General features: G+C 43.1%; 3 protein-coding genes and 1 pseudogene across 4 annotated transcripts; all 4 read right to left on the bottom strand.

The window, feature by feature from the left end:
* Positions 1-17,057: 17,057 nt before the first annotated feature.
* LOC140591832 (HMG domain-containing protein 3-like) lies at positions 17,058-19,189 on the bottom strand. Its single transcript, XM_072713267.1, has 5 exons — positions 18,782-19,189; positions 18,551-18,692; positions 17,805-18,452; positions 17,454-17,534; positions 17,058-17,200 (listed from the first exon to the last, which is right to left on the bottom strand). Exons 2-5 carry the CDS (start codon positions 18,690-18,692, stop codon positions 17,058-17,060), a joined length of 1,014 nt encoding a protein of 337 aa, XP_072569368.1. The 5' UTR covers positions 18,782-19,189.
* Positions 19,190-28,173: 8,984 nt separating this feature from the next.
* LOC140591782 (uncharacterized) lies at positions 28,174-30,662 on the bottom strand. 2 transcript variants are annotated; one of them, XM_072713239.1, is made up of 8 exons: positions 30,507-30,662; positions 30,094-30,403; positions 29,873-29,992; positions 29,627-29,779; positions 29,428-29,530; positions 29,189-29,342; positions 28,961-29,097; positions 28,174-28,865 (listed from the first exon to the last, which is right to left on the bottom strand). In XM_072713239.1, the coding sequence occupies exons 3-8, from the start codon at positions 29,978-29,980 to the stop codon at positions 28,807-28,809; spliced, it is 714 nt and encodes a 237-aa protein (XP_072569340.1). In that variant the 5' UTR covers positions 29,981-29,992; positions 30,094-30,403; positions 30,507-30,662; the 3' UTR covers positions 28,174-28,806. The 2 variants fall into 2 exon arrangements, with proteins under 2 accessions (XP_072569340.1, XP_072569341.1); XM_072713240.1 differs by having other exon boundaries at positions 30,094-30,662.
* A 10,707-nt stretch (positions 30,663-41,369) lies between these two features.
* LOC140591715 (uncharacterized) lies at positions 41,370-47,986 on the bottom strand. Its single transcript, XM_072713190.1, has 10 exons — positions 47,909-47,986; positions 46,759-46,882; positions 46,541-46,678; positions 46,262-46,407; positions 45,513-45,649; positions 45,319-45,412; positions 44,854-45,183; positions 44,555-44,741; positions 44,323-44,464; positions 41,370-44,192 (listed from the first exon to the last, which is right to left on the bottom strand). Exons 2-9 carry the CDS (start codon positions 46,838-46,840, stop codon positions 44,334-44,336), a joined length of 1,245 nt encoding a protein of 414 aa, XP_072569291.1. The 5' UTR covers positions 46,841-46,882; positions 47,909-47,986; the 3' UTR covers positions 41,370-44,192; positions 44,323-44,333.
* Positions 47,987-50,651: 2,665 nt separating this feature from the next.
* LOC140591831 (zinc finger protein basonuclin-2 pseudogene) lies at positions 50,652-52,298 on the bottom strand (annotated as a pseudogene).
* Positions 52,299-72,089: the final 19,791 nt, after the last annotated feature.

Below are 72,089 nucleotides of genomic sequence, written 5' to 3'. Positions count from 1 at the left end.
GGTCAGTTTATTTAAAGTTCCTACTTTCAAGAGCCAGCCAGCCAATCTAATTAATTTTTAAGTATTTCTCCTGTAATATGTAATACACGTTTAAGTTCATTTCCAGGTAAGCATTTCAGGCAAGGCAGTGCTCATTGACACAGATTATAAAGTTTGTTTCACTCTGCAGCTCCTGGACCTGCCCACTCTCCTGAAGACCAATAGCTCTGATGTATATTTGCATAGCATGACAGGGTACTGCCTTTGTTTTAACCTTTCACCATGATTTAAGCCAGCAATATTCCAATTGCTGACACAGATCCCTAGCCTAAAAGCTATTACTCTGGGCCAACAAATGGTTAACAATATAGTACATGGAAGAGACTTATATCTGTGGCATTCCATTTTCAGTTGCGGTGGGTTTCTAAATTTGGGCTTCCAAAAATCAAGCCTAAAAAAAATATAAAATATTAAATGAGCAAATTGATTTGATTTGTCCTTCTATCCCACCTTGTGCTCTAAAAGCAATGAGGCTGCCATACATAATATCTGCTCTATGGAAATACACTCCCATAGCCACTAGGGGAGCTCTCACCTTCTTTCACAATTGTGTTGTGCAGTCTAACAAATGGCCCTTAAGCCATGAACAGTAGTGAATGTAGTGAATTACTATGTTCTCACATTACTTTTTGTAGTTTTGTGAACAACACAATTTATTAAACAAATAAATATGCATTGGCAGAATGAAGAATTACAAATGAAAATAAACTATTATTTAAGAAATATTCCTTGGAACAACAAATTTTCATGGATTTTCATGCTGCCAGATTACTAACAAAGTCGGCTGCAGTCACAGAGCACTTGTAAAGATTCTACAAAAGAAGAAAGTGAGTTTGGTGGCAGACACGCCTCGGTCTGGTCATCCACAAGCATGACAATCATGCTAGGATCATGCACTTTGACGCATTCCATTGAGCAATTGCAAGTTGACCTCACCTCAGCTACTGCGTGAGTGGTCAGACAGCTGCCATGTCAGTGTCACCTCATCAACAGTTTTGTCGCCGGTGCCCGCAGTTTGGCCTGTGGGGTTGCAAGGCACGCAACAAGCCACTGATGACTGATGTCCAAAGGTGCAACCGGGTTGACTGGACACGGAAGAAGTCACGCTGGACATGTGAAAGGTCCATGTGAAAAGGTGCTTTCCGGCGATGAAAGCACTTTCTGCCTGTTTGGTAGCCAGGCAGACACCTATGTGAGGAGGGTTCCTGGAGAGGAGTTCAAGCCTGAGTGCCTCAACCTCACTGTGAAGCATCCTTTGAAGGTCATGGTCTGGGGCTGCATGGCTGCCAGTGGCGTCGGACGTCTGCACATCGTTGACGGCATGGTCAGTGGGACCAAGTACATCACAGTACTGCAAAATTGTATGGTGCCATCAGTGCAGCAGCTGTTTACAAGCTGGTTCCTGTTCCAAGATGACAATGCACCGTGCCATTGCTCCAAACAGGCAATCAACTGGAAGCGTCAGAACAACATCGATCAATTGAGTGGCTTGCCCAATCTCCCGATCTGAATCCGATTGAGAACTTGTGGCACAAGGTGGCTTTGGAGATATCCAAGAGACATCCAAAATCAAAACATGAGTTGATTGAATCACTCAATGCAGCCTGGAATCATGTTATCAGCCATGATCACCTCATCAAACTGGTTCACTCAATGCCGACACGGTGCCGGCAGGTGATGAAGAACAAAGTGTGGCCCACCAGATACTGAGCCATCACTGAGACACAAAAAGTCCTTTTTCAAGGCCACCTACACGAACATGAAGAAAGCTTGACGCATGTCTGTTCTACTATATATGAAGTATACACATTTATTTTGCACCTTTGGCCAGAGAAGTACATTACGCATATTACTCAATAAGACAATTGACATGGGAGCTTTAACAAACAAACTCAGAAAAGTAAATCCAAGCTAGAATAAAAACTTGATTTTTATTACTGTGTCCCCTGTAACACTGTTTTCAAATAAATATATTGGCTCAACGAAGGAGTTAAAAGTAAAAGGTCAAAAGTTGGAAAAAATGCTAAATTAACAAGTGGTTGCAGACTTTTGCATACCACTGTAGTGTGGCTGCATTTTTATAAAGAAGACTCCTCTTCACAAGCTGTGCAATACCATTTAACATTTGTTATGTGTTTGAATTGGCTCTTGGTCATGCCAGTACAGACACGGTGTTGCCACCTCTGGCATCCATCACAGAGTATCTACAGTGGGATTAACAACATACAGTATAAGACAAGTAGCCATATTTTCCCATCTATCAAATGACTACATTAATTTCCTCACCCAGTCACCATCTTTATTTTGAAACTGTCCACACCATTGGCAGGCCTCCTCAAGAGATACTGTAAGGAAATAAGCATGAACTTACTGGTGAGCAGGCATTCATCAGTATACTTATCACCCAGTTTGCCAAGCATGTTCACACACCCTTCTGACTGACTTTGCCTGAGTCACTTGCCCTTTATTGTGCTGTTGTGTTTTTTTTCCACTGTAACACAATTCAGTCTTCAAATGACTTCACACGCACTGTTTTTTGCATTATCTCAAATTAGTTGTACTCTTGGCATAGCAATCTGACTTTTCCGGCTCAGATTCTATGAAAACATAGCTATAAGGCCATTCTGTCAAAAGGGGCTGACAGACATTCGCTATAGTCATGTTAATATAATATAATATAATATAATATAATATAATATAATACAATACAAAATTCTTTAAAACCTGTTAAGTCTAAAACTGTAAGAGTAGGTGTACTTGTTTACAAAACAAAAAACAAAAGTTCTCTTACATAACTTTTGTAGTATTTGAAGGATTTTATACCCCCATTTTAAGCACAACTGTACAATTGATTAACCCTGCCCATAACAGCCTTTTACCCCTAACTGTGCAGTATCTGTATAAACTGGACACATCTGGTTTGACCACCCCAAGGGGCTTTGGTAAGTTAAAGTTTACCTTGCCTTATGTTTCTGTTACAGTTTTTCTGAATTGCTAAAAGACTAAACCTCATTCTTGGAACAAAACTTCCAATTGCCAAAACTCATTTATTGAATCAATCACTCTTTTGGTGAAACTTTAAACACAATTTGCAGATTTGAGCAAAACTCTAAACACATTCCCATTCATCAAAACACATTTTGCACTGTGGTGAACTTTGATGCACAATAGAAAACACAGGCTGCAGAAGTTCAGCACAGCCACCATACAGTAGTCATCATTTACAGTTTTTCTTAGTTGTTTACACACAATTACTTGTACTTGAGATACAATGACTACAACATGTAACTGATGCACCAACCCCCTGAACCAATTCTGCTAAACTACAAGCACAATTCCTGCTTTACACTCAAATTGCAGTTTTAAAACACACTTTTTTCAAAACACTAAACACAATTCTCTGAATTTGGCACAATTTTCATGAATACAATCTCTTGTTTTCACAAGGAACACACTGTCATTCAAAATTGTACAGTCAGTTGCCCTACTTTGCATAGTAACTCATCACATGGGTAAACACCTGTTACACATAATTGCAATTTAGAAATCAGAGCTTTATAAAAGGGCAACAGGTGAGCTCTTCAGTTTTGGAGCAATGGATGCCAACGTTGGAAACAGAGGCAGAGCCAGAGGAGTGAGAGTAAGAGGAGGAGGACGAGGAGGACGAGGAAGAGGAAGACCAAGGAATGTAATCTCTGATGAGATCAAAGCCACTTTGGTTGACCATGTGGTCAACCATGGTCTAACAATGAGGGAGGCTGGGCAAAGAGTACAGCCAAATTTGAGCAGGTACACTGTAGCATCCATCATCCGGACTTTCCGAAATGAGAATAGGTAAGAAATCTCACTGTACTCAATGAGTACATTACTGTAGTACAGTATTGCCTGTGGACTGTTCTGTAGACTGTGAAAATACTGTAAAGTATGTTTCAAGTATTTGGGAAATGTTTTCCTACTTTGTATTCCTACAGAGTAGGCCTATTTACAGTATTTTACACTATACTATTTGTATTGCAGAACTGAAAGATTACCAACACGAGGTGGTCGGGGGCGTCTTCTGTCTCCTGAACAGGAGACTGAAATCATAAACATGGTTCTAGAAAATAACGCCATAACATTACGGCAAATACAAAGAAAAATAATAGAAAACAACAACATATTTCAAAATATTGATAGGGTAAGCTTATCAACACTGGACCGTGTCTTGCACAGAAATAATCTGAGGATGAAGCAGGTCTACAGGGTGCCATTTGAACGCAATTCAGAAAGAGTCAAAGAATTGCGATATAACTATGTGCAAGTAAGTCCCATACAATCCCACAATTGATGCATACTCTCAACACTGTATAAATTACAGTATACGTTTTTCAGTACTGTACAGTAATCATACTCTGATTGTGCTTCACAATAGTGACCACTCCAAGTCTGTATTACGTATCATGTGTGTTTCAGAGAGTCCTTGAGCTAGAGGTGGCTGCAGTGGAGCACCAGTTCATCTTCATTGATGAGGTTGGATTCAACCTCACAAAAAAACGAAGGCGGGGAAGGAATGTCATTGGCCAGCGTGCCATTGTTGAAGTTCCTGGCCAGCGTGGTGGAAACATCACAATGTGTGCAGCAATTACCAACCATGGTGTCATCCATCACCATGCTACCCTTGGCCCCTACAACACTGCCCATCTGATCACATTCCTGGAAATCCTACACAACACACTCATTCCACCAGATCAGATGGATGGCCCAGAGCAGCTCAGGTATGTTGTCATTTGGGACAATGTAAGTTTCCACCGGGCTGCTCTGGTTCGTAACTGGTTCACTGCCCACCCACGTTTTTTAGTTGTTTATCTCCCTCCATATTCTCCATTCCTCAATCCTATTGAGGAATTTTTTTCTGCCTGGAGATGGAAAGTGCATGACCGAAATCCACACACACGTATACCCCTTCTCCAAGCTATGGACGATGCATGTGGAGATATAGCAGTTGATGCTTTTCATGGCTGGATTCGCCATGCTAGGCGATATTTCCCCCGCTGCTTGGCCAGGGCAAACATTGCTTGTGATGTGGATGAGGTGCTGTGGCCAGACCGAAACAGAAGAGAGGATGCAGCATAGTTTTTTTTTTTTTTACTGTAACTGTATTCAGTAAATTCTTCTGTTCGTATATGTAGACCACGGTATGTGCAACTTTGTGTTGGTTGGCATGAACACTGTGTACATTGTTTTTGTGGGGAAAAATACAGTAAAATACATTTGGTACCGTGTATTTGTGTGTTTTGTATAAAAACAATATTCTGAAATATTTTACAGTGCACTTATGTAGGCCTATGTACTGTCTGTAGTAAGTGTAACACTGAACAAAAAAAGGCTTACAGTAAGTCATTATGAGGAATGGAGAAGTGGTCATAGTGTTTTACATTAAGCACATCAGTGATCAACTGGTTCTTATAAATGTCTGTTCATATGATGGTTTGTTTGTGTCATTTGAAAACAAAATATCATTTTGAAAAGAAATTACATTGTTTTGAATGCAAAGTTTCATTTTGCAGGAGAATTGAAGGGTTTTGCTCATTGTGTGTGTGTTTTTTGATTTGTGTGTAGAGTTCTGACAATATGAGGCATGCTTTCAGAAAATGTGTGTAAACAATTGGGAAAAACTGTAAACACAATGACTCAAAACTGTTCACACATGTTTCTAAACATGAGAAGAAGCCAAAGAGTGACTAGAACATACAATATGTGCTAGATGAGAGTGCAAGTGCCACTGGTGAGTTGAAGTTTGACGTCAACGTACAGATGGGTCACACAGAGGATTCTTCCCGCATCACCCAGCAAGGTGTCCCTATTGCTCACTACCGACAGTTACCGTACTTATGACCAGAGACCCACACAACAATTACGTTTCAAACATTTTCAGACAACTTCACATTATATGTGATCGTAGAGCTAAATTATTCCCTATTAGTTATGAAAGATTATACAATTTTTTACTTACACGGTGACTATACCCTTCTAAGAATGCATTTTCCACCATCGCTGACGTATTTACCCGGGACTAAGCTTCTAACTACAGCTCGTGAGTTGTTTGAAATACGCAACTTAAGGACAGTGTTTGCGAACGTTCCTTCTAACTATGGTTTTGGGAAACGCACCACAGAACGGAAAGGTTAAGGAAGAGCTTTTTCCCCCAGGTCATAATGCTCCTAAATCAGGACAATACTCAATGCCTCTAGGTACTGCTTCACCCTGTCCACATCATTGGCACATGCCTCAGGCCTCTTCCACATTGCACTTATATGCCTCTTACCTATCACTTATGTATAGATTATGTACAGCTGAACATTTCATATATTTTTTATTTTATTATTTTTCTTATTTTTTCTATATTTTGTTACTTTGTTACTTATCATGCACAGCTGCTCAGAGTGACCAGGGTTACATTCCACTACATGTTGTATGTGTACAACTGTGTACGTGACGAATAAACCTTTTGAATCTTGAATCTTCAATCTTGAATTTTCGTAAAGTACAAATTCCGACCTTCCTGGCAATATATCACATGTGCTGGGGCCTCACTTCTACGTGCCACTTCCGTGGACTTTTAGTTGAAGATTATTTATGCCAGCTTCCCCATGGTTACAGTGTACAGGGCGAAATGCACATTTAGAAATCCTTCCCCGGGCACTTTCATGCATTTTCGTATAGTACAAATTGCCAGCTTTCCGGCAATATATCACATGTCCCAGGGCAGGATTTCTACGTGCCACTTCCGTGGACTTTTAGTTGAAGAATATTTATGGCAGCTTCCCCATGGTTACATTGTACAGGGCGAAGTGCACATTTAGAAATCCTGCCCTGGGAACTTCCATGCATTTCCGTATAGTACAAATTGGCAGCTTTCCGGCAATATATCACATGTCCCAGGGCAGGATTTCTACGTGCCACTTCCGTGGACTTTTAGTTTAAGATTATAGATAGCAGCTTCCACATGGTTACAGTGTACAGGGCGAAATGCACATTTAGAAATCCTGCCCCGGGCACTTTCATGCATTTTCGTATAGTAAAAATTGCCAGCTTTCCGGCAGTATATCACATGTCCCAGGGCAGGATTTCTACGTGCCACTTCCGTGGACTTTTAGTTGAAGAATATTTATGCCAGCTTCCCCATGGTTACAGTGTACAGGGCGAAGTGCACATTTAGAAATCCTGCCCTGGGAACTTCCATGCATTTCCGTATAGTACAAATTGCCAGCTTTCCGGCAATATATCACATGTCCCAGGGCAGGATTTCTACGTGCCACTTCCGTGGACTTTTAGTTTAAGATTATAGATAGCAGCTTCCACATGGTTACAGTGTACAGGGCGAAATGCACATTTAGAAATCCTGCCCCGGGCACTTTCATGCATTTTCGTATAGTACAAATTGGCAGCTTTCCGGCAATATATCACATGTCCCAGGGCAGGATTTCTACGTGCCACTTCCGTGGACTTTTAGTTTAAGATTATAGATAGCACCTTCCACATGGTTACAGTGTACAGGGCGAAATGCACATTTAGAAATCCTGCCCCGGGCACTTTCATGCATTTTCGTATAGTACAAATTGCCAGCTTTCCGGCAATATATCACATGTCCCAGGGCAGGATTTCTACGTGCCACTTCCGTGGACTTTTAGTTGAAGAATATTTATGCCAGCTTCCCCATGGTTACAGTGTACAGGGCGAAGTGCACATTTAGAAATCCTGCCCTGGGAACTTCCATGCATTTCCGTATAGTACAAATTGCCAGCTTTCCGGCAATATATCACATGTCCCAGGGCAGGATTTCTACGTGCCACTTCCGTGGACTTTTAGTTTAAGATTATAGATAGCAGCTTCCACATGGTTACAGTGTACAGGGCGAAGTGCACATTTAGAAATCCTGCCCCGGGCACTTCCATGCATTTTCGTATAGTACAAATTGGCAGCTTTCCGGCAGTATATCACATGTCCCAGGGCAGGATTTCTACGTGCCACTTCCGTGGACTTTTAGTTGAAGATTATTTATGCCAGCTTCCCCATGGTTACAGTGTACAGGGCGAAGTGCACATTTAGAAATCCTGCCCTGGGAACTTCCATGCATTTCCGTATAGTACAAATTGCCAGCTTTCCGGCAGTATATCACATGTCCCAGGGCAGGATTTCTACGTGCCACTTCCGTGGACTTTTAGTTGAAGATTATTTATGGCAGCTTCCCCATGGTTACATTGTACAGGGCGAAGTGCACATTTAGAAATCCTGCCCTGGGAACTTCCATGCATTTCCGTATAGTACAAATTGCCAGCTTTCCGGCAGTAGGCTATATCACATGTCCCAGGGCAGGATTTCTACGTGCCACTTCCATGTTTCAATATAACAGATGCTTTAATTGCAATATCCTTTTCCTTTTACTATTTCGTGTATTAATTCTGACAAAATGGCTTGTACAGTGGCAACCACGTTTCTACGTAGATATTTCACAGGAGTGCTTTCAAGCTGTACAGTATAGCTGTACTTATATGAGAAAATTTAATCAGATAACACCAAAACAGTTCAATAGTGCTTGGATGTGAGATCTACAGAAATACAGAATTACAATAAAATACTGACATGTTTGGTGAAAGACATATTTATTTATTGATTTATTATGATTTATTTTATTCGTCAGGAACAGGCATCCATGAACAGTGACGTTGGTAGCCATGGACATCCACGTCTGTCTGACGGGACGAGAGGGGAAAAATGCAGATTATCCTCGACCAGAGAACGCTCAACAGATAATATATAGAACATTTTCACATGTTTAACAAATTAACAATGAAATTAATGTTAACATTAAGAACAATACGATTTCGGACAACCGTATTGTACTGACTGCGCAGTTGCACCGCAATGCTGAGCTCCTCCTTTTGTTTACGTTCGGCGGAATCCGGCGGAATCCGCATTTTACCCTCACCCACCCAAGCGAAACAAGAGAAAGTGTGAAACAAGCACAACTACTTTAGCCCAAGTTTTTAAAAATGAGAAAAAGCCGTAATCAGTTTAACAGTTTTATTTCAATGTCAAAGAGGAAAAAAAACACTTCACCAAAGGCGAAGATCCATCCATAGCGGCTCTGGGTCCCGTCAGTGTAGCACAAAGCTAGCGTGATCTAGGCTGCCATTATCCAAGGAGCAGGGCCAGGCGCGTGCCACCCGTTTGAACAATGCGGGCGAAATAACTGCCTTATGGGATGCGAAGCTTGCGCATGCGCACTGACGCAGACGCGCATTTCAAAATGGCGGCGGCAGCAACACACGCGAAAGATCGATCTCCTGTATTTTCTTAGTTTTATTCTAAACAAGATGCCCCGATTTCATTTAAATACATTTAATAGCTGTAGGAACTAGTGAGCGGTATTTAGCAACATGCTATGTTAGAATAATGCCATCAAACGTGTCTGTTAAGCATATCACAGCGGACATACACGGAGGAAACATGGGATAGAATCAAACAGGCCACAGGCTTTGAGATAGGCTGGCTCCCCAAGCTATTGCCCCCATTTAGCCCGAATGTCATAGACCCCCGCCCCCACATCCTGACAAAGATGTACTTAGTTGTATTTTGTTATCAGGGTGATCGTCCGTTCGCAGGCCACTTTGGCCATGTGGTGTAGTCATAAACCGTCGCGGATGTTTACCCGAAACCGGGGCATCAAACAAAGAATAAGGATTCCTTAGACAACCCATTTCAAAATATGGCAGCAACAAACGGAGCGCCCAGTTATTTCAAATAAACCATGACCTTTTTTTAAAGTATTGAAGCACTTTTCTACCAATGTGAATAATAAACATTTTAGACAAAAAAAATCAACGAATAACGCTGGTAATTCGTTGTCAAAATGAGCGTACGGCATTAGCCCAGAAGAGGGGTGGCAATTTGCATATGTGAAAGCCTATGTGAATGAGACACAGGTCCCAAACTTTTAACTAGAGATACAATATTTAAGTAGAGGCATACCGAAGCGAAACAAGAGAAAGTGTGAAACAAGCACAACTACTTTAGCCCAAGTTTTTAAAAATGAGAAAAAGCCGTAATCAGTTTAACAGTTTTATTTCAATGTCAAAGAGAAAAAAAAACACTTCACCAAAGGCGAAGATCCATCCATAGCGGCTCTGGGTCCCGTCAGTATAGCACAAAGCTAGCGTGATCTAGGCTGCCATTATCCAAGGAGCAGGGCCAGGCGCGTGCCACCCGTTTGAACAATGCGGGTGAAATAACTGCCTTATGGGATGCGAAGCTTGCGCATGCGCACTGACGCAGATGCGCCTTTCAAAATGGCGGCGGCAGCAACACACGCGAAAGATCGATCTACCTGTATTTTCTTAGTTTTATTCTAAACAAGATGTCCCGATTTCATTTAAATACATTTAATAGCTGTAGGAACTAGTGAGCGGTATTTAGCAACATGCTATGTTAGAATAATGCCATCAAACGTGTCTGTTAAGCATATCACAGCGGACATACACGGAGGAAACATGGGATAGAATCAAACAGGCCACAGGCTTTGAGATAGGCTGGCTCCCCAAGCTATTGCCCCCATTTAGCCCGAATGTCATAGACCTGCCCCGCCCCACATCCTGACAAAGATGTATTTAGTTGTATTTTGTTATCAGGGTGATCGTCCGTTCGCAGGCCACTTTGGCCATGTGGTGTAGTCATAAACCGTCGCGGATGTTTACCCGAAACCGGGGCATCAAACAAAGAATAAGGATTCCTTAGACAACCCATTTCAAAATATGGCAGCAACAAACGGAGTGCCCAGTTATTTCAAATAAACCATGACCTTTTTTTAAAGTATTGAAGCACTTTTCTACCAATGTGAATAATAAACATTTTAGACAAAAAAAATCAACGAATAACGCTGGTAATTCGTTGTCAAAATGAGCGTACGGCATTAGCCCAGAAGAGGGGTGGCAATTTGCATATGTGAAAGCCTATGTGAATGAGACACAGGTCCCAAACTTTTAACTAGAGACACAATATTTAAGTAGAGGCATACCCAAGCGAAACAAGAGAAAGTGTGAAACAAGCACAACTATTTTAGCGGTGAGGGTAAAATGCGGACCGTTTACAAACAGCGGATTCCGTGTTTAATAGTGTTGAGGCAATGTTTTCTAGCCATTTAAGAAAGGCAGCAAAGGTTTTTTTTTTATACCTTTAAACATTAACAAAAACCGCTAATGTCTTTTCTTTAAAATTTTCAAGTCTATTTCTGTCTGGTTTTTCGCGATAAGTTGCGTGAACGCCTGAGTTAGTGTGTTTTTGGGGCTTGGATACACATCGAGGTCCTGACAGAAATAATTATGTCTGCTTTCACAGACCTAAAGTTAAACTTTAAAGCCCATCGGCGTGTGTGTGTGTGTGTGTGTGCTTGTGCACATGAGCACAAGCACATGGTTCAATGTAACTGTAGCAGCTTATTCCATTCATTCATTGTGCACATACACACATACACTCACCTAAAGGATTATTAGGAACACCATACTAATATGGTGTTTGACCCCCTTTCGCCTTCAGAACTGCCTTAATTCTACGTGGCATTGATTCAACAAGGTGCTGAAAGCATTCTTTAGAAATGTTGGCCCATATTGATAGGATAGCATCTTGCAGTTGATGGAGATTTGTGGGATGCACATCCAGGGCACGAAGCTCCCGTTCCAACACATCCCGAAGATGCTCTATTGGGTTGAGATCTGGTGACTGTTGGGGCCATTGTAGTACAGTGAACTCATTGTCATGTTCAAGAAATCAATTTGAAATGATTCAAGCTTTGTGACATGGTGCATTATCCTGCTGGAAGTAGCCATCAGAGGATGGGTACATGGTGGTCATAAAGGGATGGACATGGTCAGAAACAATGCTCAGGTAGGCCGTGGCATTTAAACGATGCCCAATTGGCACTAAGGGGCCTAAAGTGTGCCAAGAAAACATCCCCCACACCATTACACCACCACCAGCAGCCTGCACAGTGGTAACAAGGCATGATGGATCCATGTTCTCATTCTGTTTACGCCAAATTCTGACTCTACCATTTGAATGTCTCAACAGAAATCGAGACTCATCAGACCAGGCAACATTTTTCCAGTCTTCAACTGTCCAATTTTGGTGAGCTCGTGCAAATTGTAGCCTCTTTTTCCTATTTGTAGTGGAGATGAGTGGTACCCGGTGGGGTCTTCTGCTGTTGTAGCCCATCCGCCTCAAGGTTGTGCGTGTTGTGGCTTCACAAATGCTTTGCTGCATACCTCGGTTGTAACGAGTGGTTATTTCAGCCAAAGTTGCTCTTCTATCAGCTTGAATCAGTCGGACCATTCTCCTCTGACCTCTAGCATCAACAAGGCATTTTCGCCCAGCGGGACTGCCGCATACTGGATGTTTTTCCCTTTGCACACCATTCTTTGTAAACCCTAGAAATGGTTGTGCGTGAAAATCCCAGTAACTGAGCAGATTGTGAAATACTCAGACCGGCCCGTCTGGCACCAACAACTATGCCACGCTCAAAATTGCTTAAATCACCTTTCTTTCCCATTCTGACATTCAGTTTGGAGTTCAGGAGATTGTCTTGACCAGGACCACACCCCTAAATGCATTGAAGCAACTGCCATGTGATTGGTTGATTAGATAATTGCATTAATGAGAAATTGAACAGGTGTTCCTAATAATCCTTTAGGTGAGCATATATGCTATGTCTAGATCTCCTGGGGAAATCAAGAGTGTTGCCCACAAACATTGTTCAGCTTTTGGCCTAACATGGTCCTTGCGTGTTTTAAAGTTGCGTGAAGTGGAGTGAGGAGCATTCTGAACATCAAACTATTTTAAGATAAATTGTCTGTAACAGGAAATTTAGTTTCTCAATTTATTTCTTATATATTATTTTGTTAATTATTGAGTTCAAAGTTTTGTAGTAAATGGTGATATTGTCATCAATTTGGTGATAATGCGAGCCAAACATTTCTCGAAAATGACATTTGCATACAGTAAGTAAAACATTCTGAAATCATATTTCTATTTTATTCTGCTGCTGCTTACAGGTTTACATCTGTCTCTCTCGCTCTCTCTCTCCAGGACAGTGAAAGTAGGACTATTTACCCTTGTTTATGTAGCTGTAGGATGGCCATAATATAGTTTCAATCCGATATCGATGTAATGCTTGTCTGTGATGATTGGTTAACATATTGATTGGTGTATTAATATAGCCGGAAAGTAATAAAACCCATTGCAATCAAGTATACAGTGCCTTATAAAAGTATTCAGTTATCATAATTTTACTCAATTACAAAGGATAGTTAAACGTTTTCCAAATGAGCATTTTATTGCATTTCCAAAGGCACTGTAACTTATTTCTGTGCCAACATTAAAATTAAATAAACTTATGATTTAATGTCGATATGAGATGACAAATTATTCACAAATGATACAGAGGTGCCACTCATTTCCACATACAGTAACTCATCACAATTGGGTGCCACTGTGCTTTTTAATGAAAAGCTGATAAAACTTAAAATGTGGTTCGGTCATGTGTGTAGTCTGTGTGTAGACAAGGAAACAGAGGCATAGTAGCTGTTATTTTTTTATTCCAAAGTCATCCAATTTGCTATTTTCCTTACATACCCACCCATTCACTCACTCACTCACTGACCCACTCATTCACCACCCCCCCCCCCACCCACCCACCCATTCACACACCCAAGTCTTCCGTAAGGTGTTTGCAGAACTCGCTGCAGAACCCAGGCTGTGTGAAGTTCCCCTCGTCTTCCACGCCCAATGTAGCCTATGGGACAATAAATAATAAGCAAGCATACTTAGTATCAAAACAGAGCAACAATGTTTTTCATTGCATACTTTCAAGAAAATATTCAGGACCTGACACACAATAAATTGTTCTGGTGACTTTCTTTTTGCAACCACTGACTTCAGCAACAATTGTCAACATTCTTACACAGTATGCATACCTGGTAAGCTGTTCTTATAAGTCTCTAGACAGTGCTGGCAGCATTCCAGGCGATACAATCGTCGGAATTGTGCTTGATAGGCCGCACTGTACAGTTTCCATGGGACTACACCTGTAGGTTTCAAATTTAAGAATGATTCATTAGAGTAAAATCCCTTGTTAATGGGAATACAAACATCCTAACTCAAAGGGTATTCAAATATCATAATATGTTTTATACCTACTGTCAAGCCACTGAAAATGCGCTCGGGCACGGAATGTTTCCCTTCCGACTAAGTCCCAAAAAAAGGTGACAAACAAGTGACAGCTTTAAAAAAGCTTTGTCACCCTCGAACAGGACTACTTCTAAAAGGATATCCTCCAGGACGTCGAGGGGGATCTGTGAAAGAAATCATACAAGCACGCAAATATTATTTTACAATAGTTCTGTAATATAACAAAAACAGACAAAAATAGCATGACTTCTATATTCCAACTCCAACTGCTTAAAATGAAGCTCATTGTTTTCACATTTTTGTAGGGTACAGCACAGTAAGCACAGAGAAAAAAAGAGAAAAACAGCAGGTTCAGCTGTAAGATCAGCTACATAAATACCTGTTCAATGGAGATGGAACCCATTCCTCCTCCTCTACCATCTGTGCTTTCAACACATTGAATTTTCCTAAAAGAAATTATATTGTCACAACTATTGTAAAACTATGACATATTGTAATGGTATCACATAGAGTTGACTCCACCTGAGGGCACAGGTGTAAAACAATTTGATCACGTTGGGCACCAGACCTGGAAAAAGGCAGTCATGATACTACCAGCTTGTCAGACTGAAAGGCTTATATGCATATGGGTCAGAACAATGCATCAGAGTGATAAATATTACAGCATCAACTTTGTAAGGTGTATCAATCCCCACTAGGGTTGTAACGGTATACCGGTATGGCGGTTTATTGTGATATTGACATGTACGATTATCATATCATGCACATTTGCCTATCCGCGGTTTGGAAAAAAAAAAAAGAAACCAGATCTCACCTGCGCTGCTGTGTATATGCAACTTCTTTCCGCTTTACTGCTTAGACTCCACCCATAAATGCACAGCGGCGAAAATGTCCGATAGTGGCTGCAAATTCTAATCTCTATTTCCCGCCGAAAAAAAAATTAAAATCTGCAGTATGGGAATATTTTGGGTATCCGAAAAATGATCGTGGGGTGGATATCCAGTTTGCAAGAAATGTGGACGAACAGTGGCCGCAAAAGGAGGAAATACGTCGAACATGTTCTCCCATATTCGCGAACACCATCCCTCCGTGAAGATAAAGGTAAGTTCCATTTATAACTTAAAGCCGTATTATTTCTGTGATGCAGAGGGAATCCCGGAATCCAGTCATGTAATTGGAGTCAATTACAGTATAATTCAGATGCCACGTAAAATGTCCGATTTGATAGATAGATGGATGAATAAATCAAAATATAGCTGTGCAGCAAATTAAATCGCGATGTGCGTCTGTGAATATACAGCGCAAAAAGGCTGCCGCTTGCTCATTAACCAACTACCCCCCCCCCACACACACACACACACACAGCGGCACAGATGATTATTTTGTCCTCCAGGTTCGTGTGCCGCCCCCCATAGAATCCCTCCCGGCGCCCTCCCAACTTCATCCCTTATCGTCTCCGCTCGCCCATCCTCTAGAAAAACGCTTTATTTAGATTATTTTTGTTTTCCTCCAAGTTCGTGTGCCGCCCCCCACGTGACATGAAAAAGTGCCGCCCCGGGCGGCTGCCCCGTTCGCCCATGCCTAAAACCGCCACTGCATGATGGTCATGGTTTTTAAAGCGTCTGCTGTCTCATTTACTATGTGAAGACGTGAACACATGAACATATCCAGAGCTACTCTCAAGAGAACACTTAATGATCATTTTATAATTTTATTTAAAAGAATAATCATCAAATACACTAACTGAAAACTCATAGGTGTTTAGTACAAGTGGACACATTCTCTCACCTCAGCGGTCAAGATTGAGCCCTGAAAATCTCAACATGCTTACATTTCTTCATCATAACCTGACCTGAAAAAAAGCAAAGAAATGCATGCTGCTATGATAATCTCAGGAAAATATTAACAAACATGACCCTGCACATATTGCTCTCCCATATATGCTGTTAAAGAGGAAGGACAGTTTGATTTATTCTTGTCTAATATAAAGAGAAATAACTTATTCCTTATTTTGTTCAAATGGGAGATGCGCAGCTTTATTTTATTTATTTTTCCCCCAAAAGTTAGACTCATACTTCCATAAGTTTTTTTTATTTTCATTAAAAAAAAGTTTGTTACAATAAACCATGTTCATCCAAAAACCATATCTCTTTTTATTCATTTAAGGGTCATTGTAGCTGATGATTATACTAATAATAATGATAGTTTAATACCGTATACCACGAAACCGTGATATTTTCTGAGACGATTATCATACCGTGAAAATCTCATACCGTTACAACCCTAATCCCCACCTTCAGATCAGATCACTAAGACCAATTAATCTGACTCCATTAAATTATGCTGCTGTTTGTAATAGGGTCAGTGGTGGCCTAATGGTTAGGGAAGTGCACTTGTAATCGAAAGGTGCCACTGAAGTACCCTGAGCAAGGTACCACCCCCAAGCACTGCTCTCCTCTGCAATGTCATGGTGTCATATAGGTTAAATGCAGAGTACACATTTTGTTGTTGTGCACTGTGTGCTGTGGTGTGTCAATGACAACTAATCACTTCACTTATATGCCATGCACTACGAGGCATCACAGAAAATATTTAAAAAGTATGACACAAAAGGAATTGTATTACTGATTAATGAATAGTTTGTTTCCAAGTTATAAATAATATAATAACCGATACATTAGATGTTAAAAGTTATAACACCCATAAACAATGACAACTGTATTACATGAAATGGTTGCCAATTGTTAAATGGTTTCCAAATTTGCGACTAAGAGAGCCCATGCGGCAATCAATCAAATGAGTCAATCAATATATAAACAAACAAACAAATACGGAGGAACAAAACATAAAACATGCACCTCTGAGTCTCTGATTTCCGATCGGGCACTTGTGTGCTCCAGATGTGGTAGTCCCCAGCAGTCATCACTGCACACTGGTAGATCTCCTGTCATACATATCAGACCATGCATGAAAATATTAACCAAATAAGTGTTTCACCACATTTCTGTGATACTGAGCCATCTTATGAAGCATATAACACTTTCTTAGGGTGGCTGAAGGTTGGTATACATTTAGCTGCAGATCAAGTACCCACTGCAAACATACATAAGTATACATATTCTAAAAAACATGGATGTGTTAAGGTTTTTATTAAGTTGTACAACCAGGCCCTCAAAAAATATATATTGTCTTCATACCAGGGGATGCTGCAGTTGTCATACCATGAGCTGGTGCTGCTGTTGTTGTTTGTGCTTGTTCGGCTGGTGCTTCAGCTGGTGCTGCAAAAAAGCACATTTTAAACCAAATGATTTAGAATGAGTTAAATCGGTTGTACTGCATGCATTTCTCATCAACGCTATGCTGTCTAGCATTTCTGACAGATTTGTAAGTTATAGCTTTATGATCTTTCAAATTGCAAAATAAACATGAGGAATCACCTACAATTAAAAGACAAATATAACTTCACGGCACCGGACAGCAAAATTACATAAACATGACATAAACATGACATTACCACTAATAATTTAGAATGAGGGTGGAATACATACCCAAAACTGTCTGACCATTGGAATTTAACTGTATGTCCACTCCTTTGCCCAATCTCTTCTTCATGCTTTCTATGGTTCTTGAATTTCTAGCATTGTTGTAGTGACACAAAATATTTCGCATCAAAAAGACATGCGATGAGGGAGTCATCATGTTGAGAAAATGATTGTTTTTCCTCATTCCAGCAAAGAGCTGTTCAGCACACGGGCTGTTGATCCAACCACGTAACTCTGGGACCAGTTCCACCTTTCGCAAGACATCCCTGGCATCTTTTGAGTTTGCCTCATGAAATCTATCATAAAGAGCATAATGCTCAGACGATCCAGTTATAGGGTGGCCATTTTCATCAGGAACTGGCTTCTTGGTGACTAGCCATGGCAAGCTCACTTTTATCTGTCCAGTAGTGGCACATCTGATGTTATCTTCAGTAGGCTCAAGTAACCTACCCCCATGAGGTTTGAAGGGTAATGATTCTGGATCTCTTAGGTTGGTATGTGTTGCCAACCCTCTCGCAAAATCATATAATACAATGTTTGGAAAATGTTTCATCGACAATAAAAGGTCAGCAAAGTCCCGGGGGCTCTCAGCCCTTATGTTGAACTTAACACCATACACCACAGCACAAGGACAGGTGACCACAGCCCATCCACCTGTTTAAGGAAACTGTAAATCAGAGTGCAACCATTCCAAGTAATGAAACTAAGAACTGTCTGTAAAAACGGTCTCTCAGTAATAGAACACAACTTACCAGAAGCTCCCCAGATCTGTGAAAACACCTTATCATAACTCGCTCTGTTCTTCATTTCTTGTTGAAGTCTCGTTACCAGGTCCATCCGTGAGCCTTTGGGGTCTATGCCACACTGTCGGCACAGAGCACGCACAGCTTCCATCTATAATGAACATTAGTATAGTTGGTCTGGCGTGGTTCAAAAACACACATCTTTGACAAAACTGACAAAAATTGACTTAAGTTCAGTACCTTGAGCTTAAGAAGTTCATCAGTCAGTCGGTCCTCTGTGAGGTTAAACTCAGATTCCTCCTTTGCACTACAAGCAGAATACACTTCTTTGTATTCAGTGTTGAGTACAACATCCCTATCTCTTGTGTGAGGACCAATCCACGGAGCCCAACTATGGTAACTGGGATGGACGACAAATGGGTTTGACTTGTTGCCTTTAAATGATGTTAGAAAATATTATTAACATAACAGTACATTATTCCACGATAAACAAAGTAAATGCTAGAATACTGTCATCCCACCTAGAACATTGTGCGGACTGTACTTACTTGGGACCAACCCACGGCTGATCATTTCAAGGGAAACCATCTCCCAGAAATTTTCAACACTTACCTTTCCATCAAAAGTCTGAGATGGTTCCTCAATGCTGCTCACTAAGGAAAGCAAGACTTAAGTAAGCATGTTCCAAACAGTCATAGCTGGATATGTGGTGCTTGAAACAATGTAAGACTAAGAAAATGAATAAATGTGTTCACTTACCAGGCATGCTAAAAACGCCCTTCTCATGAAGGTCCATCACAACAGATACTGGATGATAACCACACGATACACAAGCATATGTGTAACCGAGGTCTGACAGTGCTTCAAAGCTTAAATAAGCCTGCAGGACCCTTTCCCTGGATGGATAGGTTTTACCAGAGGTCTTCTCCAACACATCCATGGCACTCCCTACTGCCTGATGAGTCTGTGAAATTGATGTATGACATTTAAAGGCTTTACAATATATTATTTTGATAAAGTATTCGTAATTGTTTTAAATGATTAAAACAACAGAACATGGTTCCTACCTGAAGTGTATTGCGTAGAAAATGGCACATGTATATGGACAGAAGTGTGTGGTCATCGAAATTGTGGACACCATCAGTCCACTCCTGGTATCGATATGCCATACCACACCTGTAGCACCATTTTCTGTACACTGAAATTCCTAATGGACACAAGCACCAGTAAATGTTACACATTTATCTTTCACCATTTTACACTGTGACATGTCTCTATACTTTGCACAGTACTAAAAGCCAGTGTATGAAATTATCTCAGTAAGCATACAAGTGTGAATTGCTGGGAAGGAGGCTAAGCTGCTGATAGTGGAAGTCATGGCTACACTGACATTTACAGTACATGTAGTGAGTAATGAAATGTTAAAATATCGATAATAAATATTTAAATAAAGAGAGAACATACCTTCTATGACATCAGTGATTGTTAGGATTTTAGCCTTAGATGTAATCAGCACAGGTTCGCTTAGAGGAGTGGGCTCTAAACATTCTGAGCAAAAGGTTTCTGATGGTATGAAGTGCACAGGGAAATGAATGGTCTTGACCACGTCTGAGGGGAAAATCGCAGGCAGATTCTTCTTATGAAAAATGTATTGAACCATCCGCGACAGATTTTTGCCTTCAGGTGAGTATGGAGCTCCTTCTTCTAGGTCAAAACTTTCCATGTCAATTGGAAAATGTTCTGTGATGTTCTCCTCCACACTTCTGGTTTTTCTGAAGAGTGCCTGGTCTGTTTCAAATAAATGCCACTTGGCAACATATTTAGGTATGCATGACTGCCTTGGGTTCGCGCAAGGACAATGCCATGAAATGATTTTAGAATTGTACCTTACCACCACTCTGCCAAGCCGGCTGTAATAGGAGATAGTTGACTCGTATACAGAAATGTGCTTTTTGTAGGGGGGTCCACACACAGTCACCAGACAGGACAACGGGACTCCTGCATCATTTGCTTCTCTCTGACGTACCAAACACCTTTCCTTTTTGTCTTCCCCAAACCACTTGTCATGTACCATCACCTGCAAAACATCCTCTGTAAGTGATGGAGTGTCCATTCTGGCTGGAGGGCAGTACACGAGGGACTGAATGTGGTGGCACTCAAATGGACGAAGGTTTGACCTCTCTGCAAACTCTGCATTAATTCTGCAGATATCCAGCTCACACATTGTTTTTTGTTCAGGACCCCATGTCCTTTTAATGACACGTACTGGTGTGCTGGGTGCTATAAAAGACTTTGCTACTGCAAACACTCCATTTGTGTAATCAACACACTGAGCACTGAGGTGGTTCTGTGCCGTAATGTCCATTTTGATGGGAGTGTGACGTCTTCGAAGATGTATCCGTAGGTTCCGTCTATTAAGGATTAGGCCACAGCTAGTACACTTCACTGTTTTCTGCTTTCTTTGGGTGAGGGGGTGGTAGTGCTGGTGCTGCTGAGGAGCCAGGATCAGAGGAACATGAAGAAAGTGAGGGGTGGAGGATGGGGACTGGGGGAGGGGGACATGCAGCTTCAGAAGCAGTAAAGGAGGGAGCAGGAGAGGCGGGAGGTGACTGATGCGCTTCCGTTGTGGTTGGCTTGGTTTCACTGATGCATTGGGATACATGATGTTTAAACTGGTCTTTGCGTATTATTGTTTGGCTACAATAAAGACAATGAAAGTGTCCTGTGGGTCTGCAATAATTGTTGCATTTGCTGATGAAGAAACCTGCAAGATGGCAACATGAAGACCAAAGCTATCAACAGAAAAGAAAGGTATACACAGAACGGGACTGGGGGAGTGAGGTCAGGAGTAGCTGATCAGAAAGTTACAGTGTCAAACAAAACACAAACATAGGTAAATTAGCTTACCAATATTCACATGACTTCAGGGACTCCCACTAAGGAACTCCACATCATTTTGTCTATCTTGATTGTAAGAAGTGCATTCTACATTTAAGCATGTGTATGTTTTAAAACCACCAAAATCAATAGACCAATAAACATCATTAGGAATTACCTCTATGCTGTACTGCATGCATGTCTCACGTGGCTCTGAATGTGTGTTGTAAATTTGAATTGTTGGTCAGTTGCATAAGTGCAGCATGGGCATCTGAACACACCGTCTAGGCAAAACCTTGTTGCATCAGGACTGGCCTGTAAATGCGTTGGATGCTTTAAAACATAAACAATAAAACATTGTGTAAACTTACTGTTACTCTGAGGTGCACGCTCATTCTAACAACATAACATGCATGCAGAAGTAATGCAGCTTGTAAGGTTATCAGGCTGTGATATCGATAAAATATCTTATAGAGCATTCATATCATCAGCATTAACTTGAGTATCCTGAGCATCATAATATAGCCTAAACATCTGCATAATTAACAATCATAATATACTATTTTTACATAAATACCATTCAGGTTGTTGGTGTAATTTAATAATATATCGGTCACATACTCCATAACTCTTAAAGCAATTCGGTCATCATAATCAGAAAAACTCAAAAGCACCTGTCATAGTCTGTTTTCTACATATGCATTTGTGATAAATATTTTGCAATATTGTCATATAATTTTTAGGACATAAGGCCCAGACCTGCGGTTCCTGAAACAAAAGAGAAACAACCTAGCAGCAAAACGTACCGTCTGCGTTTTCTAGTGTTACGCCCTAAAACAAAACATATATACATGATTTATTTATTCAAATTTCATTTTAGTCTATTGAATGTGTTACCCTTCTCATGTTCTGAATCTAAGGGCATTTCAAGTCCGGAAATTTTAACTAGAGACACAATATTTAAGTAGAGGCATACCCAAGCGAAACAAGAGAAAGTGTGAAACAAGCACAACTACTTTAGCCCAAGTTTTTAAAAATGAGAAAAAGCCGTAATCAGTTTAACAGTTTTATTTCAATGTCAAAGAGGAAAAAAAACACTTCACCAAAGGCGAAGATCCATCCATAGCGGCTCTGGGTCCCGTCAGTGTAGCACAAAGCTAGCGTGATCTAGGCTGCCATTATCCAAGGAGCAGGGCCAGGCGCGTGCCACCCGTTTGAACAATGCGGGCGAAATAACTGCCTTATGGGATGCGAAGCTTGCGCATGCGCACTGACGCAGACGCGCATTTCAAAATGGCGGCGGCAGCAACACACGCGAAAGATCGATCTCCTGTATTTTCTTAGTTTTATTCTAAACAAGATGCCCCGATTTCATTTAAATACATTTAATAGCTGTAGGAACTAGTGAGCGGCATTTAGCAACATGCTATGTTAGAATAATGCCATCAAACGTGTCTGTTAAGCATATCACAGCGGACATACACGGAGGAAACATGGGATAGAATCAAACAGGCCACAGGCTTTGAGATAGGCTGGCTCCCCAAGCTATTGCCCCCATTTAGCCCGAATGTCATAGACCTGCCCCGGCCCACATCCTGACAAAGATGTATTTAGTTGTATTTTGTTATCAGGGTGATCGTCCGTTCGCAGGCCACTTTGGCCATGTGGTGTAGTCATAAACCGTCGCGGATGTTTACCCGAAACCGGGGCATCAAACAAAGAATAAGGATTCCTTAGACAACCCATTTCAAAATATGGCAGCAACAAACGGAGTGCCCAGTTATTTCAAATAAACCATGACCTTTTTTTAAAGTATTGAAGCACTTTTCTACCAATGTGAATAATAAACATTTTAGACAAAAAAAATCAACGAATAACGCTGGTAATTCGTTGTCAAAATGAGCGTACGGCATTAGCCCAGAAGAGGGGTGGCAATTTGCATATGTGAAAGCCTATGTGAATGAGACACAGGTCCGAAACTTTTAACTAGAGACACAATATTTAAGTAGAGGCATACCCAAGCGAAACAAGAGAAAGTGTGAAACAAGCACAACTACTTTAGCCCAAGTTTTTAAAAATGAGAAAAAGCCGTAATCAGTTTAACAGTTTTATTTCAATGTCAAAGAGGAAAAAAAACACTTCACCAAAGGCGAAGATCCATCCATAGCGGCTCTGGGTCCCGTCAGTGTAGCACAAAGCTAGCGTGATCTAGGCTGCCATTATCCAAGGAGCAGGGCCAGGCGCGTGCCACCCGTTTGAACAATGCGGGCGAAATAACTGCCTTATGGGATGCGAAGCTTGCGCATGCGCACTGACGCAGACGCGCATTTCAAAATGGCGGCGGCAGCAATACACGCGAAAGATCGATCTCCTGTATTTTCTTAGTTTTATTCTAAACAAGATGCCCCGATTTCATTTAAATACATTTAATAGCTGTAGGAACTAGTGAGCGGCATTTAGCAACATGCTATGTTAGAATAATGCCATCAAACGTGTCTGTTAAGCATATCACAGCGGACATACACGGAGGAAACATGGGATAGAATCAAACAGGCCACAGGCTTTGAGATAGGCTGGCTCCCCAAGCTATTGCCCCCATTTAGCCCGAATGTCATAGACCTGCCCCGGCCCACATCCTGACAAAGATGTATTTAGTTGTATTTTGTTATCAGGGTGATCGTCCGTTCGCAGGCCACTTTGGCCATGTGGTGTAGTCATAAACCGTCGCGGATGTTTACCCGAAACCGGGGCATCAAACAAAGAATAAGGATTCCTTAGACAACCCATTTCAAAATATGGCAGCAACAAACGGAGTGCCCAGTTATTTCAAATAAACCATGACCTTTTTTTAAAGTATTGAAGCACTTTTCTACCAATGTGAATAATAAACATTTTAGACAAAAAAAATCAACGAATAACGCTGGTAATTCGTTGTCAAAATGAGCGTACGGCATTAGCCCAGAAGAGGGGTGGCAATTTGCATATGTGAAAGCCTATGTGAATGAGACACAGGTCCGAAACTTTTAACTAGAGACACAATATTTAAGTAGAGGCATACCCAAGCGAAACAAGAGAAAGTGTGAAACAAGCACAACTACTTTAGCCCAAGTTTTTAAAAATGAGAAAAAGCCGTAATCAGTTTAACAGTTTTATTTCAATGTCAAAGAGGGAAAAAAACACTTCACCAAAGGCGAAGATCCATCCATAGCGGCTCTGGGTCCCGTCAGTGTAGCACAAAGCTAGCGTGATCTAGGCTGCCATTATCCAAGGAGCAGGGCCAGGCGCGTGCCACCCGTTTGAACAATGCGGGCGAAATAACTGCCTTATGGGATGCGAAGCTTGCGCATGCGCACTGACGCAGACGCGCATTTCAAAATGGCGGCGGCAGCAACACACGCGAAAGATCGATCTCCTGTATTTTCTTAGTTTTATTCTAAACAAGATGCCCCGATTTCATTTAAATACATTTAATAGCTGTAGGAACTAGTGAGCGGTATTTAGCAACATGCTATGTTAGAATAATGCCATCAAACGTGTCTGTTAAGCATATCACAGCGGACATACACGGAGGAAACATGGGGTAGAATCAAACAGGCCACAGGCTTTGAGATAGGCTGGCTTCCCAAGCTATTGCCTCCACTTAGCCCGAATGTCATAGACCCCCCCACATCCTGACAGAAAGATGTATTTAGTTGTATTTTGTTATCAGGGTGATCGTCCGTTCGCAGGCCACTTTGGCCATGTGGTGTAGTCATAAACCGTCGCGGATGTTTACCCGAAACCGGGGCATCAAACAAAGAATAAGGATTCCTTAGACAACCCATTTCAAAATATGGCAGCAACAAACGGAGTGCCCAGTTATTTCAAATAAACCATGACCTGTTTTTAAAGTATTGAAGCACTTTTCTACCAATGTGAATAATAAACATTTTAGACAAAAAAAATCAACGAATAACGCTGGTAATTCGTTGTCAAAATGAGCGTACGGCATTAGCCCAGAAGAGGGGTGGCAATTTGCATATGTGAAAGCCTATGTGAATGAGACACAGGTCCGAAACTTTTAACTAGAGACACAATATTTAAGTAGAGGCATACCCAAGCGAAACAAGAGAAAGTGTGAAACAAGCACAACTACTTTAGGCCAAGTTTTTAAAAATGAGAAAAAGCCGTAATCAGTTTAACAGTTTTATTTCAATGTCAAAGAGGGAAAAAAACACTTCACCAAAGGCGAAGATCCATCCATAGCGGCTCTGGGTCCCGTCAGTGTAGCACAAAGCTAGCGTGATCTAGGCTGCCATTATCCAAGGAGCAGGGCCAGGCGCGTGCCACCCGTTTGAACAATGCGGGCGAAATAACTGCCTTATGGGATGCGAAGCTTGCGCATGCGCACTGACGCAGACGCGCATTTCAAAATGGCGGCGGCAGCAACACACGCGAAAGATCGATCTCCTGTATTTTCTTAGTTTTATTCTAAACAAGATGCCCCGATTTCATTTAAATACATTTAATAGCTGTAGGAACTAGTGAGCGGTATTTAGCAACATGCTATGTTAGAATAATGCCATCAAACGTGTCTGTTAAGCATATCACAGCGGACATACACGGAGGAAACATGGGGCAGAATCAAACAGGCCACAGGCTTTGAGATAGGCTGGCTTCCCAAGCTATTGCCTCCACTTAGCCCGAATGTCATAGACCCCCCCACATCCTGACAGAAAGATGTATTTAGTTGTATTTTGTTATCAGGGTGATCGTCCGTTCGCAGGCCACTTTGGCCATATGGTGTAGTCAAACCGTCGCGGATGTTTACCCGAAACCGGGGCATCAAACAAAGAATAAGGATTCCTTGGACAACCCATTTCAAAATATGGCAGCAACAAACGGAGTGCCCAGTTATTTCAAATAAACCATGACGTTTTTTTAAAGTATTGAAGCACTTTTCTACCAATGTGAATAATAAAGTAAACATTTTAGACCAAAAAAAATCAACGAATAACGCTGGTAATTCGTTGTCAAAATGACCGTACGGCATTAGCCCAGAAGAGGGGTGGCAATTTGCATATGTGAAAGCCTATGTGAATGACACACAGGTGCCAAACTTTTAACTAGAGACACAATATTTAAGTAGAGGCATACCCAAGCGAAACAAGAGAAAATGTGAAACAAGCACAACTATTTTAGGGGTGAGGGTAAAATGCGGACCGTTTACAAACAGCGGATTCCGTGTTTAATGGTGTTGAGCCAATGTTTTCTAGCCATTTAAGAAAGGCAGCAAAGGTTTTTTTATACCTTTAAACATTAACAAAAACCGCTAATGTCTTTTCTTTAAAATTTTCAAGTCTATTTCTGTCTGGTTTTTCGCGATAAGTTGCGTGAACGCCTGAGTTAGTGTGTTTTTGGGGCTTGGATACACATCGAGGTCCTGACAGAAATAATTATGTCTGCTTTCACAGACTTAAAGTTAAACTCTAAAGCCCATCGGCGTGTCTGTGTGTGCTTGTGCACATGAGCACAAGCACATGGTTCAATGTAACTGTAGCAGCTTATTCCATTTATTCATTGTGCACATACACACATACACTCACCTAAAGGATTATTAGGAACACCATACTAATATGGTGTTTGACCCCCTTTCGCCTTCAGAACTGCCTTAATTCTACGTGGCATTGATTCAACAAGGTGCTGAAAGCATTCTTTAGAAATGTTGGCCCATATTGATAGGATAGCATCTTGCAGTTGATGGAGATTTGTGGGATGCACATCCAGGGCACGAAGCTCCCGTTCCAACACATCCCGAAGATGCTCTATTGGGTTGAGATCTGGTGACTGTTGGGGCCATTGTAGTACAGTGAACTCATTGTCATGTTCAAGAAATCAATTTGAAATGATTCGAGCTTTGTGACATGGTGCATTATCCTGCTGGAAGTAGCCATCAGAGGATGGGTACATGGTGGTCATAAAGGGATGGACATGGTCAGAAACAATGCTCAGGTAGGCCGTGGCATTTAAACGATGCCCAATTGGCACTAAGGGGCCCAAAGTGTGCCAAGAAAACATCCCCCACACCATTACACCACCAGCAGCAGCCTGCACAGTGGTAACAAGGCATGATGGATCCATGTTCTCATTCTGTTTACGCCAAATTCTGACTCTACCATTTGAATGTCTCAACAGAAATCGAGACTCATCAGACCAGGCAACATTTTTCCAGTCTTCAACTGTCCAATTTTGGTGAGCTCGTGCAAATTGTAGCCTCTTTTTCCTATTTGTAGTGGAGATGAGTGGTACCCGGTGCGGTCTTCTGCTGTTGTAGCCCATCCACCTCAAGGTTGTGCGTGTTGTGGCTTCACAAGTGCTTTGCTGGATACCTCGGTTGTAACGAGTGGTTATTTCAGCCAAAGTTGCTCTTCTATCAGCTTGAATCAGTCGGACCATTCTCCTCTGACCTCTAGCATCAACAAGGCATTTTCGCCCACAGGACTGCCGCATACTGGATGTTTTTCCCTTTGCACACCATTCTTTGTAAACCCTAGAAATGGTTGTGCGTGAAAATCCCAGTAACTGAGCAGATTGTGAAATACTCAGACCGGCCCGTCTGGCACCAACAACCATGCCACGCTCAAAATTGCTTAAATCACCTTTCTTTCCCATTCTGGCATTCAGTTTGGAGTTCAGGAGATTGTCTTGACCAGGACCACACCCCTAAATGCATTGAAGCAACTGCCATGTGATTGGTTGATTCAGGGCTCTAGACTAACTTTTTGCACTGGTTGCACTGGTGCGCCTAACTTTTTTTCTTAGGTGCACCAGCACAAAAGTTAGGTGCACCCAAATTTTCAACCGCATCACATTTAACACCGCAGTTTTACAAGTTCACTTTATTTATTTATTTATTTGTTTGTTTGTTTTTTAATCGCTGTCCATATAGGCAATATTGACTTGTAAATGATTAACTAACAATCTGGTCAATATAAAGTTCTTTATTTGAAGGCAAGCACAATTCTACAAGAAAGGTAACTTACTGAAAAAGTGTTGGTGCTTAAAGTGCTTTACTGAGCTGAAATTTAAACTTAAAAAATCTCAAGATAAATTACCTAAAAAGAAAATCTAAATTAAGTGTTTTAAGGGCTTCAAACTGAACATCTCATGGCTCAATGTCTTATGGACTATCCTCCATTGCAGTCACATGCCCCTCGGATGACCAACTCCTGTAGTTTGGCCTTCTTGATCTTTGGCCTTGACTAAACCAGCTGGCCACACTCTCTCTAGCATCAAAATCTTCCAGACTTGGCCCCTCTACACTGATTCTTATCAGATCTTCCACTGTGTCTGAATGAAGGGATGCTCTAGTGTCTGATTTGATCCTCTTCTGTGCAGAGAACCCTCTCTCACAAACTGCAGCTGAGACAGGGAGGACCAGCATAATATGTACAAGGTGCAGGATGTTCTGAGAAAAAAAAATACATTCAAGAATTTATTTAAGCAATGTGTGTACGATAGCAAAACTGACACAATCTTACAAGAACATTAACAAAAACTGACCTTGTACTCTGAACAGTAGGGCTCTCTGGTCAACATAAGCTCCCAAAGGCTGAGGTAGGTCTTGTCTTTGAACATCCTGGCAATTAACAGCTTCAAGCCTACAAACTTCTTTTGCAAGCTCAGTGATTACACCATTTCTGAAAATGATGATTACACAGCTAATCAGTGTTCACATGAACAAAATATCTACCAACAGCACACATAATATTGTAGTAATCCACCAGCTACCTTCTCAGGACTGTGGAGAAGTGATCCAATAGAAATGCAAGGTCATCAGCACCATGGTCCACTAAGTCCTCTTGGTTCTCTGGCCAGCTATCATGATTGAAAATTTTGAAGCATTTGACAGCCTTAGTTGTGTCAGACTCAGAAGCACTCTCCCCTGTTGTAAGAACAAATACATTTTAGTAAATGAGTAACAATATTTCTTATCTACATGTGTTTATAAGACAGGTGACTACACTTGCCTAGGAGGCTACTGAATCTTGCTTTCAGATGTTTTACAGTGGATTTGATTGTTGCATCCATTACTCCTGCCAGCTTTGATGCCTCTCCTTTGAGTGTTATTGTCTGTGTGTTGCATAAACCATAAATAGAGATTGTGAGTTAGATATTAGAAATATTTGTAAAAATGGACTGTTCTAGGAGACAAAACCATACATATACCTGGAATTTGTAGATTGCCATTTCACCCTCATCCTGCTGTTGCCTTCTCTGCAGCCTCATGTCAGCCAGGAACTCTGACAGTTGTCCATTAGGCTTGGGTCTCACAACCATTGCCTCTGTGGTCACCAGCAGTTTTTCAAGGCCGCAAACTGCCTGTTTAGATATAACAGTGCAGTATTATTAACACAGCTGAAGATGACCACAAACACAATTCAAATTTACACATCCCACATTCATCTCCCTTACCTGAGGTAGGATGATCTCATTCCTCTGAAGTAGGAGGCTAAACTTACTAATGCCACTGAACACGTCTGCAATAAAATGGCAAAAGGCCACAAAAGTGGCATCTTCCATTGATTTCTTAACCTGTATCATACAACAGTAAAAAATAGTCACATAGAACACTGATGAACTAAATTCCTAAAAAAAAAAAAAATGAAAGGAATATTCTGAAAGAATGCACTGGCCTTTGTAGCTCAGCCTGCAATGTCTGCATTGGCAGAGGAGCCTGCCAAATGGTCCACATGGTAGTACACAGCAGTGAACTGTCCTGGTTTAAGAAAGGTCTCCAGGGCCCTTGAAACATGTGGGAGCCACCTTGTCCCCTTCACCCCACTGGGCATCAGCACATTTACCCCCAAGTCAGCCCCAACGACCCTGAGCTCTCTCATTGATTTTGGGCTGAAATGGTAGGTCTTCCAAATTAAATGTAGAAGGTCGTACAATTGCCCCATCATTGGATTGTCCCTCTGCACTGACAACATTGCCAATTCCAATCTGAAAAGATAGTCAAATTTTAAATTTAGATACATCTACATTTAAATGAAAAAAACTCACAGTGACTTTAGGGTGTCAGTCATACCTTATCTTCTAGTCTTACCTGTGAGGCATACAGTGGAAAGGCACAATATGGTCACCTGCCTCTTGCTGCAGAAGTGCTATGACACCCCCTTTGCTGCCCAAATTAACAGCAGCACCATCAGCACCCAGAGCAATGATTTTCTCCAGCCAGTTACTGCACTGGTCCCCAAGAGCAGCAAATGCTTTCTTTGAGGCAGCATAAATTCCTAATTAAACAAATAAAAACGATAATACCATTTACTACCCAGATCAAGAGTTTATAATGCAGTCTATTTATTTATTTTTTCATTTTTAAGTATAAGAATATTATGGTTAATGCAGTAACGAGACGGTAGGCATATTATTGACATAGGCTCCATGACATGACATGGCTTACCTTGGGCATGAGCATGCTCGACCTCAATGTGTCCAATAAGTAAGTATATTCACCGGTCTTCCTCTCCTCAAGATACGACCGTACACAATGACGCATTCCTTTGTGGCGATATCTGTGTCTCCGTCGATCAGGAATGCCATGTACGCACTGTTCGCAATTTGCACAGACGTCTTTTTTTTCAATGTATCTGCGATGACTCCTATAAATTGGGCGCACGCGACACCATTGCTGTACGTCAGGTTTACGTTCAAGCCATTTTTCTTCATAAGAATTATTTTGGACTTGAATTTAGTGAAGGGAAGTTCTTCTTTTGCAATATTGTAGGCAACGTTAAACTTAATTATCATCTTGGCCTCGTCTGATGATCTGTTCGCTGCTGCCTGCCGCTGAAAGGCAGCGGGGAGAGGGGACACTTGAGCAGTGCATTTATCGCGGCATGTAATGTGTTTTATAGATGCATTGTGCTTTTTCAGCGTTTCAATTCTAAATGTATTAGAACCAGTCACAAATGCACTACTGCCGGCCATGGTCTTCCCACACTCTTTACAGTAAATACAGTGCATTATATTATCGGCTTTACTGTATCTTAGCCAGGGAAACTGGTCAAGCCACTCTTTTCGAAATGTATACACTTTACCCCTTTTAATTTCAGTGGGCTCGGACTCGATCGTATGTGGCTCATTATCTAATGCCGTCTCCGGACCAGGGCTTGCTATAACTTGGGAGGTTGATGGCTCCGTGTCAGAGCATTGGTTATGATTTTCGGACGGATCAGGCCCTAACTTAACATTCTTAACGAAAAAGCTGTCAATCGTTCTTTTCATCTTCTCTCATAATCCGCGGCTACATCCACTGTTTACCTGATGGGATACTCACCTCTCTCTGTCTGACTACATCACATGCATTTTCAAACGTACACACACGTACAGGAATATCTGGACCACGGCCAATCAGAGGGGGGGCGGGATCCGCCCTTCACTATCTCTGATTGGTTTAGACCACGATATGGGCCTAATGTGTGTCTGTTGTTGAACAACAGGGAGACTTTAAGAGTCACGGAGTTTCGTTTTTTTTCCCCCTCGAATGGCTGGTCGCACCGGTGCAACCTTTGATTTTTTTTAGTCACACCATTGAGAAATTAGGTCGCACTCTAGAGCCCTGTGATTAGATAATTGCATTAATGAGAAATTGAACAGGTGTTCCTAATAATCCTTTAGGTGAGTGTATATGCTATGTCGAGATCTCCTGGGGAAATCAAGAGTGTTGCCCACAAACATTGTTCAGCTTTTGGCCTAACATGGTCCTTACGTGTTTTAAAATTGCGTGAAGTGGAGTGAGGAGCATTCTGAACATCAAACTATTTTAAGATAAATTGTCTATAATAGGAAATTTAGTTTCTCAATTTATTTCTTATATATTATTTTGTTAATTATTGAGTTCAAAGTTTTGTAGTAAATGGTGATATTGCCATCAATTTGGTGATAATGTGAGCCAAACATTTCTCGAAAATGACATTTGCATAAGTAAAACATTCTGAAATTATATTTCTATTTTATTCTGCTGCTGCTTAGATGTTAACATCTCTCTCTCTCTCTCTCTCTCTCTCACTCTCACTCTCTCCAGGACAGTGAAAGTATAGCTTACAAGCCGCTGTATCCTGGTGTACCTCTTTCAAAAGGAGAAAATACAGTATATTGATGTCCAGTCTGTTACGACATATTTTAACCAGTGAATCCCTGATTCACTTATTAGAAATGTTTAACATAATGTTGCCTGATCTTATCCCATCTTCACATTACCTTTTCCACGAAGAATTTGCAAGTTCATCAAAATGTAAAGTTCACTTTTATTGTGAAATCTGTCTAAAATACCTTGGCATTAGACTGTGGGCGTATCCGTTGTTCTGATTGGTCGAGGGATTTTTGGCCAATTGGTATCAAAGATGCTTATGCCACGTGTTGCCAAGTATACCTGGCTGCAGCCAGCAGGAGGGCCTACCCTACGTCACCCCACGAGACTACCTGAGTGCTGCCGCTGACCATGTCCATCCCTTTATGACCACAGTCTACCTGAGTTCTGCCGCTGACCGTGTCCATCCCTTTATGACCGCAGTCTACCTGAGTTCTGCCGCTGACCGTGTCCATCCCTTTATGACCGCAGTCTACCTGAGTTCTGCTGCTGACCGTGTCCATCCCTTTATGACCACAGTCTACCTGAGTGCTGCCGCTGACCGTGTCCATCCCTTTATGACCAGTCTACCTGAGTGCTGCCGCTGACCGTGTCCATCCCTTTATGACCACAGTCTACCTGAGTGCTGCCGCTGACCGTGTCCATCCCTTTACGACCAGTCTACCTGAGTGCTGCCGCTGACCGTGTCCATCACATTATGACCGCAGCCTACCTGAGTGCTGCTGCTGACCATGTCCATCACATTATGACCGCAGCCTACCTGAGTTCTGCCGCTGACCGTGTCCATCCCTTTATGACCACAGTCTACCTGAGTTCTGCCGCTGACCGTGTCCATCCCTTTATGACCGCAGTCTACCTGAGTTCTGCTGCTGACCGTGTCCATCCCTTTATGACCACAGTCTACCTGAGTGCTGCCGCTGACCGTGTCCATCCCTTTATGACCAGTCTACCTGAGTGCTGCCGCTGACCGTGTCCATCCCTTTATGACCACAGTCTACCTGAGTGCTGCCGCTGACCGTGTCCATCCCTTTACGACCAGTCTACCTGAGTGCTGCCGCTGACCGTGTCCATCACATTATGACCGCAGCCTACCTGAGTGCTGCTGCTGACCATGTCCATCACATTATGACCGCAGCCTACCTGAGTTCTGCCGCTGACCGTGTCCATCCCTTTATGACCACAGTCTACCTGAGTGCTGCCGCTGACCGTGTCCATCCCTTTATGACCAGTCTACCTGAGGGCTGCCGCTGACCGTGTCCATCCCTTTATGACCGCAGCCTACCTGAGTGCTGCTGCTGACCGTGTCCATCCCTTTATGAACAGTCTACCTGAGTGCTGCTGCTGACCGTGTCCATCCCTTTATGAACAGTCTACCTTAGTGCTGCCGCTGACCGTGTCCATCCCTTTATGACCGCAGCCTACCTGAGTGCTGCTGCTGACCGTGTCCATCACTTTATGACCAGTCTACCTGAGTGCTGCTGCTGACCGTGTCCATCCCTTTATGAACAGTCTACCTGAGTGCTGCTGCTGACCGTGTCCATTACTTTATGACCAGTCTACCTGAGTGCTGCTGCTGACCGTGTCCATCCCTTTATGACCGCAGTCTACCTTAGTGCTGCCGCTGACCGTGTCCATCCCTTTATGACCGCAGCCTACCTGAGTGCTGCTGCTGACCGTGTCCATCCCTTTATGACCAGTCTACCTTAGTGCTGCCGCTGACCGTGTCCATCCCTTTATGACCGCAGTCTACCTTAGTGCTGCCGCTGACCGTGTCCATCCCTTTATGACCGCAGTCTACCTGAGTGCTGCCGCTGACCATGTCCATCCCTTTATGACCACAGTCTACCTGAGTGCTGCCGCTGACCGTGTCCATCCCTTTATGACCGCAGTCTACCTGAGTGCTGCCGCTGACCGTGTCCATCCCTTTATGACCACAGCCTACCTGAGTGCTGCCGCTGACCGTGTCCATCCCATTATGACCACAGTCTACCTGAGTGCTGCCGCTGACCGTGTCCATCCCTTTATGACCGCAGCCTACCTGAGTGCTGCCGCTGACCGTGTCCATCCCTTTATGACCACAGTCTACCTGAGTGCTGCCGCTGACCGTGTCCATCCCTTTATGACCAGTCTACCTGAGTGCTGCCGCTGACCGTGTCCATCCCTTTATGACCACAGCCTACCTGAGTGCTGCCGCTGACCGTGTCCATCCCTTTATGACCCCAGAGTACCTGAGTGCTGCCGCTGACCGTGTCCATCCCTTTATGACCCCAGAGTACCTGAGTGCTGCCGCTGACCGTGTCCATCCCTTTATGACCGCAGTCTACCTGAGTGCTGCTGCTGACCGTGTCCATCCCTTTATGACCGCAGTCTACCTGAGTGCTGCCGCTGACCGTATCCATCCCTTTATGACCAGTCTACCTGAGTGCTGCCGCTGACCGTGTCCATCCCTTTATGACCACAGTCTACCTGAGTGCTGCCGCTGACCGTGTCCATCCCTTTATGACCAGTCTACCTGAGTGCTGCCGCTGACCGTGTCCATCCCTTTATGACCGCAGTCTACCTGAGTTCTGCCGCTGACCGTGTCCATCCCTTTATGACCAGTCTACCTGAGTGCTGCCGCTGACCGTGTCCATCCCTTTATGACCGCAGCCTACCTGAGTGCTGCTGCTGACCGTGTCCATCCCTTTATGAACAGTCTACCTGAGTGCTGCTGCTGACCGTGTCCATTACTTTATGACCAGTCTACCTGAGTGCTGCTGCTGACCGTGTCCATCCCTTTATGACCGCAGCCTACCTGAGTGCTGCCGCTGACCGTGTCCATCCCTTTATGACCAGTCTACCTTAGTGCTGCCGCTGACCGTGTCCATCCCTTTATGACCGCAGCCTACCTGAGTGCTGCCGCTGACCGTGTCCATCCCTTTATGACCACAGTCTACCTGAGTGCTGCCGCTGACCGTGTCCATCCCTTTATGACCAGTCTACCTGAGTGCTGCCGCTGACCGTGTCCATCCCTTTATGACCGCAGTCTACCTTAGTGCTGCCGCTGACCGTGTCCATCCCTTTATGACCGCAGCCTACCTGAGTGCTGCCGCTGACCGTGTCCATCCCTTTATGGACAGTCCACCTGAGTGCTGCCGCTGACCGTGTCCATCCCTTTATGACCGCAGTCTACCTGAGTGCTGCCGCTGACCGTGTCCATCCCTTTATGACCACAGCCTACCTGAGTGCTGCCGCTGACCGTGTCCATCCCATTATGACCACAGTCTACCTGAGTGCTGCCGCTGACCGTGTCCATCCCTTTATGACCGCAGCCTACCTGAGTGCTGCCGCTGACCGTGTCCATCCCTTTATGACCACAGTCTACCTGAGTGCTGCCGCTGACCGTGTCCATCCCTTTATGACCAGTCTACCTGAGTGCTGCCGCTGACCGTGTCCATCCCTTTATGACCACAGCCTACCTGAGTGCTGCCGCTGACCGTGTCCATCCCTTTATGACCCCAGAGTACCTGAGTGCTGCCGCTGACCGTGTCCATCCCTTTATGACCCCAGAGTACCTGAGTGCTGCCGCTGACCGTGTCCATCCCTTTATGACCGCAGTCTACCTGAGTGCTGCTGCTGACCGTGTCCATCCCTTTATGACCGCAGTCTACCTGAGTGCTGCCGCTGACCGTGTCCATCACATTATGACCGCAGCCTACCTGAGTGCTGCTGCTGACCGTGTCCATCTCTTTATGACCACAGTCTACCTGAGTGCTGCCGCTGACCGTGTTCATCCCTTTATGACCAGTCTACCTTAGTGCTGCCGCTGACCGTGTCCATCCCTTTATGACCAGTCTACCTGAGTGCTGCTGCTGACCGTGTCCATCCCTTTATGACCGCAGTCTACCTGAGTGCTGCCGCTGACCGTGTCCATCCCTTTATGACCCCAGTCTACCTGAGTGCTGCTGCTGACCGTGTCCATCCCATTATGACCACAGTCTACCTGAGTGCTGCCGCTGACCGTGTCCATCCCTTTATGACCAGTCTACCTGAGTGCTGCCGCTGACCGTGTCCATCCCTTTATGACCGCAGCCTACCTGAGTGCTGCCGCTGACCGTGTCCATCCCTTTATGACCGCAGTCTACCTGAGTGCTGCCGCTGACCGTGTCCATCCCTTTATGACCGCAGCCTACCTGAGTGCTGCCGCTGACCGTGTCCATCCCTTTATGACCAGTCTACCTGAGTGCTGCCGATGACCGTGTCCATCCCTTTATGACCACAGCCTACCTGAGTGCTGCCGCTGACCGTGTCCATCCCTTTATGACCACAGCCTACCTGAGTGCTGCTGCTGACCGTGTCCATCCCTTTATGACCACAGTCTACCTGAGTGCTGCCGCTGACCGTGTCCATCCCATTATGACCAGTCTACCTGAGTGCTGCCGCTGACCGTGTCCATCCCTTTATGACCACAGCCTACCTGAGTGCTGCCGCTGACCGTGTCCATCCCTTTATGACCCCAGCGTACCTGAGTGCTGCCGCTGACCGTGTCCATCCCTTTATGATCACAGTCTACCTGAGTGCTGCTGCTGACCGTGTCTATCCCATTATGACCGCAGTCTACCTCAGTGCTGCTGCTGACCGTGTCCATCACATTATGACCGCAGTCTTCCTGAGTTCTGCTGCTGACCGTGTCCATCACATTATGACCACAGTCTACCTGAGTTCTGCTGTTGACCGTGTCCATCCCTTTATGACCGCAGTCTACCTGAGTGCTGCTGCTGACTATGTCCATCACATTATGACCGCAGCCTACCTGAGTGCTGCTGCTGACCGTGTCCATCGCTTTATGACCACAATCTACCTGAATGCTGCTGCTGACCGTGTCCATCCCTTTATGACCAGTCTACCTGAGTGCTGCCGCTGACCGTGTCCATCCCTTTATGACCAGTCTACCTGAGTGCTGCCGCTGACCGTGACCATCCCTTTATGACCAGTCTACCTGAGTGCTGCCGCTGACCGTGACCATCCCTTTATGACCAGTCTACCTGAGTGCTGCCGCTGACCGTGTCCATCCCTTTATGACCACAGCCTACCTGAGTGCTGCTGCTGACCGTGTCCATCCCATTATGACCACAGTCTGCCTGAGTTCTGCTGCTGACCATGTCCATCTCTTTATGACCACAGTCTACCTGAGTGCTGCCGCTGACCGTGTCCATCCCTTTATGACCAGTCTACCTGAGTGCTGCCGCTGACTGTGTCCATCCCTTTATGACCAGTCTACCTGAGTGCTGCCGCTGACCGTGACCATCCCTTTATGACCAGTCTACCTGTGTTCTGCTGCTGACCGTGTCCATCCCTTTATGACCAGTCTACCTGAGTGCTGCTGCTGACCGTGACCATCACATTATGACCCCAGCCTACCTGAGTGCTGCTGCTGACCGTGACCATCCCTTTATGACCAGTCTACCTGTGTTCTGCTGCTGACCGTGTCCATCCCTTTATGACCAGTCTACCTGTGTTCTGCTGCTGACCGTGTCCATCCCTTTATGACCGCAGTCTACCTGAGTGCTGCTGCTGACCGTGACCATCCCTTTATGACCAGTCTACCTGTGTTCTGCTGCTGACCGTGTCCATCCCTTTATGACCAGTCTACCTGAGTGCTGCTGCTGACCGTGACCATCACATTATGACCCCAGCCTACCTTAGTGCTGCCGCTGACCGTGTCCATTCCTTTATGACCAGTCTACCTGAGTGCTGCTGCTGACTTTTGTAAGAATCGTTTTATTTACACTTATATAATTCCTTGGTAAGACCCCACCTAGAATACTGTGTGCAGGTTTGGTCACCATACCTCAAGAAGGACATTGCTGCCTTAGAAAAGGTGCAACGAAGAGCTACAAGAATGATTCCAGGTCTTAGAGGAATGTCTTACGAGGAGAGGTTAGCGGAACTGAATCTGTTCAGCCTTGAGCAAAGGAGACTAAGGGGGGATATGATTCAGGTCTATAAGATTCTAACGGGTCTGGATGCTGTTCAGCCAAATGACTATTTCAATATTAGTCTAAATACTAGAACTCGTGGCCATAAGTGGAAATTAGCGGGAGAACATTTTAAAACAAATTTGAGGAAGCACTTCTTTACACAGCGTGTAGTCAGAGTATGGAATTGTCTTCCTGCTATTGTAGTGGAAGCTAAAACCATGGGTTCCTTTAAATCAGAGCTAGATAAGATTTTAACAACTCTGAGATATTAGCTAAGTTCTCCCCAAACGAGCTTGATGGGCCGAATGGCCTCCTCTCGTTTGTAAATTTCTTATGTTCTTATGTTCTTATGTTCTTATACATGTTAAGTCGCGGGCAGTGGAGGAGGCCCTTAAGGCCACACATGACCGATTACAACAAGAGTTTGCTGGGAACAATCCAGTCCTCTATCTGACTCAGGCTGATGAGTCCAATCACTGAGGTTTCACTACAGTTCATTTGCTAGTAGGCGTGAATAGTACAGGTGAGGGATGGGTTTGTTTGGCCCAGGTAATGATCACATGGGCTGCTGATAGAGCATGGGAGGCTGAGGACCCTGACCGCTACGGGGCGCGGGTGCAAGAACTGACTGTAACTGCTCTGCAGTGTCGACGAAGCCCTGATAACTGTACTTATTCTGCTGTGTCCTGTCCATCGGACACACATGTGAGGGCGAAGGGGAAGACCCTGCCTGAGGATGGCTTGGCTGTCATCCCTGTGAATGAGACTGTGTGTTTCCGTCTGTTTAATTCGGCCCAGTCGCTATCCCCTTCCTCCCCACCTCTGCACTGTAGGGCTTATGTCAACTTCTCTGTCCTTGGTGATGTCTTGCTAGTGGCACCACCACGTTCTGCTATTATCTGTGGCCACACAGACTCTCTTAAGGGTTACATTGTTTTGTCTCTTTCGGCGGCGGAGGTTGATTGGTATTGTTATCTGGCTTATCTTGTTCCTCCTATTCGCGTAGTGCCCAAGGAGCAGATATCATATTCGCGCAGCAAGCGGTCGCTAAGTTGGACTGAACAATGGTTTGGGGTGTTTATTCCATCCCATGGAGTGTCAGACCTTCAGACTGAGGTGGCTGCCCTGCAGACTGCAGTGGAGAAACTGGCCAATCAGACACTTGATACTGTAAAGGCCGTTCAGGGTGAATTATCCGCGGTTAAGCAGGTGGCTCTGCAAAACCGTATGGCATTGCATATTCTATTGGCTGAGAAAGGCGGTGTTTGTGCTATAGTGGGGAGAGAATGTTGCACGTACATCCCTGATTCCTCTGAGGTTGTGCAAGATCTGGAGGACGTGGTGCACAAACGGATGTCTGCGATACATAAGGAGCATGGCCTGTTTGAGTACAGCTGGGACAATTGGTTCTCCTCACTGATTCCGGGTTTATCCGGGGTGTTTAAACCTTTAGTTTTTAGTATATTGATTTTGCTTGTAGTGTTGCTACTAATGACTCGTGGTCCATCCAACCGCTGCCAGCGCCCATCGCCCCACTGCGCTTTTGTCCGCAGTATTACTTTGCTGTGAACTCTGATTCTGTGTGAACAGCATGGATTTTGCGTGTTCAAAAGGGGGGAGTGTGGAAGTAAAATTGGACATTAGTAGGCCCGGGAGGGGAGGCATATTGGGTCTGTTATGTTTTATGCCTTAGGCAAGAAGAGATTGTTTTGAATACTGTGTGAAGCTCGGACCTTGGAGAGGCAGACAGTGGAGCAAAGGGGGGGAGAAACCACTTGCAGGAAGAGACTCGAAGCCGCCCCAACTGCTGCACAAAAAGTTATAGCTTAATAAAGTAGTTGTTGTTACGCAATTTATGGCATAAGTAATCATGTTAATCATACTAATCATATGTTAACCAAGTATTTTCAGTGATTCAGGGACAATACGTCAATGTGTTATCAGAGAGGTTGATTTATACCACACTTTAATTAAAGTAAGTGAATTAAAGTTTAAGTAGAATCACTGTTGGTGTCCTCAATCCTTTAAATAAATATTTGACAGGGAGTCTTTTCAGTGTCAGCTCTGTGGTTAGCATGATCATGTGACTGCCTCCTATGATTGCCATGGTCACTGCCCCTGGTTTTTGTAAGAATCGTTTTATTTCATAAGACAGGAGTATTATATGTGGGGGGGGCTGGGCTTCATTTCCACTTTGCACAGCTGCACTCATAACAGCGGGGACGCCACTGCAGCAGCCTCATGCGGCACCTACACCTTCATACGCAGCAAGCAGGTGGCCATGATAATGACTGGCATCAAGTTACTGCTGCAGTCCGACACCAAAATTCATACAGATACAACATACACTCACCTAAAGGATTATTAGGAACACCATACTAATACGGTGTTTGACCCCCTTTCGCCTTCAGAACTGCCTTAATTCTACGTGGCATTGATTCAACAAGGTGCTGAAAGCATTCTTTAGAAATGTTGGCCCATATTGATAGGATAGCATCTTGCAGTTGATGGAGATTTGTGGGATGCACATCCAGGGCACAAAGCTCCCGTTCCACACAGCAAATTTCCATTATCAGAATTAACACTATTAGAGTTAAATCTAACACTTTCCAAGTGTACATATGGGAACCACCACAAAAGTGTTGATTTAACACTTTCCAAAGTGCTGTCCTATATAACACCCATAAAGTATAACATTTTTACACTGCTTAAGGTGCTGCTTTAGTCCTCCTTAGTGTTACTAGTTAACTGAAGTTAAGATCATATATGTATAATATATATATATATATATATATATATATATGTTAGTGCTATAAACACAGATACATTGAACTAATGACTTAATAAACACAATAAATTGTAACAAAAGCCCTTTATTCAGACTTTCACAAAATTATCAGTGCAACAAATCCATATCATCCACATCTGCATGTATACCTGGACTTAAAAAATACAACAGTCAGTGACGATATAAAAAAAGTTGTCACTGCCATATGCCATTTGAAAGTCAAAAGGTTTAAAATGCCTCAATTCTACCTGTTTGACTATAGAGAGCTGCAGGTCTTGTTCAGTTATACAATATGCATGAAGGTGCTCAGTAAATGTTGCTTCCATCTTTGACACAACAAAATATACATCACTTCTCAAAAGTATATGAACAACTTTACAGAACACTGGCATCTCATCTACTACATCAGTGCAAACAATAAGACCAGTGCGAAACTCAGTGCCAACACATTTGACCCAATTTGTTTGACTTATTTCAGTGGACATATCCAACTGAAAATACTCTGAAATCAATGGACCGTTTTCTGTCTCATTCAGCGTTTGTGTTTTAACCGGTCCAGATTCAATGCCTTTGATAGCCAATGATTCCCAGTGATAAGCAATGGCTACTTGGTGTTTTCGTGCAAGGGACTTTGTCAGATTCTTGAAGTTTTTTACACTGGATTTAAAAAATTTATGCTTGGCTTCATATCTCATAGTCCATGCGTGAACCAAAGGACCAATCTGGCGAATACATTCTGGGTAATGAATCATGAAGTGGTGTTTTGGAATGAGATTATTTTGAGGGTATAGCTTTGTGAATAAAGAATGGTGCTCTGCTATAAGATGCTTTAAATAGACAGTCATTCCATCTGTAATTGCAGGAGAAAACACAATATTAATTATGTTTGACAGGAGTAACACCAAATGCCAGTGTCTGTTTCCTTCTGGGACAACATCACCAAATATGAGTGGAATGTTCTTAATAAGGCACATTGTTTGACTGGCACTGAGTCCCACACTATTGCCATGAAGAGTTATCTTAGTTGGTCTGTTTTTTTTGTCCAAATAGCCATAGTTGAATGCATAAACACGTAAAAGAATGTTTTCCATTGAAATGAAGTTTTGGCCCAAATACTCAAAAAGCAGTTTGATTTGATATTGTCCCACCCCCTCCAAGATATCATGCATAATGTCAAAAACGAAATTATCTGCCACATTGAAATAAGTCAAACTATTGAGAATGCTGCTTCGTTTGATTCCATAGCATGAACCTTCTCCAGCATTCTGATTAAGGATGCTATAATGCTGTTCATTTGTTTCTTGGGTCCGCAAAATAACACGTGGATCATCCGAACTAAACACTGTCTGAGCAGTGACTTTGTCTGTAAGACACCTTCTGCAGTAATAGCTAGCACTGAATGATTCCACATAGCCAAGAATACCATTTAACCCCAAATTGTCTCCTGTAATCTGTGAAATAGTGCCATAAATAGGTTGCTCAGAGAATGACACTTTCATTCCATCGCTTTCCAACATTTTTATATCTTTAATAAAGGGGCTTAATATTGCGTCGATCGTATACTTTTTCACATCTTGTGAGTGAAACAAGGAAATGAGATGAATATTCATCAAAGAAGAATTCAGGTTTGGTGGGAGGTTTCTGAGTGTAAAATATAAACATCCAAGTTTATGAATCCCTAGTTTAGATCCCAAAGGATTTCCCATTTCAAAATCATCATAATAAAGTTGAATTTGCAGCGCATTCTTATATCGAGAATATAGTGGGTGCTTTTTGTAGTAGTTTCCATCACAAAAATCATGGTAGCAATCTCTCTCACTGGATGACACAATGTGATTGCAAACATCCTCATTCTTAAAAATGAACTCTAAAGTCTTCATTAGTGGTATATAAATGAAAGTGTCATTGACTGGTACCTGTTCATACATTCCAGAAACTCTGTCTTTTCTTGAATCATATCTCACACCTAAATTAATTTCAATGGGTTCCACAACGCCCCACTTCTCACCAAAGTATTTCCTCCACTTAGAATCTGTATTTAGGTCACAGAAAGGATTATAAAGATTTCCAAAAACATCTTCTACAGCCTTTCTGCTGGGACTTTCAGAGGGGACCACCTGCAATACCTGGTTTTTAATAGATGTGTGAACATCATTAACTAATTCTTCCATGCTTTCCACTACAGACAAAATTACACTGTTGGCAACCCCACTACCCTGTAGTTTGGCAATTACGGAAGCACACATTTCCTTAGCTGGCTGTTGATATGTTTTAAGCTGGAGCACCTCGTTTCCTGCATTTAAAGCCAAGCTATCAGACTGCTGGGGGCTGTTATTATTGTCTAAGGTGGCATCAACAGAATCCCTATCACCTAATGTGGCACAGACAGTGCCTGGTTTATGAACAACTTTCAAGTGCTTCCTGAAACCAGCAAAACTTTTGAACTGTAAAAAACAACCATCCTGAGCACATACCAAATTAAACTTCTTCCCAGGATACAGACCATGCAACAGCTTAAGATGTCGAACCAAAGTGCCAGGCATATCATGCAATGAATGGCAAATGTAACATTTATACATTGTTCATAAATTTTGCTCTCAATTCTTTAACTTTTGGGCTCTCTTTTGTAACACCGACATCAATATTGTACACAGTTGTCTGGAGGAAAGTGTACAAACTGCTGAGCGACTCATCATATTTTACACCAAAAACAAAATGAACCTTGAAAAGTTCATCAAAGGCCGCCAATGTGGTCCTTCCCTCACAAGGTACAAGCTTCTTGTCCACAACGATGTAGAAGTTGCTAATTGCCCGTTTGTTGGTTCCTGAAGCAAGCAGATATGGCTGACGAGGTCCTTCCATCCTCAGGTGTTCATCCAAACTTCTGCAGGACTGTAGGTAAAAGTAAGAAACTAATCAATCTGTTGATCTAGACTTGTCTAAAAAGACAGGCACTGTAAATTAGTGATGTTTCCACCAATAAAAGCCATATATGAAAGCTTAGGGAAGATATGCCACATACTTTGTGAAACATCACCACATGGTCCACAGCTTGGCATGCACTGATCCTCTGCATTTTCTTCCTTCCATGAGATGGGGGTGGTGCAACAAGATGGGGGAGATGTGCAACAAGAGAAGGAGTGATGCCATGTCACTATCCCACTCTAAGAAATAGGATAAAAAACAGACAATTCTTAGCTTGCAAGCTCATAATGAACTTCAATGTTTAAAATTAATTCAGCTACTTCAAGTACCTGCAGAATAATCGACTGTTTGCTCTCCTTGCTGGTCCTTGGCTGATCTCAGTAGCCGTTGTATGAGGGGGGTGCATGTAAGGGTCTCTGCTTCTTTAATCACCTTTGCCTTGAATGAAGTATGCCATTTCTCCAGGAGTCTGACTGCTATTTCATCACCAAAGAGAAGACTGAAGTCTTGAAGTATCTGAGATACAAATCAAGTAAATTTGATTGTACAAACAAATTCACTAAACATCAACATTCAAGGCTACATTACACAAGACATACCAACAATGTAGCTTTAACATTTAACTTACCAATCCCTGTGTATCTAACAGCCGAGGGAACACTGAGAGTACTGTACCAGATGTCTCAGGATTATGGACAAGCCGCTGCCTATATTCAAACGTCTCGCGCATTTTCAGCAATATAGTCTCTCTGTCACTGATGTGGTTCATTAATGCTATTGCCTCCTGGAAGGACTCTTCTGACGACTGAAGGTGGTGGATGTTCCTATCAAGAGTGGCGCCTCCAGTTGTTTCAACTGGTGGTTGAGATGACTTCACAGGAAGCTTTGTCTTTCGCTGAATGGTTTTTATGCGCCACGCCAAGAAGCCAGATCCACTTTGACTGTCATAGAAATGCTCCTGACAGAGAAAAGTCTGCCTGAATATCAAAATTGCCAAAAAGTAGCTAAACCCTATAGAAATATTAACTCTAAGATTTTAATACAGCTGTTGAGCAGAAATAAAACATGGATAAAGCAACAAACTTTAACTTACATATCCTTTTTTTGAAAAAGGATCTTTAAGTGCTGGAAACAAAGTGATTATTCCAAGAGCATATTTTTCCTTTGTAATTCGCTGTGGAATCCTCCTAAGAAAAAAATATCTAAATTATATACTCCACTTACATATTAGACCATGCATGATAATACATAAGCACAGATAATACATGATAATACATAAGCACGTACCCTTCTGATTCTGTCATTTGTGCAGCAAGGATGTTCACCATTTGCCTTCTTGAGCTGTCACAAATTGTTCCTGTCTCCTCATATTCTGTAAGCACTGCTATCCCTCCAGGTTTTGAGAGGAGAATCTTGTACACCATCTAAACATAAGTAAAAGACGAGTTATAGACCAAAAACTAGGTTATGGTGCCTTAGATATTAACAAAATTACTATCACATTAGATTTGCAACAGTACCAATACCATATCATCATCAGTACTGGCTTTGCCTGTTTTAAGCTATCCATGCTGTCCTGACAGTGTGTCTAAAATGCAAAGCCAAGAACAAGTTTGTCATATCTTGATGTTTAACAAAGAGTATGCCATTTTTGTTGTAAAACTAAAAATAAACAAAAAAAGCATGCATTACATTTAATCAAAATACTTGGGTCAGACGATCTGTTTTAACTTTTTAAAATGAAAAACTTTCTAACCAACAGTTTACTCACGGTTTATAATTTCTCTCAATTTATGGTAAATGTACTTAATGTACTGTACAAATGTACTCTAAAGCTCTGCAAAAAGAACATATTGCTATGCACTATGTCAGATAACTTGAAAAATAGTGATAATGACATTTTTAATTGTTTTATTCTAAAAAATTCTCCTACATTTATCATTGGTATCAAAATGGTAAAGTATTTTCTTAAGTATTGTGATGGCTCTAGTACAGACAAAGTGCATCAATCTGATAGGTGCAAAACATGATCTTACGTCTTTGGCTGCTGAACACTGCAACACCTCCTCCTCTCTTCTTACCCGTTTCTGTGGGTTACAACTTTCACTGTCACTCTCTCTGCTTGAGGAGGACAAGGACGTTGTGTCTGTCAAGGTGGTTGAGGAATTGCTAGTGGAAATACCTGAATACATAAACGCACGTTTAGCTGAATTGCCTAATACAGTAGAGCATATGTGACCTCTGTTCACACAACTATTTAAATAAATACACAACTAATTTTACAAGCCTGTGCAACACAAAGATAAATTGGTTACCATCACTGTCATCCAAGATGACAAAGCATATGTCCTTTGACGTCAGAAGATCAGCAAATACATCTTCATCAACTTCTGTCCCAGTGTCATCAGTAACTTTTACCACTTTGTTAGATGGTATAGTGAATTTTACTTTGACTAAAAAAGAAAATGATTACATATTTAAGTATTATTTACTTCACATTTACATTTCAAAATTACTTTGCAAAAAAAAATACCTTCTGTGATAAAGTCCTCAAAGGAAGCTTTGGGGATTTTGATGTATTTTCTGATCGTCTGGTATTGCACTTTTACAATCATTATAAGCTGTAAAGGCAAAACAACTGCCGTGGACACTGCTCCCTAGAAAAAAGAATCACAGTATACAACACAAAATATTAACTTCGTAGCTCCTGTTTCAAGTGAATGTATACACTCTCATGACCTGCCTTCGGTCAGATGTGCCATATTGCGTTTACAGTACATAGCATCTGACGGACCGAATATGCCCTATGATATAATGATTGCTAGTGTTTTGGCAAAAGAAAACGCAGAATAGCGACAGCTGCTTTTTGACGCTTTAAACATGGTTGAATGCATGATTACTGGTCAACACACAAAACTACAATCTGGAAACTACGATATGGGCTGCAGGTTGGCCTTGAACAGAGGGAAAAGAACGTCAGCCAGGCACCACTACAAAACGCAAATAAAATGCATAGGTCGCTCAGAGTGATTTCATTTATCCTAGACTCAAACGCCCGCGTGGACAGGACCTTTAGCCATATTGTGAATCAGGCGCTAGGAGCAATTCAAGCGTGGCCAAAAATGGCCCATGTCATTAAAGCCAAGCTAAAATATGTACCTTAATCTTAAACGTAATATCTACCTTAATGTTAAAAGTAACTGTATGCACCAGTAAAAAGGTAAAACCTTCGTAATTTAACTTTTGTAATTTAAATAGTAAATTCCCTTACTTTTAAACGTTTTAAGCTATGCAAGTGAACGCTGCGGAGAAAACCCGCCAATCAAGAAAAAAACTTACTGTATAAGGCAAATTGCAGAGGCTAAACAGATATCGCACAACAGTATAGATAACGGGAATCTAACCGTAGTTTGGAAAAAAAAAACAACTGAAACACTGTAAAATCGCATAGTCTACTAAAATATTCGAGTCTATTAACATTGCCTCATGTGCCAGAGACGAACAGGCTAACCGCTTACTCGGCTACGTTTTCTAATATATTAGTTGGTAAAAAAAAAAAAAAAGCAAAAACCCGTCAACCATATGTATTTTGATAGCCTATATGAGTATAATAAACATACTGTATATGACGAAATGGCAAGCTAAATACCAAAAGATGAACTATTTAAGTAAGTAATACTCACCAATTTCGCTACGCTTCGCTTCACGACATATGAACTTGGCGCCTTCAAACTGAAAAGCCGAGTAAGCGGGAAAAATTCCCGGATGTAGAGACTGATGACGTAGTGTGTCAGAAACCGGGATCACCGGAATAGAACGCCGTGTTTAACAGTGTAGTAACACTATGTGACGTTAGTGCAGCCACATTTAACTCTGAAACCTGAACACTTTAACTCTAAAAGCTCTAACACCATGATTTCAACACTTTTGAATTTGCTGTGCACCACATCCCAAAGATGCTCTATTGGGTTGAGATCTGGTGACTGTGGGGGCCATTTTAGTACAGTGAACTCATTGTCATGTTCAAGAAACCAATTTGAAATGATTCGAGCTTTGTGACATGGTGCGTTATCCTGCTGGAAGTAGCCATCAGAGGATGGGTACATGGTGGTCATAAAGGGATGGACATGGTCAGAAACAATGCTCAGGTAGGCCGTGGCATTTAAACGATGCCCAATTGGCACTAAGGGGCCTAAAGTGTGCCAAGAAAACATCCCCCACACCATTACACCACCACCACCAGCCTGCACAGTGGTAACAAGGCATGATGGATTCTCATTCTGTTTACGCCAAATTCTGACTCTACCATTTGAATGTCTCAACAGAAATTGAGACTCATAAGACCAGGCAACATTTTTCCAGTCTTCAACTGTCCAATTTTGGTGAGCTCGTGCAAATTGTAGCCTCTTTTTCCTATTTGTAGTGGAGATGAGTGGTACCCGGTGGGGTCTTCTGCTGTTGTAGCCCATCCGCCTCAAGGTTGTGCGTGTTGTGGCTTCACAAATGCTTTGCTGCATACCTCGGTTGTAACGAGTGGTTATTTCAGCCAAAGTTGCTCTTCTATCAGCTTGAATCAGTCGGCCCATTCTCCTCTGACCTCTAGCATCAACAAGGCATTTTCGCCCACAGGACTGCCGCATACTGGATGTTTTTCCCTTTGCACACCATTCTTTGTAAACCCTAGAAATGGTTGTGCGTGAAAATCCCAGTAACTGAGCAGATTGTGAAATACTAAGGTAAGGTAGCCTGGGCTAAATGTAAGTTGATGAAAATAAGGTCTATTTAGCTCAGACTACCTTAAATCTGGCAAGTTATCCGGCTAAGCAAGTAATCCTGCTTTGTGAAACAGACCGCAGGAGATTGTCTTGACCAGGACCACACCCCTAAATGCATTGAAGCAACTGCCATGTGATTGGTTGATTAGATAATTGCATTAATGAGAAATTGAACAGGTGTTCCTAATAATCCTTTAGGTGAGTGTATATCCAAATGCTGAATGATCTGGTGAAGTTTGTCTCCAGTGGCTACCTATACTTATGCACCACTAGTGACGGTACAGCACATCAGAACACTAAGTGAGGACCCAAAGTGACTTGTGGCCAGATTTTCTGGAGAGCAAACTTAAAACTCGTGTCTTACGCTTGTGTCCCCAGCCTGAAATATGAAAACACTTCATTTGTTTTTCGTCACAGTTAAGTTCAAATACATGCTTGATTTATGCAGTCTTCAGAAAGCACCTGGATCACCTTAAATGAAGCATTAAAATGTAAATAATATAGAGATACAGAAATCTTGTCAACTTCTGGAAGGAACATTAATGAAGTAACAACTAAGCTTGGATATCACACTCTGGATGATACCTCAGAGATCACTCCCTGGGAACACCTCAGAGATCTTTCTCTGAACAATACCTTGAACAGCACTTGGGCTGCTCTTATGAGAGCTAAAAGCAGAGATTAATATTACTCTGCTTATCTGCTATTGCGCTAAGACTCAATGGTTGTTTCAAATGGAAAGCAGAAAATCATGTCATCAGCATTTTCTTAAAACACCTTAGAGGCAGGTGACCTCAAGACACACAAAATATTACACCCTCACCCAGTCTGCCCTTGTAGACTTGAAAAGTGCAAGACTGGGTCAACATACAAATGTGGCAACACAAAGAACAAATCCTATGTTCAGAAGCCAAAAGCATGCAGGCCTTCTCTGCATTGGTACATTTATAAAAGAATTTGAGCTTTTTTTTTTAAGTCTGAAGTGTGCATCAAAGTGAAAATAAAGAAATCAAATGAGCTAGAGGCTACATTTTCCTTCAGTCTGAGAGCTGGAGGTGCCATGAAATGAAACAAGCATGGGCACTGACACCCTCAGTACATTTTTTACATGAAGAACCCTCTGGGATGTTATTTACAGATGAGGCTGTCATGCTCTGTTAATGGGTCATTTAAAAGCTATTATTACACTAATAATACACCGAGAAGGCTCTCTTCTTATTACTACCATTTCTGCGAGCAACAGTCACAAAAGAAGTGTCCGAACAGTTTCTTTGGAGATGGACGAGAGTTTCCATGGAAGTGACAGGACGTGTTGGGGCCACAGGGATGCAGCAGCAGCAGAGCTACCCATCCAAGCGTGTCTAGAGACTTCCACAAGTACAGTGTGAAAGTAGGAGGCCTGGGGGTGGGGGGCAGTCATTTGGCCACATGCTGGCGCAGGCTGGGGTTCTGCTCTGCTGGTTGCAGCTCCGCGTCGAGGAGAATGTGAGGCTGCAGCCCGGAACCTTGCGGCGCTGCATCTGGTGCAGATGTACCGTCTTGAAGCGAGTGCCCTTGCAGCTGTATGGTTTGTGGCACAGCATGCACAGGACAGCACTCGGGTCGACCCCCTGGCCCGGCAGCTCTGGGAACCCCTCCCTGGCACCACCCCTCACCCAGTCTGCCCTGTTTGAGCCACCCTCCCCTTCGCTGGCCCCCTCCACCTCTTGCTGGTAGTCCGAGCTTCATCCTGCTCCAGCTGGAGAATGCTCCTCAGTGCCAGCCCAGGGCTCACCTCATCCCGGCTGGGAGATGCTTGGCTGCTGCCCCCACTGTGGTTGCTGTTGTTGTAAAGGTGGGAATGTGGATGGTGGCATCCCTGGGTGCTAGTCATTCCATTCAGGACCCTGACCCCTTCCTCATCCTCCTCCTCCTCCTCTTTGTCGTCGAACACATCAGCCACGCTGATGACCTCCTTCTCAATTTTCACTGGCATGCTGGATTTGCGGGGCTTCTTCTTGGGTGTGGGGTCAACAAAATGTTCCTGGATGCCAGTACCAGGCAGCTTGTGGCTGACAAGCCCTGCCTCGGCCACTAGAGGATTGCGGGAGCCAGAGGCCGAGGCCTGCTGCTCCATGAGAGACATGTTGTTAGAGGCCGGAGGGAGTATGGAGCTGGTGGGCAGGGAGACCGATGAACTGACAAGATCCCCAGGGGACAACAGCGCACAATAGAATGGGGGTATCGGTTGTACTGGCTGGACTGATTTCAAGGATGGGAAGATCAGAGAACTTTGCAGGGGAGACTGCAGCATGGGCTCGAGCGGTGGGGTAGTGAAGCCAAGAGGTGGCCGTCCCAGGCTGGTCAGAGTCAAACTGCTTTTGGTGCTGGAGATGACAGATGTGCCAGAGCCAACGCTGGAGCGGATGAGGTCCTTGTCACGGTTGTTCCTCAGCATGGGCATGTGTAGTCGGGGGTTAGGGTTGGCGCTGTGCCGGTTGAGGCTGCGCAGGGAGCTGAACACCATGTTGCAGCCCTCGATAGTGCAGCGGTGCTTGATCTTCAGGTGCACAGCATTGTAGTGGATCCTCTGGGTGCCCTTGTCATAGAAGGTCTTGCCGCATGCGTTGCAGCACACTCGGCCCTTGCGTGAGATAGAACCCATGCGCCGCATGCGATGCATCTTGGAGGAGAAGGACGAGGTAACGATGCTCTTGGCTTGCTCACTCTTAACAAATGCATGTTGCTCACTCAGTCCAGCCAGCTGCCAATGGTGCTTGCTGCTGTTGAGGCTGCTGGGAGGTGGGGGTCGGGGAGATGGTTGTTACGCTAGCAGGCTCAGGCTTAGGCTCGATCGCCACGGTGACACCGGTGCCCCCCAGGCCTGGGCTTTGCCCATAGCGGAACGGTGAGAGAGACACCTCCGACTCACTGCTCTCGTTGGGGTCACTCAGGTTTGGCAGACTGGACTCCCGTGGCCTGTGACCTGGCTGCTCCAGCATGAGCCCATTTTGGGGCAGACCCAGCATGGGGGCAGACACTGGGTTGATGTACTGGAAAGGAAGCAGGAAGGCCAGGCTGTTGGGGATGTTCTGAAAGTGGTGTATAGTGGAGAGACTGCTGTTCTCGAGGTGCGTCAGCAGGCTGGGGCTACGAGAGCAGTTGTTGCTCTCGATGAAAGTCCTGATGTCAGAGTCAGTCTTTGATGAGGGCACTGCGATGGCCTGGCCTTCTTTCTCCTAGATGGACAGATCTCCTCCTCCCGGGACATGATAGTCCAGTGGTCCAGAACCTTGCCTGCAGCATCCTGAAGGCCATATCAAGGGGAACAAAGGACACCACAAGAAGTCATTGATTCTGCATAATTGGCACAGCTGATTAAAGGTAAATAGCTGCCTGCCTGCAATGTCCAGGCCTCCTGGAGCAAAGACCTCGTAGATCTTAACAGAGCGACACCGCACACACCCTCCTTCTCCTAGCTTCCCTTTCAGTCTTCTTCTCCTGTGTCACCATGCAGGAAGTCATTACATTCATGGATAGAGAACAGGAACGTTTTCAATCTTGTCAACCGTAAAAACAACCTAGGGCTTTGGGGCACTGCTATTAGTCAGTCCCTGTGATACACCTCAAAGTCTATTGTTTCTCAGCTGATCCATAGAAATGCCTCACAGAAATACAAATACAATGACTGCCACAACAGAGGAGGAAGACTGACCTCTAACCGGTGTGTTATGGTTTTGCAACGGTCCTGTTACACTTCTGTGATAGTTACCTACCTGCATTATGCTACCCTAGCTGAACCTCACCCCCGTATTGGTCCACACTCAAGCCCCAGCCACCTGTGGAAGCATTTCTCAGGTTGCAGAAGCTTTAAGTAATGCCTGGTAATTGCAATACTTACATTCGGCCAGGAGATGGCAGCAAGAAAATAGAACAATAATTTCCCCACGGTTATTATAATTCACAAGGTAAATTTATTGTGTATGTCTGTGTATGTGTGTGTTTTACTGCACTTTGGGGACAATTTTATCAAATGCGACCTATGCAAACCCACACACACACACAGTGCCCAGTTACAGCACAGACACAGAGTCCCCGGTTAGAGCTCACACACACTCAGGGCACTGTTACAGTGCACACACACACACACACACACACAGCGCCTACTTACGGCACGCACACACACACACACACACACAGCGCCTACTTACGGCACGCACACACACACACACACACACAGCGCCTACTTACGGCACGCACACACACACACACACACACAGCGCCTACTTACGGCACGCACACACACACACACACACAGCGCCTACTTACGGCACGCACACACACACAGTGCCCAGTTACAGCACACACACACACACACACACACACACAGAGCCCCCGGTCAGAGCTCACACACATTCACACAGTTCCCTGTTACAGCACACACACACACACACACACAGCGCCTACTTACGGCACGCACACACACACAGTGCCCTGTTACAGCACACACACACACACACACACACACACAGAGCCCCCGGTCAGAGCTCACACACATTCACACAGTTCCCTGTTACAGCACACACACACACACACACACACACACACAGCCCCCGGCTAGAGCTCACACACACAGACACAGTGCCCTGTTACTGCACACACACATTTTATGCTGCCGTCTGGTGGCCAAAATTGAGTACTACCATTTAAAAACATTAAAAATGATCATTTCTGGTAATTGCAATACTTGCATTCGGCCAGGAGATGGCAGCAAGAAAATAGAAAAATAATTTTCCCACGGTTATTACGATAATTCACAAGGTACATTTATTGTGTGTGTGTGTATGTGTGTGTTTTACTGCACTTTGGGGACAATTTTATCAAATGTGATCTATGCAAACCCACACACACACACAGTGCCCAGTTACAGCACACACACACACAACGCCCACTTAGAGCACACACACACACACACACACACACATACACACAGAGCCCCCGGTCAGAGCTCACACACATTCACACAGTGCCCTGTTACAGCACACACAGCCCCCGGCTAGAGCTCACACACACACACACACAAACACACACACACACACACACAGACAATGCCCAGTTACAGGGAACACACACACACACACACACACACAGTGCCCAGTTACAGCACACACACACAACGCCCACTTAGAGCACACACACACACACACACACACAGAGCCCCCGGTCAGAGCTCACACACATTCACACAGTTCCCTGTTACAGCACACACACACACACACACACAGCCCCCGGCTAGAGCTCACACACACAGACACAGTGCCCTGTTACTGCACACACACATTTTATGCTGCCGTCTGGTGGCCAAAATTGAGTACTACCATTTAAAAACATTAAAATGATATTTTCTGGTAATTGCAATACTTGCATTCGGCCAGGAGATGGCAGCAAGAAAATAGAAAAATAATTTTTCCACGGTTATTATGATAATTCACAAGGCACATTTATTGTGTATGTGTGTGTGTTTATGTGTGTGTTTTACTGCACATAGTGGACAATTTTATCAAATGTGATCTATGCAAACCCACACACACACACAGTGCCCAGTTACAGCACACACACACACAACGCCCACTTAGAGCACACACACACACACACACACACAGAGCCCCCGGTCAGAGCTCACACACATTCACACAGTGCCCTGTTACAGCACACACACACACACACACACACACACAAACACACACACACACACAAAGTGCCCAGTTACAGCGCACACACACAAACTGTGCACTGTTACAGCCCACACACACAGACACAGAGGCCTGTTACAGCACACACATGCACGCACACACACACACACAAACAAACAGAACGCCCCCGGTCACAGCTCACGCGCACACACACACACACACTGTGCCAAGTTACAGCGCACACACACACACACACTGTGCCAAGTTACAGCGCACACACACACACTGTGCACTGTTACAGCCCACACACACAGACACAGAGGCCTGTTACAGCACACACATGCACGCACACACACACACACAAACAAACAGAACGCCCCCGGTCACAGCTCACGCGCACACACACACACACACACAGTGCCCTGTTACAGCACACACACACATACAGGACTCAGTTACAGCACACACACAGTGCCCAGTTACACACACAGTCCCCGGTCAGAGCTCACACACATTCACACAGTGCCCTGTTACAGCACACACACACACACGCACACACACACACACAGAGCCCCCAGCTAGCGCACGCACGCACGCACTCACGCACGCACACACAGTGCCCTGTTATAGTGCATACACACAGACACAGTGCCCTGTTACAGCACAGGCACATTTTATGCTGCCGTCTGGTGGCCAAAATTGAGTACTACCATTTAAAAACATCAAAATGATATTTTCTGGTAATTGCAATACTTATATTCGGCCAGGATAATTCACAAGGTAAATTTATTGTGTATTTGTTTGTCTGTGTGTATGTGTGTGTTTCACTACACTTTGGGGACAATTTTATCAAATGCGACCTATGCAAACCCACACACACACAGAGTGCCCAGTTACAGCGCGTGCACACACACACAGTCCCCACATGTAGTACACACACACACACAGTGCCTACTTACGGCACGCACACACACACAGTGCCCAGTTACAGCACACACACACACACACACAGAGCCCCCGGTCAGAGCTCACACACATTCACACAGTTCCCTGTTACAGCACACACACACACACACACACAGCGCCTACTTACGGCACGCACACACACACAGTGCCCTGTTACAGCACACACACACACACACACACACACAGAGCCCCCGGTCAGAGCTCACACACATTCACACAGTTCCCTGTTACAGCACACACACACACACACACACACACAGCCCCCGGCTAGAGCTCACACACACAGACACAGTGCCCTGTTACTGCACACACACATTTTATGCTGCCGTCTGGTGGCCAAAATTGAGTACTACCATTTAAAAACATTAAAAATGATCATTTCTGGTAATTGCAATACTTGCATTCGGCCAGGAGATGGCAGCAAGAAAATAGAAAAATAATTTTCCCACGGTTATTACGATAATTCACAAGGTACATTTATTGTGTGTGTGTGTATGTGTGTGTTTTACTGCACTTTGGGGACAATTTTATCAAATGTGATCTATGCAAACCCACACACACACACAGTGCCCAGTTACAGCGCACACACACACAACGCCTACTTAGAGCACACACACACACACACACACATACACACAGAGCCCCCGGTCAGAGCTCACACACATTCACACAGTGCCCTGTTACAGCACACACAGCCCCCGGCTAGAGCTCACACACACACACACACAAACACACACACACACACACACACACAGACAATGCCCAGTTACAGGGAACACACACACACACACACACACACACAGTGCCCAGTTACAGCACACACACACAACGCCCACTTAGAGCACACACACACACACACACACACACACAGAGCCCCCGGTCAGAGCTCACACACATTCACACAGTGCCCTGTTACAGCACACACACACACACACACACACACAAACACACACACACACACACAGTGCCCAGTTACAGCGCACACACACAAACTGTGCACTGTTACAGCCCACACACACAGACACAGAGGCCTGTTACAGCACACACATGCACGCACACACACACAAACAAACAGAACGCCCCCGGTCACAGCTCACGCGCACACACACACACACACTGTGCCAAGTTACAGCGCACACACACACACTGTGCACTGTTACAGCCCACACACACAGACACAGAGGCCTGTTACAGCACACACATGCACGCACACACACACACTGTGCACTGTTACAGCCCACACACACAGACACAGAGGCCTGTTACAGCACACACATGCACGCACACACACACACACAAACAAACAGAACGCCCCCGGTCACAGCTCACGCGCACACACACACACACACACACAGTGCCCTGTTACAGCACACACACACATACAGGACTCAGTTACAGCACACACACAGTGCCCAGTTACACACACAGTCCCCGGTCAGAGCTCACACACATTCACACAGTGCCCTGTTACAGCACACACACACACACACACACACACAGAGCCCCCAGCTAGCGCACGCACGCACGCACGCACGCACGCACACACAGTGCCCTGTTATAGTGCATACACACAGACACAGTGCCCTGTTACAGCACAGGCACATTTTATGCTGCCGTCTGGTGGCCAAAATTGAGTACTACCATTTAAAAACATCAAAATGATATTTTCTGGTAATTGCAATACTTATATTCGGCCAGGATAATTCACAAGGTAAATTTATTGTGTATTTGTTTGTCTGTGTGTATGTGTGTGTTTCACTACACTTTGGGGACAATTTTATCAAATGCGACCTATGCAAACCCACACACACACAGAGTGCCCAGTTACAGCGCGTGCACACACACACAGTCCCCACATGTAGTACACACACACACATACACACACAGTGCCCTGTTACAGCACACACAAACACACACTACCCACATAGAGCCCTGTTACAGCACATACATGCACACAGCGCCCACTTAGAACACGAACACACACACACACACACAGCGCCCACTTAGAGCACACACACATACACAGAGCCCCCGGTCAGAGCTCACACACACTGACACAGAGCCCCATTACAGCATACACACACAAACACACAGAGCCCCCGGTTAGAGCTCACGCACACTAACACAGTGCCCCATTACAGCACACACACACCCAGTGCCCAGTTACAGCGCGCACACACACACACACAAACACACACACTGTATTAATGAAAGAGAACTGCCTGTATCTACCATTGCCAAAAACTGCTGCCCCCTGATGGTGATTGGTAATGTGAGCGCTTTGAAAGTAATGGACACCCTTCCTTGCATCTGTAAGGTGTTTGTATGGCTAACCTTACTCGAAGTTTGTTTATGTTGTTGGTCAGCTCTTGGGTGGTTGAACTGATTAAGATAGCATTTGACTTCCTGCCAATCCTGTTCAATCAGTGTTCCCACTCTCACTAACTCTTCCACAGTTTTAGCAGTACCTCTCAGTAGGCTTGCCAGACAGGGATTATAATTACGCAGAATAGCATGTACCACATCCTTCTCTGTCATGTCATTCTTCCATCGCAGACACAGTGCCCTGTACTGGAAAGCAAAGTTACGGATGGTCTCTTGGGGTCCTTGTTTCCTCTCATGGATTCTTCTCTCTGCTTCTGCTTCATAATCCTCAGAAAGAAAAGATCTTAGGAAAGCATCCTTAAATTGACTCCATGTTCCAATGGCTCTTCTCTCTGCCAACCACCAATCTTTAGCAGTACCTGACAGAACAGATGACATTGTAGCTAGTACTTCCACATCGCTCATTGGTCTAACAGCTAAGAATTCTTCACACCTCTTAATATATGCCACTGGATCTTCATCTGATCCCTGGCCAAAATGTGGAAACTCAATCTTAATGGCCGTTTTAAAATGACGTCCTTGGCAGCCAGATGGATGGGAATGACAAAAAGATGGGTAAACCTGGACAGGTGTAGAAGATGGCAGAACACGTGTCTGTATTAAAGCCTTCAATTGTCCATCTCTCCTCTGCAAACAATCCATAGACTGACTGACCTAGCTCTTGCATCTGTAAGTCCACAAGTTGTTTTATTCTATCTACCTCTGTACTCAATCTCTACTGAAATCTTTCTTCCATTGCCTTTGCCTTGTCCTCCACTCCTTGTACATATACCTGGCAAGTGTCTAGAGAAGTTTGAAAAGTGCTGAAGTCAGAGTTGATTTTCTCCACCAACGATTCCACTACCTGCAAGCGGGTTAACATCTCCTGTAACTGCTCTGGAGAAAAAGGGGCAAGAGGTGCTTTTCCCTTAGGAGGCAGTTGTGCATGCTCCTCTGCAAAGGTTCTCGTCGAGTCACAAATGGACCAGCTGTGAAGTCTGAGTCATGGAACTCATCCCGTGTCTCTAACACAGATAAACAGAATGTTGGGTTATATATCTAGGTGTGTGGAGTTTAAGTCAAGGAAGGTGATGTCACATTTATATAATTCCTTGGTAAGACCCCACCTAGAATATTGTGTGCAGGTTTGGTCACCATACCTTAAGAAGGACATTGCTGCCTTAGAAAAGGTGCAATGGAGGGCTACGGGAATGACTCCTGGTCTTAGAGGAATGTCTTATGAGGAGAGGTTAGCTGAGCTGAATCTGTTTAGCCTTGAGCAAAGGAGACTAAGGGGGGGACATGATCCAGGTCTATAAGATTCTAACGGGTCTGGATGCTGTTCAGCCGAATGGCTACTTCAATATTTGTTTAAATACTAGAACTCGTGGCCATAAGTGGAAATCAGCGGGATTTTAAATTAAATTTGAGGAAGCACTTCTTTACACTAGGGCTGTCGCGGTTAGGAAATTTCCCTTGCGGTTTTTATGGGTGGCTCAATAGCGCGGTATGCGGTATTACCGGCGTTTAAAAATAAATAAATAAATAAAAATCTTGATTTTACTGCATACAAAGCTCTATTGCTGAGTTATGTAGCATATATTGTTGCTTTTTAACTGACAGAGAGACAAAACATTTTTTGTTTATTTTTTTAATGCCAAACAGCAATAAGAACATGCCTTTTCCAATTTAAAAAACGAAATCAAATCATTCTAAAGTAGGCTAACAATAAACAAACAATAAGAAATTATTTTTTCCAATTTGAAAAACGAAAAAAGGTTTCTCCACTGTATTGAATGGAACCATCTCCTCAACTAGATACTGTGTAACAGTGGCTGTAAGACATTTATACCGGTTACTTTCACGGTTGTATTTGACCGATTTCGCAAAGGCTTCAGCTACTCCTAACTGTCGGCTAGTACCGGCCTCAGCTGTTCTTTTTGATGTTGCTCCGCGACCTGATGCTGGAAGAGGCAGCTGCGCTTCAATGGCTGGATGACAGTTAGCGAGATGACACCGCAAATTAGATGTATTGCCGCGTGTCACAGGGACCTTTTTGCCACAAATTTTGCAAATCGGTTCATCTAAATTTGCCGGCTCACCCTTTTCATTGGGTTGAAAGCCGAAATGTTCCCAAACTGGCGACGTGACATTAGGTTTTGGGACGAGAGCGCCTGCCATCGTTTCAATATTCAAAATCAACGAAACCCCGGATATTAACAGTTCGCGGGAAAATGACACTCGTAACACTCTGGTATCATTATTAATTTATTTAACATTCAATACAGGTGATGAATTGTAAAACAATAAGGCCACAGCCTCATGAAGAAGAAGAAAAAAAAATTAACCCTGTCCCTGCGGTTGCCGCGGTTTCTGCGGTTGCTTTCCTTCCTCTGCGGTTGGCTTGTCAATAGCGCGATATTACAATATTGCGGTTATCGCGACAGCCCTACTTTACACAGCGTGTAGTTAGAGTATGTAATAGTCTTCCTGCTAGTGTAGCGGAAGCTAAAACCCTGGGCTCCTTTAAATCTGAGCTAGATAAGATTTTAATAACTCTGAGCTATTAGTTAAGTTATCCCCAAACGAGCTTGATGGACCGAATGGCCTCCTCTCATTTGTAAATTTCTTAAGTAGAACATAAGAAAGAACATGAGGGCTGCTGCTAGTCATGGCAACACCACTACTAATGCAAGATACAATGAATTGTTAAACCCTGGTCCCTGTTCAGGCACCACTTATGTAACACTGCTGATTCCTGCCTCAGAACCAACCTATTACACACTATACGTAGGGAGGGACATTTCAGGGTGGCGTAAAGAGAAATACACCATCAGTTCACAGACCAAAGAATATTTACTAACAAAGGTGAGCAGCAAATGTACATGTAAATAATGAATTAACAATAACTCAAGAAAACTGGTGTTGAGATGGATAACCATACAACTGAAATGAATAGCACAGTCCAAAGTGGACACCAAACGTCCTCTTCCAGGTGAGGATGGTCCAAACAATGGTAGGATGTGAAGTCGGAAAGAGAAGGTTGGCAGTTGCAAGTAAATCAGGGGGGGAAAAAAAGGGTGTGTCTGCAGCTGACGTGACGTGGAGCGCAATCTGCCGTCGCCTGCAGGGGTGGAGTATACGCTGGATGTAAACAAAGGGGTATTCGAGGAGCTCAGCAAGGCGCAGCAGCTGCGCGTTCAGCCAGTGCAATTTTGTCATCCATATTACAGAGTACAATACGATTGTCCGAAATCCTTATTGCTGTTAATGTTTAACAATTATTTAATTGTTGGTTGTTTTTTTTGTTTTTTAATGTTCTATATATCATGTTGAGCATTTTCTAGTCGCGGATAATTTGGATTTGGACGTCCAGCTACCATGAACGTCACAGTTTGTGGGTGCCTGTTCTTGATACAGTTTTTCTCAGTCGCTTTGGTGCTTTTCTCACATCAGAATGAAAAGTCTCAAAACCATTAGTGCAGCCTCCACAACATTTAGTCATTTGTGCACATCATAGTAGCAATTTCTCCTTCCTCTGAACAAATTGCAAATGCCCTTGGACATGTATCAGTTGCTTTCATACAATTCTCTGCCGTTTTATAACATTATCATTTGCTTATGTCATGTCAGTCAAAATGAACTATACTTTTGGATGCTGAATAGTCGTTCCCAATAAAACTAATAGTCTTCATTTCATTGCTTGAGTCATTACATACAAAATTGTTGAATTAGTTATCAAATTCTGTCAAGCAAATTTTATACCTTTCTTTATTATTTTTTCCTGGAAATGTCTCCTAAATTGAACAATTTCTGTCAGGTGAACTTCAGCTTTCACTGACGAGGAGGTGTGTGAAGTATTAGTTGTAACCAATGACAAGCCACTTGTTCACAGTCACTCATGGATCAATCCCATGAACCCTCAATTGGCAAGCATATATGAACCGAGCAGGAGATAGTGTGTACCATTTCTACAATTCTATGACACAGAAATGGAAGGTCAGCATCGTGGGAGAGGGGTGAGGATGCGGGGGGGACAAAACAGGGGAAGAGGGAGAAGACGCCAAATACATAGGCAGGTTCCTAATGAAATTAGGGCAACACTTGTTGACCATGTTGTCAATCACGGCCTCACAATGGCTGAGGCTGGTCGGAGGGTGCAACCAAATGTTGGAAGAACCACTGTAAATTCAATCATTCAAACATTTCGTAGGGAGAACAGGTATGTATAGTATTGGACAGTAATCCAACATCTCATAATATCTCATGTTTAGTGTACATTACTGTAATTTTACTGTAATCTGCACCACAAAGGATTGAAACACAACCTCGCAGAGGTGGAAGAGGGCCCCTTTTTACCCTGGAGCAAGAGGAAGCCATTTGTGCAATGGTGATTGCAAACAATGCAATAAAGTTGAAAGAAATTCAAAGTGCTGTCATAGAGGATAACGGTGTATTTGGCAATACTGGATCTGTGTCAATTGCAACAATTGACAGAGTGCTCAAGAGAAATGAAATGCGCATGAAACAATTGTACAAAGTGCCATTTGAACGGAACAGTGAAAGAGTGAAGGAGATCCGTCACCAGTATGTACAGGTAAAACATGTCTTCTATGTATACTCTAATGTTCAGCGCTGTAAACTGTTTTACTTTGTGTAGTTCCATGCAGTAGACTAGCAATTCTGTATATATATTCACAGAACATACAAAATGCATTATGTTACACAGGAAAAGTTGTTACATTTCTCTCTCTCTCTCTCTCTCTCTCTCTCTCTCTCTCTAAAGCATGTACTGGAGCTGGAAGCCAGGGAACTACTGCACACACTCATAAACGTTGATGAGGCGGGTTTCAATCTGGCCAAAGGCAGAAGGCGTGGAAGAAATCGCATTGCACAGAGAGCAACCACTGATGTCCCAGGCCGGCGCGGAGGGAATGTTACAATGTGTGCAGCCATGTCAGACAATGGCATCCTCACCCATATTCCCCTTCTTGGTCCATACAATACACAACATCTCCTGACCTCTTTAGACACTCTTTACAGGGACATAGTCCCTGAGAATGAGAGGGGTGGAGGCCAACTCAACAAGTATGTTGTTGTGTGGGATAATGTCTGTTTTCACCACTCACATCTGGTCAGGCAGTGGTTTGCAGCACATGACAGAATGCTGGTTGAATATCTCCCTCCCTACTCGCCATTCCTTAATCCGATAGAGGAGTTTTTCTCTGCCTGGAGGTGGAAGGTTTATGACCGGCATTCACATGCGCAAATGGCTCTGCTAGCAGCTAAGGATGCAACATGTGACGACATCACAGCAGAGTCATGCAGAGGGTGGATTCGCCACTCCAGGAGATACTTTCCTCGCTGCATTGCAAGGGACGACATCCGCTGTGGTGTAGATGAAAATATGTGGCCAGACAGACAGGAACGTCTGGATGTGCCAGAATGATTTAGAATTACAATGATTGCTGATGATTGTAGAATTACAAACAGCCTACACAATAAAAATGTGAAACATACGTATTCAGTGTCTTGTACTCACTCACTTCCCTAACTACAGGAATGTCAAACTTTACTGTAGATTTTACTGTAAATGGCTGTACAAAAAGTGTATAGTGCTGTCTTGAGCATTTTCAGGTAGTCTCACCGAGTCCTGACCTTTTTTTCCATTGGAAAACTGAATACTGTAAACTGTCATAATGAAAACATGACAAAGCCATTTGACTATCTTGTTCATAAAGATGGTGTCAAGACTTCTCATTTTGATGACACTGGCAGTTTCATTGACATGAATACTTGCTTTTGAGGAATGGATTATCGATTTTGAGCAAGTGACCTGCTTTTGCAGGTTATCCACTAGGTTTTGCAGTCTGCACTAATTGTTTTGAGAAATACACTAACTGCTGTGCAAATGTTAATAGTGATGTGAGAAAAGCACCAAAGCGACTGAGAAAAACTGTAAATAAAATAAATCGTAATAATAAATAAAAATGTTTCTTTCACCAAAAAAAGTGTATTCTGACGTATTTTTGTAGATTTCATATCGAAACACTATCGAACTGTATGTTTGTGTTGTCTGGTTTCATTTTCTCATATAATTAGTAAGGCTACTGTACACCTTGCAAACACTCATGTGAAATATCGACACTATTATAGAAACGTCACATTGGTTGGCACTGTACAAGTCATTATATGATAATTAATACAAGAAAGAAAAAGAAAATTGCAAAGCATCTGTTACATTTAAACATGGAAGTAGCATGTAGAAATAAGTCCCCCAGGCTTGGCATGTAGTAGTGGAAAAGGTTAAATTTTATGAAAACATTTAAAAGTGTTTGTGGCAGGATTTGTAATTATCCATTTTGTCCTATACACTGTAACAATAGGGAAGCTGCCCTGCATAATCTAAAAGTCCACAGAAGTGGCATGTAGAAATGAGGCCCCAGAACATGTGATATATTGCCAGGAAGGTCGGAATTTGTACTTTACAAAAATTTAAGATTGAAGATTCAAAAGGTTTATTCGTCATGTACACAGTTGTACACACACAACATGTAGTGGAATGTAACCCTGGTCACTCTGAGCAGCTGTGCATGATAAGAGAGTAACAAAATATAGAAAAAAATAAGAAAAATAATATGATAAAAAATATATGAAATGTTCAGCTGTACATAATCTATACATAAGTGATAGGTAAGAGGTATATAAGTGCAATGTGCAAGAGGCCTGAGGTATGTGCCAATGATTTGGACAGGGTGAAGCAGTACTTAGAGGCATTGAGTATTGTCCTGATTTAGGAGCATTATGACCTGGGGGAAAAAGCTCCTCTTTAACCTTTCCGTTCTGGGATGCATTTCCCAAGACCATAGTGGAGCAAAACTGTTGTAAAGTTGCGTAGTTCGAACTACAGTTCTTGAGCTGTAGTTAGAAGCTTAGTCCCGGGTAAATACATCAGCGATGGTGGAAAATGCAGTCTAATAAGGGTATAGTCACCGTGTAAGTAAGAAATTTAATAATCTTTCATAACTAATAAGGAATAATTTAGCTCTACGATCACATGTAATGTGAAGTTGTCTGAAAATTTAGTTTGAAACGTAATTGTTGTGTGGGTCTCTGGTCATAAGTACGGTAACTGTCGGTAGTGAGCAATAGGGACACCTTGCTGGGTGATGCGGGAAGAATCCTCTGTGTGACCCATCTGTACGTTGACGTCGAAATTCAACTCACCAGTGGCACTTGCACTCTCATCTAGCACATATTGTATGTTCTAGTCACTCTTTGGCTTCTTCTCATGTTTAGAAACATGTGTGAACAGTTTTGAGTCATTGTGTTTAAATGATGACTACTGTATGGTGGCTGTGCTGAACTTCTGCAGCCTGTGTTTTCTATTTTGCAAAGTTCACCACAGTGCAAAATGTGTTTTGATGAATGGGAATGTGTTTAGAGTTTTGCTCAAATCTGCAAATTGTGTTTAAAGTTTCACCAAAAGAGTGATTGATTCAATAAATGAGTTTTGGCAATTGGAAGTTTTGTTCCAAGAATGAGGTTTAGTCTTTAGGCAAGGTAAACTTTAACTTACCAAAGCTCTTTGGGGCGGTCAAACCAGATGTGTCCAGTTTATACAGATACTGCACAGTTAGGGGTAAAATGCTGTTATGGGCAGGGTTAATCAATTGTACAGTTGTGCTTAAAATGGGGGTATAAAATCCTTCAAATACTACAAAAGTTATGTAAGAGAACTTTTGTTTTTTGTTTTGTTAACAAGTACACCTACTCTTACAGTTTTAGACTTAACAGGTTTTAAAGAATTTTGTATTATATTATATTATATTATATTAACATGACTATAGCGAATGTCTGTCAGCCCCTTTTGACAGAAGGGCCTTTTAGCTATGTTTTCACAGAATCTGAGCCGGAAAAGTCAGGGGTAGAACTAATTTGCAATAATGCAAAAAACAGTGTGAGAGGAATGGATGTGTGGTTGCAATGACAGATAACATCACACGGTATGTGTAAAAGTAATTTGAAGACTGAATTGTGTTACAGTGAAAAAAACCCACAAGAGCACAATAAAGGACAAGTGACTCAGGCAGTCAGTCAGAAGGGTGTGTGAACATGCTTGGCAAACTGGGTGATAAGTATAATGATGAATGCCTGCTCACCAGTAAGTTCATGCTTATTTCCTTACAGTATCTCTTGAGGAGGCCTGCCAATGGTGTGGACAGTTTCAAAATAAAGATGGTGACTGGGTGAGGAAAATTACTGTAGTCATTTGATAGATGGGAAAATATGGCTACTTGTCTTATACTGTATGTTGTTAATCCCACTGTAGATACTCTGTGATGGATGCCAGAGGTGACAACACCGTGTCTGTACTGGCATGACCAAGAGCCAATTCAAACACATAACAAATGTTAAATGGTATTGCACAGCTTGTGAAGAGGAGTCTTCTTTATAAAAACGCAGCCACACTACAGTGGTATGCAAAAGTCTGCAACCACTTGTTAATTTAGCATTTTTTCCAACTTTTGACCTTTTACTTTTAACTCCTTCGTTGAGCCAATATATTTATTTGAAAACAGTGTTACAGGGGACACAGTAATAAAAATCAAGTTTTTATTCTAGCTTGGATTTACTTTTCTGAGTTTGTTTGTTAAAGCTCCCATGTCAATTGTCTTATTGAGTAATATGCGTAATGTATTTCTCTGGCCAAAGGTGCAAAATAAATTAGTATACTTCATATATAGTAGAACCGACATGCGTCAAGCTTTCTTCATGTTCGTGTAGGTGGCCTTGAAAAAGGACTTTTTTTGTCTCAGTGATGGCTCAGTATCTGGTGGGCCACACTTTGTTCTTGATCACCTGCCTGCACCGTGTCGGCATTGAGTGAACCAGTTTGATGAGGTGATCATGGGTGATAACATGATTCCAGGCTGCAATGAGTGACTCAATCAACTCATGTTTTGATTTTGGATGTCTCTTGGATATCTCCAAAGCCACCTTGTGCCACAAGTTCTCAATCGGATTCAGATCGGGAGATTGGGCAAGCCAGTCAATTGATCGATGTTGTTCTGACACTTCCAGTTGATCACCTTTTTGGTGCAATGGCACGGTGCATTGTCATCTTGGAACAGGAACCGGCCTTTAAACAGCTTCTGCAGTGACGGCACCATACACTTTTGCAGTACTGTGATGTACCATTCCATCAAAGATGTGCAGACGTCCGACGCCACTGGCAGCTATGCAGCCCCAGACCATGACCCTCAAAGGATGCTTCACAGTGAGGTTGAGGCACTCAGGCTTGAACTCCTCTCCAGGAAACCTCCTCACATAGGTGTCGGCCTGGCTACCAAACAGGCAGAAAGTGCTTTCATCGCTGGAAAGCACCTTTTCCCACCGTTTCACATGTCTAGCGTGAGTTCTTCCGTGTCCAGTCAATCCGGTTGCACCTTTGGACATCAGTCATCAGTGGCTTGTTGCGTGCCTTGCAACCCCACAGACCAAACTGCGGGAACCGGCAACAAACTGTTGATGAGGTGACACTGACATGACACGGTGAGGTTAACTTGTGACTTCTCAATGGAATGCGTCAAAGTGCATGATACTAGCATGATTTTGATGCATGTGGATGACCAGACTGAGGCGTGTCTGCCACAAAACTCGCTTTCTTCTCATGTACAATCTTTACAAGTGCTCTGTGACTGCAGCCGACTTTGTTAGTAATCTGGCAGCATGAAAATCCATGAAAATTTGTTGTTCCAAGGAATATTTCTTAAATAATAGTTTATTTTCATTTTTAATTCTTCATTCTGCAAATGCAGATTTGTTTGTTTAATAAATGGTGTTGTTCACAAATCTACAAAAAGTAATTTGAGAACATGGCAATTCACTACTTTTCATGGTTCAAGGGCCCATAAACATGCACTTATCTAGTTGAAGCTGGATTTGAACCAGCAACCCCTAGATTACAAGCCCACATACTTAGACTACTGAGCTATACACTTACACTGAACTAGTCTAAGTTGTAACTTTTCAAGTGGAATGAATTGCAATGTACCTGACTATTATACTCATTAAGGTCAGTTCATTTACAGTTCCTACTTTCAAGAGCCAGCCAGCCAATCTAATTAATTTTTAAGTATTTCTCCTGTAATATGTAATACACGTTTAAGTTAATTTCCAGGTAAGCATTTCAGGCAAGGCAGTGCTCATTGACACAGATTATAAAGTTTGTTTCACTCTGCAGCTCCTGGACCTGCCCACTCTCCTGAAGACCAATAGCTCTCATGTATATTTGCATAGCATGACAGGGTACTGCCTTTGTTTTAACCTTTCACTATGATGGTGTTTAATAGGGCAACAGTATAAATACCCCAGAGACTTTAAGTAGTGACTGCATTTCCAACAGTGGATCCTAGTAGGCTTATGTTCCATTGAGGGTATTTGGGTGGTATCTTGAAAGATGTATGTCCATGGAGTAATGAAAAAAAAAGTGTTTTCTCAGTGCTTGTTTTCCTGCTGCAATATTGTTGCATTCTCATAACAAGCCATCTCACGCACAAGAACTATGCACAGTTTATTTCTAGCAGCTGGAGTGATAATTTAGCCACTAACTACCCAATTTCCCTGTACATTAAACCTCCTTACCAGGCTAAATGAAAATTAACATCACACCCAAAATAGAGCAACTGCTCAAGTAGCTAATAGAGTAGGATTTGTCATGGCATTCACATAATTTAAACCAGCAATAATTCCAACTGCTGACACAGATCCTTAGCCAAAAAGCTATCACTCTGGGTCAACAAATAGATACTACTACATGGAAGAGACTTATATCTGTGGCATTCCATTTTCAGTTGCGGTGGGTTTCTAAATTTGGGCTTCCAAAAATCAAGCCTAATAAAAAAAATTTAATATTAAATGAGCAAATTGATTTGATTTGTCCTTCTATCCCACCTTGTGATCTAAAAAGCAATGAGGCTGCCACACATAATATCAGCTCTATGGAAATACAGTCCCATAGCCACTACGGGAGCTCTCACCTTCTTTCACAATTGTGTTGTGCAGTCTAACAAATGGCCCTTAAGCCATGAACAGTAGTGAATGTAGTGAATTACTATGTTCTCACATTACTTTTTGTAGTTTTGTGAACAACACCATTTATTAAACAAATAAATATGCATTGGCAGAATGAAGAATTACAAATGAAAATAAACTATTATTTAAGAAATATTCCTTGGAATTGGAATTGGAAGTGGTCAGACAGCTGCCATGTCAGTGTCACCTCATCAACAGTTTTGTCTGTGGGGTTGCAAGGCACGCAACAAGCCACTGATGACTGATGTCCAAAGGTGCAACCGGATTGACTGGACACGGAAGAACTCACGCTGGACATGTGAAACGGTGGGAAAAGGTGCTTTCCAGCGATGAAAGCACTTTCTGCCTGTTTGGTAGCCAGGCAGACACCTATGTGAGGAGGTTTCCTGGAGAGGAGTTCAAGCCTGAGTGCCTCAACCTCACTGTGAAGCATCCTTTGAAGGTCATGGTCTGGGGCTGCATGGCTACCAGTGGCGTCGAACGTCTGCACATCGTTGCCGGCATGGTCAGTGGGACCAAGTACATCACAGTACTGCAAAAGTGTATGGTGCCGTCAGTGCAGCAGCTGTTTACAAGCTGGTTCCTGTTCCAAGATGACAATGCACCGTGCCATTGCTCCAAACAGGTGATCAACTGGAAGCGTCAGAACAACATCGATCAATTGAGTGGCTTGCCCAATCCCCCGATCTGAATCTCATTGAGAACTTGTGGCACAAGGTGGCTTTGGAGATATCCAAGAGACATCCAAAATCAAAACATGAGTTGATTGAGTCACTCATTGCAGCCTGGAACCATGTTATCACCCATGATCACCTCATCAAACTCATTCACTCAAAGCCAACATGGTGCAGGCAGGTGATGGAGAACAAAGTATGGCCCACCAGATACTGAGCCATCACTGAGACACAAAATGTCCTTTTTCAAGGCCACCTACATGAACATGAAGAAAACTTGACGCATGTCTGTTCTACTATATAGTATTACTCATTTATTTTGCACCTTTGGCGAGAGAAGTACATTACGCAAATTACTCAAAAAGATGATTGACATGGGAACTTTAACAAACTCAGAAAAGTAAAGCCAAGCTAGAATAAAAACTTGATTTTAATACCCAACTGTGTCCCCTGTAACACTGTTTTTCAAATAAATGCATTGGCTCAATGAAGGGGTTAAAAATAAAAGGTCAAAAGTTGGAAAAAATGCTAAATTAACAAGCGGTTGCAGACTTTTGCATACCACTGTAGTGTGGCTGCGTTTTTATAGCGAACACTTCTCTTCACAAGCTGTGCAATACCATTTAACATTTGTTATGTGTTTGAATTGGCTCTTGGTCATGCCAGTACAGACACGGTGTTGTCACCTCTGGCATCCATCACAGAGTATCTACAGTGGGATTAACAACATACAGTATAGGACAAGTAGTCATATTTTCCCATCTATCAAATGACTACATCAATTTCCTCAACCAGTCACCATCTTTATTTTGAAACTGTCCACACCATTGGCAGGCCTCCTCAAGAGATACTGTAAGGAAATAAGCATGAACTTACTGGTGAGCAGGCATTCATCATTATACTTATCACCCAGTTTGCCGAGCATGTTCACACACCCTTCTGACTGACATTGCCTGAGTCACTTGCCCTTTAATGTGCTGTTGTGGGTTTTTTTCACTGTAACACAATTCAGTCTTCAAATGACTTTTACACATACCGTGTGATGTTATCTGTCATTGCAACCACACATCCATTCCTCTCACATTGTTTTTTGCATTATCTCAAATTATTTCTACCCCTGATTTTTCAGACTCAGAGTCTGTGAAAACATAGCTAAAAGGCCCTTCTGTCAAAAGGGGCTGACAGACATTCGCTATAGTCATGTTAATATAATATAATATAATATAATATAATATAATATAATATAAAATTCTTTAAAACCTGTTAAGTCTAAAACTGTAAGAGTAGGTGTACTTGTTTACAAGACAAAAAACAAAAGTTGTCTTACATAACTTTTGTAGTATTTGAAGGATTTTATACCCCATTTTAAGCACAACTGTACAATTGATTAACCCTGCCCATAACAGCCTTTTACCCCTAACTGTGCAGTATCTGTATAAACTGGACACATCTGGTTTGACCACCCCAAAGAGCTTTGGTAAGTTAAAGTTTACCTTGCCTTATGTTTCTGTTACAGTTTTTCTGAATTGCTAAAAGACTAAACCTCATTCTTGGAACAAAACTTCCAATTGCCAAAACTCATTTATTGAATCAATCACTCTTTTGGTGAAACTTTAAACACAATTTGCAGATTTGAGCAAAACTCTAAACACATTCCCATTCATCAAAACACATTTTGCACTGTGGTGAACTTTGATGCAAAATAGAAAACACAGGCTGCAGAAGTTCAGCACAGCCACCATACAGTAGTCATCACTTAAACACAAGGACTCAAAACTGTTCACACATGTTTCTAAACATGAGAAGAAGCCAAAGAGTGACTAGAACATACAATATGTGCTAGATGAGAGTGCAAGTGCCACTGGTGAGTTGAATTTCGACGTCAACGTACAGATGGGTCACATAGCGGATTCTTCCCGCATCACCCAGCAAGGTGTCCCTATTGCTCACTACCGATAGTTACCATACTTATGACCAGTGACCCACACAACAATAACGTTTCAAACTACATTTTCACACAACTTCACATTATATATGATCGTAGAGCTAAATTATTCCTTATTAGTTATGAAAGATTATTAAAAAAATTTACTTACACGGTGACTATACCCTTCTTAGAATGCATTTTCCACCATCGCTGATGTATTTACCCGGGACTAAGCTTCTAACTACAGCTCGTGAGTTGTTCGAACTACGCAACTTAATGACAGTGTTTGCGAACGTTCGTTCGAACTATACATATGGTCTTGGGAAACGCACCCCAGAACGGAAAGGTTAAGGAAGAGCTTTTTCCCCCAGGTCATAATGCTCCTAAAT

Source organism: Paramormyrops kingsleyae, chromosome 6 (genome assembly GCF_048594095.1).
Source record: "Paramormyrops kingsleyae isolate MSU_618 chromosome 6, PKINGS_0.4, whole genome shotgun sequence".
Lineage (NCBI taxonomy): Eukaryota > Metazoa > Chordata > Actinopteri > Osteoglossiformes > Mormyridae > Paramormyrops > Paramormyrops kingsleyae.
Note: the sequence above shows the minus strand (reverse complement) of the source record. Positions and strands in the feature narration are given on the sequence as shown.

What these genes read in the sequence shown, in the direction of transcription:
- LOC140591832 (XM_072713267.1), bottom strand. Translation starts at nt 18,692, where the DNA reads ATGGAAGCTGTGCGTGCTCTGTGCCGACAGTGTGGCATAGACCCCAAA. An exon ending in CAATGGTCAGACAGTTTTGG is followed by an intron (nt 17,535 to 17,804) that starts GTATGTATTCCA and finishes GCTTTTTTGCAG; the next exon opens with CACCAGCTGAAGCACCAGCC. An exon ending in GACAACTGCAGCATCCCCTG is followed by an intron (nt 17,201 to 17,453) that starts GTATGAAGACAA and finishes TATGTATGACAG; the next exon opens with GAGATCTACCAGTGTGCAGT.
- LOC140591782 (XM_072713240.1), bottom strand. Translation starts at nt 29,980, where the DNA reads ATGGAAGATGCCACTTTTGTGGCCTTTTGCCATTTTATTGCAGACGTG. An exon ending in ATGAGATCATCCTACCTCAG is followed by an intron (nt 29,780 to 29,872) that starts GTAAGGGAGATG and finishes ATATCTAAACAG; the next exon opens with GCAGTTTGCGGCCTTGAAAA. An exon ending in TGGCAATCTACAAATTCCAG is followed by an intron (nt 29,531 to 29,626) that starts GTATATGTATGG and finishes TGCAACACACAG; the next exon opens with ACAATAACACTCAAAGGAGA.
- LOC140591715 (XM_072713190.1), bottom strand. Translation starts at nt 46,840, where the DNA reads ATGATTGTAAAAGTGCAATACCAGACGATCAGAAAATACATCAAAATC. An exon ending in CATCTTGGATGACAGTGATG is followed by an intron (nt 46,408 to 46,540) that starts GTAACCAATTTA and finishes TTATGTATTCAG; the next exon opens with GTATTTCCACTAGCAATTCC. An exon ending in TGTTAGATACACAGGGATTG is followed by an intron (nt 44,742 to 44,853) that starts GTAAGTTAAATG and finishes TTTGTATCTCAG; the next exon opens with ATACTTCAAGACTTCAGTCT.